General features: G+C 40.4%; 2 protein-coding genes across 2 annotated transcripts in view; both read left to right on the top strand.

Moving 5' to 3' along the window:
* Positions 1–29,819: 29,819 nt before the first annotated feature.
* On the top strand, positions 29,820–48,852 carry ssr2 (signal sequence receptor, beta). Its single transcript, XM_042506461.1, has 6 exons — positions 29,820–29,896; positions 34,857–35,017; positions 46,100–46,198; positions 46,645–46,753; positions 46,836–46,913; positions 48,509–48,852. Exons 2-6 carry the CDS (start codon positions 34,857–34,859, stop codon positions 48,617–48,619), a joined length of 558 nt encoding a protein of 185 aa, XP_042362395.1. The 5' UTR covers positions 29,820–29,896; the 3' UTR covers positions 48,620–48,852.
* Positions 48,853–63,396: 14,544 nt separating this feature from the next.
* Positions 63,397–72,089, top strand: part of tmem200b (transmembrane protein 200B) — an 8,880-nt gene continuing 187 nt past the window's right edge. Inside the window, exons 1-2 of the mRNA XM_042506828.1 lie at positions 63,397–63,588; positions 69,181–72,089. The exon at positions 69,181–72,089 is cut by the window's right edge and continues 187 nt beyond it. Coding sequence (XP_042362762.1) covers positions 69,229–70,479 — 1,251 coding nt within the window. The 5' untranslated portion in view covers positions 63,397–63,588; positions 69,181–69,228 and the 3' untranslated portion in view covers positions 70,480–72,089. The remainder of the gene's footprint in view (positions 63,589–69,180) is intronic.

Below are 72,089 nucleotides of genomic sequence, written 5' to 3'. Positions count from 1 at the left end.
TTGCAGCTATCATTATTGTAGATAGCAATGTTGTCATCGTTTTCATTGTCGTTGTTGTTTTTGTTGTCTCTTGTGTCTTCCCCTCCCTTCTGTGTCCCCCAACCTCTCTCTTTTCTCTCTCCCTATCCACTCAAATGTTGTACTATCCTGTAGCCTTGCCAATAAATCTCAGTGCAGACTGCAACAGGAAGAAGTATATCAGACTCCTCCTTTGCAGAGCAAATCTGTTATGGCATCTCAAGGCATCCAGACCTCTCATACTGCATGCCTAAGCTGCCGAACAGGACAGGTTAATAAAAAAAAAAAGCTACAAATGAAAAATAACTTTGTTAATGTCTCCTGTATAATTATACTTTTATTAGCGTACACTGGTATGTGGTTTACCTGAAAAAAAGTAATGTAAATGATCTCAAAAGATAAAAATATGATTTTGACAAGGCCTAATTAATAAAGTGTAACACGGGAGCAAGCTAAGGACCCCATCAAGTGGCTTAGGTCTGACCAGCTGGGTGATGGCTAGGCTAGAGCCAGCCACAGCAACAACAGTTGCGCTGTCTGTGCAATGCATTGTGGGAGACAGTAGTCAAGGCAGAGTGGTCTGATGTATACTGAGGATTTTTTCTGAATCAGTACGACATCTGGGTATTTCTGGCATACTGTGGATTTCACTATACTAGTATAATAGGCAGTTTCGGACACAGCCACAGAGAAGGGGCACAAAGCAGGAAACCCCAAAACAAAGTTCACAGAATACCCCAAAGCATAACAATAAACTAATAAATTAAAAGCAAAACACAGAAAACTAATATTAATTTATAATAACAAAATGTCAAACATTAAATAATCATGTCTGATTTGAATGTTGGTCAAGTCAAGTCAAGTCAAGTCAATTTTATTTATAGAGCCCATTATCACAAAGCATGGTTTGCCTCAGAGGGCTTTACAGTGTACGAAATCCCTCTGCCCTTAGACCCTCACATCACCCAAGGAAAAACGCACGAAAAAGAACCCAGGGGGGAAAAAAAGGAAGAAACCTCAGCAAGAGTGGCAGAGGATGATGAGGGATCCCTCTTCCAGGACGGACAAACGTGCAATAGATGTCATAAATAATAAATGAAATACAACTGTGGCAAAGACGGAAGAGAAAGAGAGAGGGGGGAGGGGGAGAGAGGGCGAGAGAGGCGCAGCAATAATGGAAACAGATGCATGTCATATTACAATAACAATAGGTGCGAAATTATCAAATGCACTCTATGATGATATTGTGGGTGCTGATAAGAGTCTCATGCATATTTTGATATGGAGGTGTCCAAAGGCAAGATCGGTGCAACCACGACCAAGAGCACAATCAGGGCAAGCAGGGGGTACAGTATCAGTGCAGCTACAGCACGAGCACAACCAAAGGCATGGTCACAGCGCCAGCACAGATATCACAATGATCAGGCACAGCCAGGGTTGCGGCCAGGCTCCGGAAAAGTTAGGAAACAAGGGAGCAGGAATGCTCCGGAGAGGCAACAGGATTTGCGTAGTGCAGAACCAAGGTGGTTAACAGTAAAATGGATAAGCACTCAATGAGGTTCCTAGAGTCATTGATCAGTAATTACGACTTCAATATGAATGCCAGAGAGCAGTAATAGAAAAGAAAGAAAGAGTAAGCAGAGCCAGAAAAAGAGAGGAAGCAGAGCCAGAGTGGCTCAGAATCTCTCCCTCCTCCCTGTCACAAGGACGGGGATTTCAACTGTGCACAAGAAACTTGTTCTCCAGGAATATACATACTAACAAAACTAGGGTCACTAATCAGCTATTATGGCTTAAATATAAAGGTCCGAGAGCAGTAGGGACTAACCCTATAGAAAGTCCGCCGGCAAGTTAAACCTATGTTAGCCTAACTATGGGCAGGTCGGGCAACCTTAGCCAGCCCTAATTATAAACTTTATCAAAGAGGAAGGTCTTAAGTCTACCCTTAAAAGTGGAAATGGTGTCTCCCTAACCGAAACTGGAAGATGGTCCCATAAGAGAGAAGCAGGTTAACTGAAGGCTCTGGCTCCTATCCTACATTTGGAAACTTTAGGAACCACAAGTAACGCTGCCTTTTCAGAACACAGTGCTCTGGTAGGATAACAGGGAATTATGAGCTCTGAAAGATATGATGGAGGACCATCATAGATGGATGGACCTTGGGAACCACAAGTAATCCTGCATTTTCAGAGCGCAGTGATCTTGAGGGTTGGTAAGGAACTATGAGCTGCGACAGATGGGATGGAGCCTGACAAATTAGAGCTTTGTAAGTATGAGGAGGATTTTAAATTAAATCCTGGATTTTACAGGGAGCCAATGCAATGAAGCTAAAACAGGAGAAATATGATCCCTTTTCTTAGTTCCTGTTAGAACATGTGCAGCAGTGTTCTGCACCAGTTGGAGTGACCTAAGTGATTTGTTGGGGCAACCGAACAATAGGGAATCACAGTAATCGAGCCTAGAGGTGACAAATGCATGTACTAATTTTACAGCATCTGTCTGGGATAGGATATGTCTAATTTTTGTGATGTTGCACAAGTGAAAGAAAGCAGTCCTTGAAGTTTGTTTTATATGGTAGGAAAAAGATAAATCTTGATCAAATAAAACTCTGAGGTTCCTTACAGATGTGCCAGAGGCCAAGGTAATGCCATGTAAAGTAATTACATTGTTAGAAAGGGAGTTTCTGAGGTGTATAAGGAATTTTGCTTGGTGTTTTGGTGCAAAACAATTAACATAAACGAAGAAAAAAAACATTGAATTTAAATAGTATAAGAGATAAAAAATATAGAAGTAATTTGAAAATATAAAATGAAAAAACACTGTAGCGACTAAGCCCAAAACTTAAAGCCACTGAGGGGCTGCATAGACGGGCTAAACATGATTGACACGCTTGCCATGCACCACTTCGTTGTGTCTTGTGAAATAAAAACATCCAATGTGTTCTTTTTTGATTTTTATGGAATTATTTATTGTTCACCGTTTTGGTCTTCCATGTGTTACATGCAAGAGTCCAACAATTCATGCGTTGCAGTCAAAAAACTACTTGTGCTCCCACCGTCTAACAACACCTATTACCTGATGAAATATTCCTACCTAAGTAGGCATGTGACCCAAGACACAAAGGTGACACCTAGTGGACAACTTAGTGTGCTACACACACACACACACATATTAACCTCTTGAAATGGCCCTTACAAACGCAATGCAAAGATGTAGGGGACTGCCTTGGTGTGTTCTTTTCATTTTCCCCTTGGCAAAACTCCAGACCTCGACTTTCCCTATGCAAGTGGTGGACAGGTCAAGAGACACTGTTTTAAGGACCTAAAGCATTTAACAGCGGGTTCTAAATTAACTTTACTGAGACTCCCTGTGGACATCTGCAAACAGGTTTCCTTTCCACCTTTCCTTGACACAAGAACTGAAGTTTGGTGTAGAGGACAGACACACTTCTACCAAGAATTTGGGAAGCACAACAGGATTAGATGATGATCCTCAATCTGAAATTTAATCATCTGTCTACCTGTCCCTCACACACTCTTTCTCTGTCTCTCCCTTTCTGTCCCAATCCACACTCTGGCAAATAAACAGATCTCCTCCTCTTTCATGTCTTTCCCCTTGCTGAAGTAACAAATGGCAGGACATGTTGTAAACTCATTATGCATTCTTGTGTTGAGATTAACATTTGACAGGATCACTGAGACCAAAGTTGTGAATTAAGGGTAACCTCTCTCTAATCTTTCTCCTAGTAGGTAAAAGTTTGTCTCTGTGTTTTGATGTGTAAGTACGACCAACTCCCATTTCTTTATCATTTCATTTTAATGAGTTAGGTAAAAACATGTTTTATTCCCTTTCTGTGATGGAGCCATACTGCCATCTAGTGGTCTTAGTTATCAGTAATTTCATAACCAACTTTGTAGTTGTATCTTATGTTGCATTCATTTTATAATGTTAAAAGGTAATCCTATATCTAAGTAATTACCAAGTTCCATTGGATAATTTTATATCATGTGTGGTCATTTAACAGAATTGAACCAAGGATCTTCAGAGTCATGTGTTACATTATAAATTGCGTTTAGGTCTGCTAACATGTTTGAAATTACTTTGATGGGACTATAGTTGTGATGAGATACATGAATTTACATATAAGGTCAAATCGCGTAATTCGTCATTAAGTACGGAGAAATAAATGTCTCCTAAATTACATTGGGTCCTTTAAAAACTAAATGCCAGATGTGCACTGGTGCGAAGGTTTGCTACCCTGCCTCCCATTCGCACCCCAAAATTCATAGATTAAAACTTAGTGAGCTCTCAGCTCAGCACTTCTTTCTACTTTTCCTGTCATCGCGGCACTTCTTGTGTCACACACCTTTTTCTTTGTTTTTCAATTTTACAAGAGGAGCCGCGACTGCTCGTCAGAGCTCTGCTGAACTTAATCTTTTTCAGAGCCTTTTCTTTTTAAATCTCTTTGACGTTTTTCTTAATACTGGTTTTTGGTCAGCAAAGACATTTTTGTATTTCATTTCAAATAAGCTCAAGATAAGAGTTTAAAGTGACTTCATCAGGCCAACGGAACTACTTTTAATTATTCCTGCGAGTTTAATTGAAAAAGGACACTCCACAATCCCCCACCAACTCAAAAGACCGGCGCACACCATCTCCATCTGCCCGGCCGCCTCCTCATCTGGAAGATGCGCAGCAGCCCTCCGCTACAGTGAAGCTATGACCTGGACCTTCTTGGAGAAGTCTATTCAAGTTGGCGAAAGTAGGCAAAATAACATCTTCTAGTGATCAGAGTTGATGTCATATAGCGATGTTTTAAACCAAATTTCTGAATTTCAAATTACCATTCAGCGATTCTCTTGATGAGGGAGCTGAGGTTCAGCTCCCACTTGAGGTCCTGGGTGATGATGGTCCCCAGGAGGCAGAAGGACTCCACAGTGGAAACTGGGGAGTCACAGAGGGTTATGGGGGCAGCGGTCCTTCTGAAATCCATTACCATCTCCACTGTCTTCATAGCATTAAGCTCTAGGTTGTTCTTGCCAGGTCATCAGATGGTCAACGTCCCATCTGTAGGCGGACTCATCTCCACCAGAGATGAGGCCAATAAGGGTGGTGTCATCCGAGAACTTGAGTAGCTTGACAGACTGGTGACTTAAGGTGCAGCTGCTTGTGAACAGGGAGAAGAGGAGAGGAGAAAGAACGTAGCCTTAAGGGGGGCCTGTGCTGATGGTTTTGTTTCCCCAGCTTCACCTGCTGCTTCCTGTCAGACAGGAAGTCTGTGATCCACCTACAGGTGGAGTCAGGCACGCTCAGCTTGGAGAACTTTTCCTGTAACAGAGCCGGGATTATTATGTTAAAAGCAGAGCTGAAATCCATAAATAGAATCCTGGCGTAGGTTCCTGCTGAGTCCAGATGCTCGAGGATGGAGCGGAGGGCCAGGTTGACAGTGTCGTCTACAGACCTGCTGGCTCTGAAGGCGAACTGCATGGGGTCCAGAGGAGGGTCTGTGGTGAGTTTAAAGACAATAAAAAGCACTCAAAGGACTTCATCACCACAGAGGTCAAAGTGTCAGGTCTGTCTCCGGAAGATCTTATTAACGCCTCTCTCCAGGATGGACAGAGGTGTTGGTAAAGTGAGGGGGGAGGGGGAAGCTGGGGTGGATGGTTGTTCTGAATCCTGGGCCCCTACTGTGGTGAGGGTGGTGAGGTGTGGAGTCATCATGGGGGATGTTTTCAGGACTGACCCATTGTCTTCCAAAGCTACAGTAAAACTCATTCAGGTTGTTGGCAAAGTGTAAGTCATTCATAAAGTGGGGGCTTTTGGGCTTGTAGCTGGTGAGCTGTCTCAGGCCCTTCCAGACTGAGCCAGCATCTCTGTCTGTGAACTGTTTTTGTTTTTTATTTAAACAATGTTTAAAAAAACCAAATTACATTTGTTCTTGATCCTGCTACATCTTTGGAGTTGAAGGATTAGTTGATTAAAATTAATTAATGAATAAGTGAATGAATGAATACTTTATTTTTTGATTGCATGCAAAACAAATAATTTATAACAACAAATGTATACTTTAAACTGTTGTGCTATATTTGACACTGTAATATCCCTGAATTATTTTGCATTCTGCATTTTGCATTCATTTTACATTATAATTTGCTATCATTTTACATTTTACATTACGTTTTTTTAAAACACCAGAAAGAGCAACACAATTTCAACTCATCACTTAGTCCATTCCATGATTTAACTCCCAAAACTGAAATACATCTATATTTTACATTTGTTCTCATTTTATGTGTTTCGAACATAAACAACCCTCATTATAATTTCCTTCTCTTAATTTAACAAAATGTTGAATACATACCAGAAGGCTTTAGTGTAAAACTCAAAAAAGTATTTCCAATGTTTTTAAATAAACAATGTCTACAGATTTTAAGGAGGAGGATTCTCAAAAAAAATATTTGTAGAATCATAAAATCCAGTATTATGTATCATCCCAAGTGACTCTTCTTAATTTTTCTTATAGGGTCTAGATTTTTTTTTGATGCATTCCCCCAAATTTCAGCACAGTAAGACATATATGGCGTTAAAAGTGAACTGTACAATATTTGCAGGCATTTGTTGCTCAACAGCTCTCTTGTTTAATAAAGAATAGCAATATATTTAGATACTTTACGCTCAGCATATTCTATGTGTGGCTTCCAACAGAGTTTATGATCTATAACCACTCCCAAAAATTTAGTTTCTTTCAACTTCAACTCCATTTAAATTCAGCTCTATTTTACAGTAAGCCTTAATACCAAGAAACACCATGAATTTTGATGTATTTTCATATAACCAATAACAGCAAAACATTTCTTGTAACTTGATCAATTCCCATTCTACTGCTTTTAATAGCCCTTTTATGTCTTCACCTGAGCAAAATAAATTTTTGTCACCTAAATCTATGTCACCTTAGTCTACATCATTTGTAGACCAAACCATGTAAATTTCATTTAAATCAAAGGGTAATTGTGTTATGAGGCTTACTTCCTGTTCCTGGTGGGTGGCACAGAAAGTATCATAGTTAAATGACATGTAGATGTGTTCAGGGCTGCTGCCTGGTCACAGCTGTGAAATTTGGGGCCAATTGGTCGATGCAAAGTGAAGTTACAACACCTTCCTTTATGGTGGCAAACACTCAAACACTCAAGGAGGTCTCAAACCTTTTCTTACCAAGTGTGAGCTCAATATGGTCAATCTGTAAGGAGGTGCACATCAAAATATAAAACATATAACTCCCTGTCTCCAGTCGGTGGCGCTATGAGGATAACTCAATTAAGCCATGCACATGTGTTCTGGCCAAGACTCTTATCAAGCATGAGAAGTTTTGGGCAGATTGGATGATGTTTGGCTGTGTTACAACAACTTCCTGTTTCATGGCGAAACATCAAAGTTGGAAACCAAGCCACACCCACATGGTGTGACAAAAACTCAATTTTTTTTTAAATCAGTTGTTATGTCACAGGTCTTAAGGTCTTAGAAATCACATTTAAAGTCAATTGGGTCAAATCTGTAGGAGATATACATCAAAGAAGAACACATGAGATTTTCATGTCATTTAAGAAATAGTAATGCTTATCATGTAGATGTGTTCGGGGTGGGACTGTCATCCAACATGTAAGGTTTGGTGAAGATTGGTCCATGTACCTCAGAGTTATAAACTACTTCCTGGTTAATGGTGAGACATGGAAATGATTGGCCCAGTAACAATCACACGATGTGACGAAAACTAACAAATGTAATAACTTTTGATGTCCCGGGCCTTCTGAGAGGATTTCTGAATTTTGAAGTCAATCGGATGAAATCTGTAGGAGAAGATCGAAAAATTGCAAGCCCTGAAAATGGCCAAAAATACACCAAAATTGCACATTCAATTCAAAATTGCTAACTTCCTGTTGGGTTTAGGGTATGGGTCCAAGAGGCTTTTTGTAGGTCTTGGGCTGTTACACATGCCTCCCAAGTTTTGTAGCTCTAGGTGAATGGCACCACAGGGGCTGCTTTGTTGAAATCTGTAGGGGGCGCTACAGAGCCATTTTGGCCCATCAGTGCAAAAAAATCATATCAAATATCACATGTTAGGATTTCTGATGTGTGTGCTAAGTTTGGTGAGTTTTGGTGCATGCTTTGCCCCTCACAAAGTGCTTCCCGTTTTATGGCGATTAATGCGTAACTTAGGCAACAGCGTTTGATGAAAACTCAAAAGTGTAATTTCTGCTCATCATGATGGTCTTTACAGTATTATAATTGGATATGAGGTTAACTGAGTTAACCTGCTACAGGGGAAAAATCAAAGAGTAAAAAAAGTAACTTCCTGCTACCAATAGGTGGCGCTATAAGTAAGATTCAAAATTGCACTGCAGACGTCTTCAGGCCTGGTATCTTATCAAATCTGTGAAATTTTGTAAAGATCTGACCACCAGGGCAAAGTTACAACACTTGATGTCATGTCGAAACATCGAAATTGTCCACCTGACTTTGGCAACGCCTTTCAACGAAAACTCTCAATATTCATCTTCAAGCATCATCACCGTCTTAAAGATTTTTTGAGACCATTTTGAGATCAATGGAGTCAACCTGCTAGGAGCTAGACATCTTACTGTAAAACTCTGGCTTTCTTGAGCCAATAGTTGGCGCTCTCATTATCGCTTAAAATTGTCATATAGATGTGTTCAGGCACCGTTCAGTGCTCGGGCCCCCATAAGAATTCCGTCAGTTTCAAGAGTGTCCTCGCACCGTTCGGTGCTCGACCCTAGTAATAATAACAATAATAACAAGCCGACCTTTAAAACCTCCATGAGAAAAGAGGAAAGGAGAAACAGACAGAGAGAAAGACCCACCAGTCCAACAGACCCCCGTGGCACACCACACACACTTATTATAATATCCAGTGAGCTAAGGTTTCTCCTCACAGTTGTTGCTCATTTCTTTAACCCAAATCTCTTTCTTGGAATCACCCCAACACCTGAGGAAACCCTCCTGCTACCAAGCACATGTCCAAGAGCCCGCAAAACACAGTTTGGACCCACTACAACAAACAAAAAAAAAACTAACCTCTCAAGACCCGCCACCAAAGAAAGAAAAAAGATTTGAAATTAAAGACAGATTTAGGAAAAGAAGTAGAGCACCAGTGTCCCATCCTGTGTCGTCTCTCTCAGAGAGAGAGAGAGATAGAGACAGTGATAGACAGAGAGAGAACTCTATCTGACACAGTCGCTTATCCCTGTGAAAGCTAGATAATGCACACAGTTTGGAGTGCGATGATCTATAACCACTCCCAAAACTTTAGAGTGGAGGGGACATAATTTCCATGTCATCTTGGTGAACATCATTTATAGAACAAACCATGTAAATTTCATGTAAATCAAAGGATAATTGTGTTACAAGGTATACTTCCTGTTGCCAGTAGGTGGCACATTTAGTATCATGGTTAACTTATATGTTGGTGTGTTCAGGGCTGCTACCTGATCACACCATAAAATTTGGTGAAAATTGGTTAATACAAAGTAAGTTACATCAGCTTCCTGTTTGGTGGTGAAAACAGCATTGCCACGGCAACAACGTTCATTGAAAACATATGATCTTCACAAGGAGGCATCATGAAGGTCTTAAAGCAGCTCTTGTTACCAAGTTTGAGCTGAATGTGGTAAACCTGTAAGGGGATGCACCTAAAAATATAAATCATGAAACTTCCTGTTTCCAGTTGGTGGCAGTATGCTAATGAGTCAAATGAGCCAAGCAGATGTGATCAGGTCAGGACTCTCATCAAGCATGAGAACTTTGGAGCAGATTGGACAATGTCTGACTTAGTTATTACAACTTCCTGTTTCATGGTGAAACATCAAAGTTAAAAACCTAGTCACGCCCACATGGTGTGATGAAAACTCAGAGACTGAATAACTTTCGATGTCCCAGGATCTTTCATTTCAGTGAAATTTGGAACAAGCAGGCAGAGAGTTTCAATCCTTCAGTTAGATATTTCATATGCGGTAATACATCAAATACATCAATTCAAACTCTTAGCATGCATTTTCCGACATTCACTAAAAGTAAGGATCGGGACAGTGGTAGTCACGCCAGTAATCCTGACTTGCGTCGGGGTGCAAGGGCCCGTTCATCGCTGCTTGCATCTTTTAATTATTAAAGCCCGAGCACCTAACGGTGTGAGGACCCTCTTGAAACTGAAGGAATTATTATTATTATTATTAGGGCCCAAACACTGAAGGTTGCAAGGACCCTATTGAAACTGAAGGAATTCTTCTTCTTCTTTTTTTTTTTTTTTTTTTTTAATAAATGAGACACATTTTTGAGGGCCTTAACATACTTACCAAGTCACCAAACTTTGCACAGACATCAGGACTGGCGAAAAATTTTATATTTTATGGGTGACCTTTATGAGCTTAAAAAAATGACTCAAGAGCGCCACCTAACAGACTTCAACGAAGCAGCCCCAGCTGCCCGTTTCATGTAGACATATAAAAATTTGGAGGTGTATGGATCATCATAAGACAAACAAAAAAGTCATTGGCAGCCATACTCTAAACCCAACAGGAAGTGTGCCATTTTAAGTTGAGTAATGATGTCGCAGTTGTACAAGATCCAATCTGCATCAAACTTCACATGTTTTATGAGAGTCCTGCCATGAACACATCTATATGACACTTATATGTGTGTGTGAGAGCGCCACCTATTGATACAGGAAAGACAAAGTTTTACATTAAGGGGTCCAGTTCCTGGCAGGTTGAATTGATTGATCTCAAAATTATGTCAAAAAATCATTAAGATGAGTTTTCATTGAATGGTGTTCTTGTGACGCCATGGCAAATTTCGATGTTGCAACATGACATAAACTGTCATAACTTGACCCCAGATGGTCAGATCTTAACAAAATTTCACAGATTTGTTGACAGTCCAGGCCTGAAGAAACCTGCAGTGCAATTTTGAATCACAGTCATAGCACCACCTAGTGGTTACAGGAAGTTATTTTTTTTACACTTTGATTTTTCCCCTGTAGGAAGTTAGCCCGAGTGACTTCAAATCCAGCCTTGAATACGGCAAACACCTTCATAAAGAAGAGAAAAAAAAACTTTTGACTTTTAATCAAAAGTTGTTGCCATGGTAACACACTATTTGCCATAAAATAGGAAGCACTTTTTTAGGGACAAGGCATGCATGAAAACTCACCAAATCAAAATCAGACATAAAACCTCCTAAATTGTGATATCTGATATGATTTTTTTGCATTCATATGCCAAAATGGCTCTCTAGCGCCCCCTACAAAAATTTCAACGAAGCGGCCCCCGCAGACTGTTAAACCTAGAGCAATGAAACTTGGAATATATGTGTACAAGACCAAGTCCTACAAAAAGCCTCTTGGAACCATGTCCTAAACCCAACAGGCATTCTGCCATTTTAATTTGAATTTTCATGTATTTTGTCATTCTAGCCTCAGTTTGAATATCATCTTGTCCTACAGATTTCATCTGATCGACTTCACATCCTGACCATAGTATTCCCTAAAGTTGGTGATGTTAATTTGCTCACCGTTTTTGATTTCATCAAACGCTGTTGACATTCTGCCGCTTTCTTCGCCATAAAACAGGAAGTTGTGTTTTAGGGGCTAAAGATGCTTAAAACCTCACGAAATGTTGCATATTTTTTCTCTCAAATGAATTGCCTTTTTGAGGGCTTTAACATATTCAAAAAGTCATGAAAATTTGCAGACTTATATGGTGAAAAATTTTATATTTTCAAACAAACATACAAACTCTGCCCCCTGGTGTCCAAACCAGCCAAGAAAAAACAACCAAGTCCATGGCTCTCTGAAGTCCTGAGAGAACAAAGAACTGGACTCAGGGCAGCAGAAAGAAAGTGGCGTAAATCCCAAGAACCCACTGATTTGTCCTCATACAAACAGAAACTTGCTTCCTTTACCTCTTCTTTGCAGTCCGCTAAGAAAGCCTTCTATCAGAACAAGATCTGTGCTGCTACTGACTCCAGAAAACTGTTTATGGTGTTTAACTCCATGCTTTCTCCTCCAGCTGCTCAGCCTTTCCCTACACTGACTCCAGACCTCCTTTTTCACTGAAAAGGTGGTTGCAATCAGCAACCAGTTCTCTGAGCCTGACCGGCCCAGTCAGCTCAAATCCACTACTGCTGCTTCACTCTGCTCTTTCACTCCTCTGACCGAGGATGAGGTCTCCAGACTTCTTCTGAGCTCAAAACCCACAACATGTCCTCTCGCAGACCATCCTGCCCACTATCAAACCTGCAGTCACACACATTGTCAATTCCTCCCTAAAAACTGGCACTTTTCCTGCTACTTTTATGCAAGCCCATGTCACCCCACTGCTCAAAAAGCCTAATCTCAACCCCACCCAGGTTGAAAACTACAGGCCAGTCTCACTTCTACCATTTCTGTCGAAAATACTGGAGCGCGCAGTATTTAACCGGGTCTCTGAGCACTTGCGGAACAACAACCTACTTGACTCCTTTCAGTCTGCTTCAGGTGTGACCATTCCACTGAGACTGCACTCCTGTCAGTCACTGAGTCACTGAGACTGGCTCGAGCGGCTGGTCAATCCTCTGTCCTACTGCTGCTGGACCTGTCTGCTGCCTTTGAACCATCAAATCCTCCTCTCCACACTCTCTGAGCTCGGCATCTCAGGTTCTGTCCTATGGTGGTTCAAGTCCTACCTCACAGGCAGATCCTTCAGAGTGTCATGGCGAAGAGAGGTGTCTAGGTCACATGGCCTATCGACAGGGGTTCCTCAGGGGTCGGTGCTTGGTCCCCTACTCTTCTCTCTGTACACCACCTCACTCGGTGCAGTGATCCGCTCCCATGGTTTCTCCTACCACTGCTATGCTGATGACACTCAGCTCTTCCTCTCCTTTCCACCTGATGACAGAACGGTCTCAGCTCGGATATCAGCGTGTCTGGCTGATATCTCCACATGGATGAAGGATCGCCACCTTCAGCTAAATCTGTCTAAGACCGAACTCATGGTCTTTCCAGCTTGTCCATCTGTTCAGCCTCGGATCAGTGTCCAACTTGACTCGAGCCTACTTGTGCCCACAAACTCAGCCAGAAACCTAGGTGTCATGATTGATGACCAGCTGACCTTTAAGGTTCATGTGGCCTCAGTTTCTCGGTCTTGCCGTTATGCCCTCTACAACATCAGGAAGATCAGACCCTTCCTGACCCAACAGGCCACACAGCTTCTGGTTCAGGCTCTTGTGATCTCACGCATTGACTACTGCAACTCTCTTCTGGCAGGCCTCCCTGCATGCTCATTCAAACCTCTTCAGATGATCCAGAATGCAGCAGCACGTCTGGTCTTCAACCAGCCCAAAAGAGCAGCCCATGTCACCCCGCTGCTAATTTCTCTTCACTGGCTTCCAGTGGCAGCCAAAATCAAATTCAAAGCACTTCTCTTGGCTTACAAAACAATCACAAGAACTGCTCCAGCCTACCTGGAATCCCTGATCCAGGTCTACTCTCCTTCTCGCCCACTACGCTCTGCATGCGAAAGACGCCTGGTGCTTCCAGCCCAGCACGGCTCTAAATCTCTAGCTAGACTCTTCTCTTCTGTTGTTCCCAAATGGTGGAACAAACTTCCAAACTCTGTGCGTTCTGCTGAGTCCTTTTCTACTTTTAAGAGACAATTGAAAACTCAATTGTTCCAAGAACACCTAGCCACTTAACCTAACTCTTCTCCTCTTTGCCCTTTGGGGTAGATTAAGTCAGATGGTCCAAAACCCAGCACCTAACGATTACCTAGCACTGACAAAGTTGTGCGATGTTGTATGTTGACTGTCATCGTAAGTAGTGATACTGAGATTGTTGAGTCTCAGATGCTGAGATCACTACTGGTTATTACTGTGGTTTCAAAAAAAAAAAAAACACAAAAAAAAAAAGCGGCACTTCTTCTGCCACTAGACAGCAATACCTGTGACCAATCACACCTGAAGCACTTTTTGCACTTACTAAGGGTTTTTTCCTTAAGTCTAAATTCTTGCTTGTGTTGTACGTCGCTTTGGATAAAAGCGTCTGCTAAATGAAATTGTGGAATTGTAGAATTGTAGAATGTTACAGTTCTTGGCCACAAACCGATTGCCTCTCAGAGGGAGTGTGGAAGCATTTAATTCTCAAGGTGATGCAAGCTGTTTTTTTGTCATTGTTTGAGTATTCAGTGAGAAAAGACCCAGAGCTTGAGAAGATACTGCAAACAATCCCACAAAATGCTAGATATACATCACATGACATACAAAATGAACTACTTAAGATAATGAGTGATATTTTAACTGAAGAAATTGTACGTGAAGTCAGTGATTCATGGTTTACCATTAAAGTTGATGGCACCCGCAACCCCACAGGCTGTGAAAACATTTCTATCATGATCTGCTTTGTAGCAGAAGATTTGGAAGTTAGGGAGCGTTTGCTAACTATTGCTACTGCAGATGTGGGAGATGCCAAAACTCTTGCAAACACTATAATCACAGAGCTGCACAGAGTTGGTTTAAGTACATCTAAAATTCTAAGCCAGGTGTATGACGGAGCATCTGTCATGTCCGGGAAGTATGGGGGGGTTCAGAAGATACTGCAGGACACGCTCGCCAGAGAGATACCCTACGTCCATTGTTTTAATCATCAGCTACACTTAGTGGTGATAAATGCAATGTCGAGTGAGGGAGCAGTTGAGGACTTTTTTGGAGCTTGTGGATCTCTCTATAAATTCATTAAGAAACTGTTGCAGTCCACTATAAAGGAGACACACTAAAACGTCTGCTCGAACAGCGCTGGACTGGCCATCTAGCTACTGTCACAGTTGTTCTCAAGTCATTTGATGACATTTTCTATCTGTTGTCAGAGATTGACAGCAATCGTGCCTTTGGAATTGACTTACGAATTGAGGCAGCAGGTCTGATTCAGGCTGTTTCAGAGCCAAGCTTTGAATTCATTGGACACTTTGTGCAGAAGATCTTGCAGCTGCTTGATGCCCCCAACAAAATGCTTCAGTCAGAACAAATGGATTTGAGCTCTGGGATGCGGTTAGTGAAAAGTGCATCTGAATGTGTTGCACAACTGCGCTCAGAAAGTGAGTTTAACAACATCATGGGACAGTGTAAAGAGACAGAAAGGCCGCAAAAGAGGAAGAGGACGGTTAACAAAAGTCTTCAAGGATTTGTCGTTGAAGAGACCGTTGGCCAGCAGCAGGGTGATACTGACGAGAGTGACACTGAACTGCGGAGATTATTTTTCAGCACCCTGGACGCGGTGGGCGAAGAAATAAGCAAGCGTTTCAGTGAACGCAATAGTGAGCTAATGACCGCACTTCAATCTCTGGACCCAAACAGTGAAACTGTCCTTGATGTCAAACATGTACAGCCCATTCTGACTTTATCGACAAGCACTGAAATCATTGAAGCAGAGTTTGTGGTTGCTCATCACTTCCTCAAAACAAACATGACTGCCGACGATGAAACCTGGACAATATCACGGATTGTCAAGACATTCCACAGCGCACTGGAGGCCATGCCAAGTGTGATGACGGCCTTTATAGACTGGGCTTTAACTTCAGAATCATGTGACCCTGTAGGCATTTTTGAGGAAAAGTGGGCAACCAGCATTTTTTGAAAGTTCAAGGTGTCCCAAACAAGAATCCACCGGTTGCCCTTCAAATAAGGCCCCTGATTTTCTATATTTCCTCCTCCAAGTTATCCCCCTTCCATGGTAATTTGGATGTTAGACACTGTTGCCTATCCTGGTTTAGGCTCATAGTTAGGGCACTTCCCAATGTTCAATAATGTTGTGTTTGGTGTCATTTTAAAGGGGACATTTTGTAGCTTTCATTCAAATCCAATTATGAACCTTCCTGACACACATGGAGGTCACTAGAGCTCCTCAAACCACAAAGAACATATTTTTTTTTGCACAAATTCCGCCTAAGTTATTTTCTTTGTTTTAGCCCTGTGGTACCTAGGAATACCAGAGACACAGAAAACAGATACTGAAATACTGACTTGCCTATGGAGTTTCAGAAAATGTATAACATCACCATATTATTACAATCTGGGGGATTACTGTGAGCCTGGAACCCGACTAGGGAGTTACTGCAGACAAGAGGCCAACACGCATGCTGACAGCTTTCATTACTTTGTTGGTATCCATCTAAGGTAACTAACGCTTGTTTTTTATTTGATGAATGTGTTTATGTAAATCAATGAAGTTATTTGAAATCAGTGAATTCCATAGATTAAAGGTAGCTAGCTAGATTATCCATAGATTTAAGCTAGTTTCTATTTACGAGCTAGCTAATGTTAATTCTTCGAATTCATTGATTTCATATAGTCTATAGCTTACTTATCGCCCAACCCAAGTTCATTCATCTTTGTTCTTTATGTAACTAATATTTAATATTTATCTTTATTAAATTACCTTTGTGTTTATTGTTTACAAGTCAATGATGTAATACTGAAAAGTCTATAGATTTTTAGCTAACTATAGCCCAGCTAGCAGGCTATACCCGTGAGCGTGTGGCAGTGGTAGTTATTAATAGGTAGTAATAACAACTATTAATTAGTTATTAGTCCTACTAGTTCCATTCCAGGATTGATGGACATTTTAATAAACCACATTAACAAGCTGGCTAAATAAGCAGTATAATTTCTGTTTCAGCGTGATCATGGAAGCTGCTGGCACTCTGAAGGAGACTGGCCACTCTCTAGCTCTAGAAGAATGTCTCATCTGTCAGGAGACAAAAAATGAAAAGTTATCAAAAGGAGGACAGCAGGGGTTTGACACAATAAAAGGTGCTGCAAAGGCACGAGACAAACTTTGTGATAGAGACAACCAGCCAGCAATTGATCGTATAAAGGAACTATCTATAACAGATGTGGAAAAACTGTGGTGGCACAAATCCTGTTACTCGTTGTTCACCAGCAAACTTAAAATTGAAAAAATAAAACAAAAAATTCAGACATCCAGGCCTAACTGTGCTAGCACAGCAACCCCAATGCTGAGAAGTTCAACTCCAACTGGGACCTTTGCATCTTCTGCCAAGATACGAATCTCAAAGAGTCTGTGTCATCTGTTACTACATTCAAAATGAGCGAGCAGATCCTGGATTTATCCAAGTATGATCAAGAGGTCTATGTGCGTCTGGCAGGTGTTAGTGACCTCATAGCAGCAGAAGGAAAGTACCATCCAAACTGCTTCAAAAAGTTCAAGCGGAAAGCGTCAAAGACCAAAGATAGCTCAGAAAACATAGGTCTTGCTATGGAATGGCTTGTCAGTGAGTTGAAAGAGTCTGCAAAGAAGGGACATGTCCTTCAATTGTCTGAAGTTTGGAATAGATACTGTGAATTAGCATTAAAGGCCAACATTGAAGTACCAGCATCATTTAAAAGCAGGAGAGCTACATTCAAAGAAAAACTTCAAGTTTATGTGCAGACATCTATGACTTCATAACAACACCTAATCAATATGTATTGCTTGTTCCCAGAAAATTGGTACATGTGCCGTTTTTAGATTTCATGGCAGAGGAAGAAGAGTCCAGTAAAATCCCCATATATCAGTCTCCTGACCAGGGATTCCAGGAGATGGTACATGTTGCACTGAGGTTAAGAGAAGACATACTGGCTCACCCTAAATACACTGGATGTGTTGTCAATGATGAGGAAATGATAGCATGTGTCCCTGAAAGTGTTTTCATGTTCATCCGCTTGATGTTTGGTGGCCATGGGCTGTTGGAAGGAAACCCAAATGAATCCTCAAAGTCTATTTAGTATTGAGATTGTTGGCTTTTGGGTCCTTGATATCCCTTGATCCCACAGAGATAAAAGAAACTATATAGTTTATGCGAAAATTGTGGGAAAATGTGTGTAATTTATGGTTTAAAGAGGTCATGTGACCTCTGTGTTTGTCAGAAAGATAAAAATATGGGCTTAAATTAAAGGCTAGAAGGTCCCCTTTACAATGATACCAAACAATCATATATATAATATTAACAAATAGGAAATTGATAGCAATTTCTAACTTTGGGCGATTAATCAATAATTATGCTAATTAATCAATAATTATGACTAAACGGTAACTTTTACAGCTGGGCAACCGGCAGAAATGGATTCAGCACTAAAAAATCATATAGAAACAATGCTTAAAATGCTTTTCCTCAAAAATGCCTACCATGTTGTTTTCTAAGGGGCTTTTTCAATTTTCGGTCCTGACTATTAAACATGCTCTGACGTTTGGAGCATCAACAGCAAGGTGTGAGAATTCTTTCTCTACTTTAAAAAGTGTTCTCACAGACAATAGACTCAGCATGCTGCACCAACGAAAAGCACATTTAGTGCAGCTGGCCTTTGAAAGAGACTTAACTAAAAGATTTGCTACTGAATGGAAGAAAGCAGTAATGAAGAGGTTCAACTCTGGGAGACGCCGACTGCAGCTCCACTAAGTGGTGAGTAGAGAAGATATTTAGTTAAAGGGGGTGTGATATTGTGATTGGTGTTGGTTGTACAACTGATTTTCATGTGCATATGAAGTGAAATTTGTGCTTGTCCCGGTAATAATAGACCACACAGATTAAGTACAGTATGTATGCATATATGTATGTGCAGATCTGTGGGAAAATCAACACTGCCCCCCCATGATCATCACATGCCCCCCTTATAATATGGTTCTTGAGCCGGGGCTGATGAGAGGTTCGGTTGGGACTGTAAGGCTGGGCTGAAACATTTAATTTGGGGTAAGTCTTGCTTGAATGTATTTGGTAATCATATTCTTCATAGGAGGGCTGATATTCATCTTTAATAGGATATGGTTTACCCTCCATTTGATGATTAAATGATCTTGGTCTGCTAATGGAGTTAGCATATGATGGCCATCTAGTGTCTGTTATTTGGACCTGCTGTGGTGGATAGATAGCATCATCACAGACTTGTGGGAGAGAGATGACAGGTGTGGCTAGCCAACTTTTGTCTGGGTAAGATTCTTTTTGAGATTTAACAAACTCACTTGTGCATTCCATTTTTTCCTCTTTTGAGACGGCATCCAGCACTTTAAAGTCTCCTATTGTTTCAGTAGCCTCCAAGGCTTCAGCTTCTGCGATGGCTGCGTCGGCTTCACGCTTGAAGGTAAGTGCTTCCATTTCAGCATCAAATTTAGCTGTAACTAGCTGTAGTTCTGCTTCCTTAGTAGCCTTTTCTATCTTCAGTCAAGCTCCGTGGTTAGCATAAGCTGCTCTTACTTTGGCAGCCTCCGCTTTAGCACGGGCACGTGCCGTGGCTGTGGCTGTTGAGCATGATGACCGTGAGCTTCTCATGCTTGAAGATGAAGAAGTACATGGCTGATGTCTGCCTTTTTACTGTGCTGTTCTCGCTAAAGCGTATGAGTACTTCAGCTCAACAGCGAGCTAAACTCCACTCCAAAAATGACAGAGTGTAAACATTACAAAGTTTATGAACAAATAGTAACAACACAGTGACACTGCCTTTGGTGCTGTGGCTGCACTGATACTGTATCCCCGGCTCGCCCTGATCGTGGTCGTGGCCATGTGTGTTGTTAGGTTTCTGTTTATTTGCTTGTCTGTAGGCTTTTCATGAAAACACATTCGCTCCGCCTGCGTAGTTCCTACTTGATGCATGTCTACAAATTCAAAAAAGCCAAAAAAACAAAAAAGCCTTCTGGTTTTATTAATAATAATGTTTGGGGCCACATATTGTATATTTTGAACAAGCCGAGGGCCATTTAAAAAGGTCAGAGAACCACAATTGGCTCCAAGACTGGATTTTGGACATGCCTGACATAATAGATCCACTGCTATCAACTAAGTGAGACCAAACTGACCAAATTCCTTTCTCCATCCAGTTCTTGTTATACAACCATTAGTTTTTGACTGCAATATATATATTATTCCATATTGGTGTATTATGTGGAGTAAGTTTTTTGACATTTTTTAGACGACGTGGATGCTAACATGTCAGACCACGACTACAACTTAACTGCTCTCCACGAGGCTTGTGAAGACAGTGACATCGAAGACATTGTGGTGGATGAGAGTTCTTCCGAATAAAGTAAGATTAACCCGACTCATACACCAAATAAAAGCCCAAACCCCAAGAGAATGAAGGGGAAAGACAACAGTAAGGATAAAAGAAATATCAGCGCTGCTATTCTCCATGCTGTTCAGGCTCTGACTGGGAAAGTGGATGAACAGACTGAACTGTTAAAAAGATTTGACAAACGCATCAAAGCTAATACTATGGCCACAAGAGAAAACAAACAAGAAATTCTTCTGCTCCAAAAAAAGATTGATGAGCTCCAAAGAGAAAACAGCACGCTTAAAAACACAATGGAGGAACAGGCTCAATACAAAAGGAGATGGAACTTGAGGCTGACTGGTCTACCAGAAAAGAATGGAGAAAACACAAGAGAAATCGTCATCAGGATACTCAAAAGACTTGTACCTCTATCTGTGGACCAGTTGCGAGACACCATGGACACAGTCCACTGCCTGGGTAAACATAACACCCCGGCTGCCTCTAACAACACTTTAACTGCCATAAATATTATTTATGTTAATTCATATGTTGTTTGCATATATTATTTTATTTCTTCCTTTTAATGCATAATGACTAATTTTGACGGGAAGTATATGAGAGGAACATTTTTTATTTCTGTGTTGATTGGGGACACTTTAAGTGGTAACAACCAGGAAGTTTATGTTGTACGCAGACATGTGTTGTCTCCCCCAAGACAATGAATGGCAGGAGAGGTTGTTCCTCCTTCTTTTGAAGAACTTTTAAGACAATGCCCATTCCTTCCGTTTTTGCTTCTCATTCCCTTATGGTGAATTGCAGCCAGCAAGGTATGTGTTTAATGTTTGTATTTGTCGCGCTTTTCATTCATGTTTAATTGCTCATTTATGTTTAATCGCTCTTTATGCTAATTAACAGCGTGTGTGTACTAAGTATTTTTGTATGTGCAATTATATGTATTTCATGTAGTTCGACGGTGGATTTGATGAAGAATGATCGAAGCTGCGATTAAATCCATCAGTGACTGACAACCCTGGTTCCGTGTATTTCCTGAGGGAGTGATAAACACGTCGAGGGCAATCATAATCCAGTTCGGGATGAGAACCGTCTGGCCACTGGTTCAGGAGGCCAGGAAGAGAGCGTTCCTGAAGGAAGGCTGTGCTCTGATTGACAACCATCATGTGGATCCTAATTGAACAACTTATATTGTTACACTGGTCCTTAACAGGTACCGTGACTTGGTCGACAGTTCTATGACTGTTCAGATACCTCAAGGGTTGTTGCAATAAATGTTTATATTAAATTTTGATAGAGACATATCAGCTACTCATTCCTGCGCATCATTTTCTTTGCGCACACTTGTTATCTAGTGAATGTTATCTTTTTTTCTTTAAATACAAGGGGATTAAAGAACAATGTAAAATGTAATGCAACATTTCTTTTTTGTAAGGAGGAAAAGAGCAATATTATTTTTTTGCAAGAGACTCATTCAGTGGAGGCGGACACTAATTTCTGGAAACAACAATGGGGAGACTGTGTTTTCTTCAGTCATGGGACTTCACACTCAGCTGGAGTAATGATCCTTTTCAACAGGTTTTCTGGAAATGTAATTAACCACACAAGTGACATCAATGGACATCGGCTAATGATGGTGATTGAGTTTAATGATGTTAACTTTATGTTGATTTGTGTATATGGCTATAACAGAAGAGCACAGAACAAACAACTTTAGCCTGCCTTGAGCAAGATGCTGGACGAATGGAAAATGACTTATACTACTGCGAAAGTCATAGTTGGAGGGGACTTAATTTGGTCCCTGACCTCTGGATGGATCGTCTTCCTCCAAGAGGGCAAAGTCACCATTATGAGGAAATCGTAAGTGAATTAATCACTAAAGGAAATTTAATTGATTGTTGGAGAATGAGAAAGTCTAATACCAAACAATTCACATGGTATAATTCGGCTAACACACTCTCAACCCGAATTAGTTGACTTTACTTGCAAATCGCGTGGAAACCCGTTGCCCTATACCACTTTAGTTTTTACACAAGCTGAAGCTAAATATGCTGAGTTTTAGAAACATGAAATGTTAACTTTTTACACAAGCTGAAACTAAATATGCTGAGTTTTACTTACATGGAACGTTAACTTTTAACACAAGTTGAAACTAAATATGTTGAGTTGTATTAACATAGAACCTGAAGTTTAGTACTTATACTTGTTAGTAGTGTGTACTCAAAATTATTAAATATAATTAGCTATTATTACTTGTTATTGCTACTTTTTATTTATTACAATTACTGTTTTTTCCTCTAATTTAATTACCTTTTCTTTTTTTGTTAATATTGTAGAAAACATTGTTTCAATTAAATTGGATGGAAACAAGTAAACACCTTTAAATGCTACAATTCTACAATTCTACAATTTCATTTAGCAGATGCTTTTATCCAAAGCGACGTACAACACAAGTAAGAATTTAGACTTAAGGAATTTTATTTTTATTTATTTATTTATTTTTATTTTTATTTTTTTGAAACCAAAGTAATAACCAGTAGTGATCTCATTCAACAATCTCAGTATCACTACTTATGATGACAATCATACAACATCACACAACTTTGTCATGCTCCAATGCATTTTATTTTGAAGTAAAATGGCAAAACACAGCCAATCTTATTATAACAAACTTATCATCAGGTCAACATCAACACATCCAACCTAAAATGATTAATCTGAAAAAGGTAATTTCAAATCATTGAAACAATTATGTGTGTGGTTGTTGAATGTGTCTGTGTTGTTTGTGTGGGTGTTGGTGTTGTCAGTGTTGGTTGTGTGTGGGGGTGTTGAATGCATCACAAATTTACCAGAAAAAACATGGATGTGCCCTGAGATTATAGTGGTAAATCCATTAAAAAAACAAAATTCACAAGAAACCTCTGCTCAAATGTACAAGAAATTACAAACAAACAGGATCTGCTTCATCTGCCTATATGAAGGGAGGCCAGCACATGAACCAACAGAGACTATCATATCAGAACAATAACCAACTCCATCTACAAAGATGATGCAACAACAACTGAAACAATGTCTCATGTCTCTCTGCTACAACTCCTCTCAATTTTAATTTTCACACAAGTCATATCCTTCAGCCCGCTTCCTACAGCATTTAAGTGTGTGTAGGTGTGTATGTGTCAGTGTTTTTTGTGTGTGGGTGTTGTGTGGGACTGTGTTGTGTGTGGGTGTTGAATGTGTCTGTTGTTTGTGTGTGTGTCTGCATTTTACGTGTGCCTGTTTGTGGGCCTGTTTCACAGAAAATAAAAAAGGTTTACCCCACGGGTCAGAAAGTGTTTTTATTGGTGTGGCAAAAAAAAAGCAGTCAACAGCTTATTACAGTAGAGCTGACATCTCTTTACATTGCAAGCTGATTTTTCAAAGTCTGTAGCTTTGGTTGTAGGTCAGTGTGGCCTAACCCGTTGCTTTTGGCAGATCTTGAATGTTTCCCATCACGACTTCTCCCTCAATGATGATTTTCAATGAGGCTGGACTGAGATGCTGGGAAGATGTGAGCACAGCACCTTCACGCTCAGTGAGAAGTATCCCGATGTCAAGGTCACGGAAAGAATCATCATCAGATTCCTTAATAAAGAATAACAGAAGAGCACAATCATTACATTAGACTTCTCATTTGAAAAAAACTTTAATCAATATATTGTAAGTGTCATGGTCTGCAGTCTGTTTAGTGTTTTGTTTTCTCCCTCATGTTTCATGTCTTGTCTTCCTGTTTTATTTTGGTATCACTCACCTCTGTCTCTGTTCCAGGTTCCTGTCTGCCCTGCCCCCTCCTTGTCGGTGTGCACCTGATCCCTGATTGTGTTTCCCGCACCTGTTTCTCATCACGCCCCATTAGTCCCGCATATATTCCCCCTTTGCGTCTTGTCTCGTCGCCAATTCATTGATCCTCCTCGTCCACGTTACAGCTTTGGTCCGCAGCCTTGTCAGTAGGTCTTTTTGTGTTTGAACCTCGCTTGTTTTTTGACCTTGCTTTTTGCCTCTTACTCTGGACTTCTCTGCTGGGAATAAACTTTGTTTCGCTGCTCTTACCTGGTCTGAGTTTTGCATTTGGGTCCTACCTTCCTGAGCCACAGTTCATGACAGTAAGAGTGTCATGGTGAAAAATAAATAATGGTGAAAATTATAAGAAAGCAAGAGCTTACTTACAAAGTCTGCTTTGAAGAAGTGTGTGGGGTTGTCCCCCAGGATGATTGGAAGCTCTCTGAGCACCTGTGTCCAGATCGCAGTTGGCTCTGTACTCTTTTGGGAATTAAACAGAATAACAAGTTAGATAGCTAAAATGAAAAACAAGTAAGAAAGCTAATGATCTATAAGAAACTAAATTACACAACTAATAGAGTGGCACTATGATGTTTTTACAAAACCTGTAAAGAACAATGCCAAGCACATAATGTGTGTGGACCTTGGTCTGTTGTGAAATCTGTGTCAACAGCTGTCCAACATTCCCTCTCTTGGAACGAAATACCTCAAGGAGACGAGGACTGTGCTGATCGATGCTCTCAGAATTCCTGCTTGAGGTTCTTGTCCACAATCCTGCTGAACTCCATGAACACCTGAAAAATACAGAGAACTAAAAAACAAACAACCTAAGAACCTAGATCAACTGAGCTATACAAGGCAAGCCATCTGCAAAGTAGAGCTGAGAAACACCCATGAATATCCTTTTTGTATGATTTGAAATGTTGATGTTTAAGTGTGTAAACAGCATGCCCCAAATTAAAAAATATCAGTGTTTTCCTTAAAGCGGACAAGAGAAATATACATCTAGACACATTATATAATAGAAAGATAGTCATTAGCTAGCTTCTCTTTCATGAACATACCTGATCTTCAGTGAAAAGGGCAGGCCAGCGTTTCACCATCGTGCTTATGGCGGGTTCCAACTCCACTACCTCTTTTCTTCTCAGAGCAAACGTCAGATCCATTTTCTGTTTCACAAGAGGTCCATTTGGTGTTCTTTTCTGCATTTCATCAACCAAGTCTTTGCAGGCCCCCTCCAGGGCAGCCTGATCAAATCCATCCGGAAAGTTGGGCAAGTAGTTGATTTCACCTTTTTGATGCGTTTGTTAGCTGGTTGGCCTTCTGCTGAATGCCTTCCCCGCTTACCAGCATTTACTGCAACATCAAGGCATCCTGATTGCCTACGCTTTGAAAGGGTGTTTGCTTATCAGTGCTGCTGCAACACTTTCGAACTGGGCAGCAGTTGGGTATGCTGTGTTGCTATGCATGCTCTCTGCCAAATAATTCTGGCCACTGTTCCTTACGCTCCTGAGATGAGTGTGAGAGTATCTCTGTATCTGCTGTACTCGTGTCACTGAAGACAGGTGGGACAGGTACCAGCTCAAGGACAGGCAAGACTTTAACTGTTGGTTTTTCTGGAAGTTCTTCAGTATCTGTCAGATTACATAGTTCATTATTGAATTCAGGGTCTTGGTATTGGAGACTGAAGATGTATTGAAGTCCCAGTGCCTCTTTAAGCTTGATTATCAAATCTTAGACTGTAGAGGGCCTTGTACTTAGGATGGCTTTTCTTATATCTGCCTCTGTTAGAATGACCCTCAAGGTCATCTTCTGGTTTGCAGTCATCTTGGGAATAGAAACAATAATTAGATTAGAAATGTTCATATCGAAAAGGTCATTCAATTGCTGAGCCATTGCTATGTGCATCACAAAAATAGTTGATTAATAAGTTGGTTGCTTAAGTTCAGTGCACTTTTTTTCCTCCAGAAGAAACATTACTGTAAAGACAAGTTAAATGATGTAAGTTTTTATGTAGAGGTGAAATGTACCATTAGAAATAGTTTTACACATCTATGGAATAAAAGAGCTGCAACAATGAATAGATTACATGTACCAGTTCGTTGTGTTCATGTACTGAACACCAACAATGAACCAAGCTATAAAAAAAAACCATGGAAATTCTCAAAAATCACACTTAACACAATTGGAGTTGAATGTGTCTGTGTTTGTGTGGCAGTTAAATGCATCTGTGTTTGTGTGGGAGTTGCATGTGTCTGTGTTGTTTGTGTGGGAGTTGAATGTGTCTGTGTTTGTGTGGGAGTTAAATGTGTCTGTGTTTGTGTGGGAGTTAAATGCATCTGTGTTTGTGTGGGAGTTGCATGTGTCTGTGTTTGTGTGGGTGTTGCATGTGTCTATGTTGTTTGTGTGGGTGTTGCATGTGTCTGTGTTTGTGTGGGAGTTGCATGTGTCTGTGTTTGTGTGGGTGTTGCATGTGTCTATGTTGTTTGTGTGGGTGTTGCATGTGTCTGTGTTTGTGTGGGAGTTGCATGTGTCTGTGTTTGTGTGGGTGTTGCATGTGTCTATGTTGTTTTGGTGGGTGGTGCATGTGGCTTGTGTGGGAGATGGATGTGTCTGTGTTGTTTGTGTGTGTGGGCGTTCTATGTGAGATTTACAAGAGAAAAATGTGATGTCCCCTGAGATTAAAGTGGTAAATCCATTTAAAAAAAAGTCTAATTCACAAGAAACCCCCTTCTCAAGTGTACAAGAAAAACATTTACAAAAAAGTCCCACATTTAGGAAAAAAGAAAAAAAAACTTCTCAGAGTGTATCATTATAAATTTCAACATGAGCTCTAAAATAAGCTACAAAATCTTCCATTACCATCTAGACTGATAGCAGAAATCACACTGTGGCTTCTTAACACAGAATATGACGCCTGAGGGTCACTACTAAATTTTCACCATATCTGTATGCTGAGAGAGGGAAAACATCATTCAGCTCTTTCAGCTGCACCACACACAGAGAGGGGTTACTGCTATCACAGATGAGTTCGAAAGATCTCAAATGTTCGTGGTACCAAGCAGTCATCTCATTGCAAACACACAGGATCTCGGTGTTGAGTGCCACTATCTGTATGATCTGCCTAAATGAAGGGAGGCCAGAGCATGAACCAACAGAGACTATCATGTCAGAACAATATCTAACTCCATCCACATAGACTGATGATGCAACAAGAACTGATGTAAGCTGAGGAACTCTCTGGCAGAAAACCTGTTGGACATTCTCAGGATAAGATGTGATTGATGCTGTAGTGACCTTGTCCATTTCAACTGAAGGCTTGAGAAATGAACTTGTGTCCAAATAGTAAGCCTTAATTTTCTGATGCTTAACAGCCAATGTAAGAGGTACATTTTTGAAGTTGTGTGCATTACGAATCACCCGTTTGAAGAATTTGTGTGACGCCCGCAATACAGCCATGTGTTACCACGGCAACACCGGAAGACGGGGTAATGTTGTCACATGATTTCTGATTGTTTCCTTTATTATGTTTACATAAAGTTTGATGAGGATTCCTACAGTTGATTCATGGTTCTACGGTCATATTGTTGAACTGTTTAAGTTAACATTATTGTGAAAGGTTACTTTCTGTACTTCCAAGTGACGGGTCGTCTGCAGGGAGTTGTGAGTGAGGCGAGGGAGAGAGAAAGAGACGAGAAAGGACAGTCTACTACTGGCTAAGCAGGCATACACGGTAATTGGTCTGAATGATAAAATTTGTGTACCTTTGTGTAAGAAAATAATTTGAGAATGATATACCTGAAATGTGTTTTATTTTTGTTACAGTTTTCACAGTGTTCTGTAACTTTGTGAAGAATAAAATGGTTGTGGATATCAGTAAAAGGCGTGATTTGTGCTACCAGGATAGATACACAAATGTTTTGATCATCTCGGGGTAATGCTCGAGGTAGTGATGTTTCGGCCGTAATCTAAAATGTTGTTTGCAACAAGTCTCTGTGCCCGACACTTTGCAGTCAAGGAAATGTACCGACTCTTCAGTGTGCTTTGTTGCGACAGCCAACTCAACAATGTCTTTTAGGAGCAGCAGAATGTTCCATGCATTGTCTCCCTCAGGGACTTTATGGCCAATGATAAGTGGGGGCAGCCTGAGTAGGGTCCAGTTCTCATGGCCATTGCCACCTATGGTCCCTTTGGTAGAGAAGCCGTGTGCAATTAGCTGAGGCTGGTCATTTTTGTCATGAAAAGCATATTCAAAAGTTTTCATCGCATGGTTCAGTGTTTCTATGGTGAAATATTTCTTAGAAATCATGTCTGAAATGCAGAGCAATAGCTCATCAGGAACAATCCCTTCTAAAAGGTCATGGAGGATGTCAGGGGGGTACCCACAGACAACATGAAAGTGCTCCAGACCGTCATTCAATACACACTCTCCTTTAACACCATACCGTTTTGCTATAGTGGGATCCTACCTCATGCACCTGCTGGTTGTGAGTGTCTATAGTGTGGGGTTCAAAAGCACCTGAATTTACCTCCTTGGCTTGCATCTCGCCTCTCGTCGCTATGCAGAACATGCAGAATCTGTCCACCGTAAAGCTTTCGAAGAATCCTGCCAGAGAATGAGCAGCCAGATTATCTGCGGCCATTATCTGACTCCTCTAAAGCTTCAATTGAATCTTAAGTTAAATATCTAGGGCTCACGATATCTAAAAACTTAATTATAAGAGAAGACAGTAATATTTCTAACCGTATTATGGATATGAAGAAATCACTTTGTCACTGGTTAACCAGAGACCTTACTATTTTTGGCAGAACCATTCTATCTAAAGCTGAAGGTATTTCCAAACTGATTTATTCCTGTCACTCTATATATTTCCTCTAAAAACATAAATAAAGCTAACACAATTTTTATGGAGGAATACAACCCACTACATTAAAAGGACTCACCTTGTGAAGAAGTATGATAAAGGTGGTATCAAAGCCTCAGAATTTGAGTCTATGGTTGGCACCTTTAGAATTAACTGAATAAAATCCTGTCTGTCACAGCCAAACTCCATGTGGTTCCACATTCTAAGGTCCTTGTTTGTAAAAAATAGGTGGTTTAGTTTATTTTGAAATGCGATTTTGAGGTGAACAGGATCCCGATCAAGCTATCCAATTTTCACAAGCAGATTTTGCATTTTTCTCCCCATAATTCAACCTTATGGAACAATAGAGTAATAACACTTAATTGAAAATCAATCCTCAAGAGCAATTGGTTTAATAAAGACATTATATATATATAACAGATTTAATGGATGATAATGGAATCATTTTAAGTTACACAGACTTTACAGGAAATAAAATTTTAATTGTTCTCAGAGAATTTAACAAATTATGTAAACTCATTCCGCTGCCTCTGATTCACTTGATTAAAAATTCTATGATGTACAATAATTCCTTATCAGTACTACCAAATTTATTGATAGGACAATGTAATCCGATTGATAAAAAAATGTAATAATAAATTTATTAGTAGTCTTTTGAAAGCCAAAATGTTTCATGATTATGACAGAAGGTTTATTTGGCAGACATCTACTTCTGTTACTTTGAGGACATTAGACCAAGCATTTTTATTTTATTTGTTCGCTGCTCCTTTTCATGTTCAGTTTAAATGCCTGATAAAATGTACCTTTGCACCTCGTCCCATCTATTACTATTTGGTGTTATATGTTTGCACTTTTATATTGTATTCAACTTTCATCTGTATTATTATTATTATTATTATTATCCTCTTTGAACGTTTGTATTTTCAATTGTTCAATAAAAAAAAAAGGATGAGAGGAAACACGACGGCCTCCTAGCAGCAGGGGCGCTGCGCTGCGCTGTCTTCAGCCAATATTTGGTCCACGTCATGCAAACAGCAGTTTAAGCTTTTGCGCATGCGCCGTTTTGACTCCTTCAATATCCACGAGTCGAGGAGCAACGCTGAAAGGTAACGTTCTCTTCCTGTGTTTCCTTTAACTTTTCTAACTGCACTTATTTTCCTACGCGATATTTTGGAGCCTCTGATATTATATTTTGGAGGCTCTGGTTATATGCTGTTAATGGAGACTGGGAGCACTGGTCTGTAGTGGAACTACTCTGAAAGCTGACGGCTCTCTGGCTCCTCTTGTACACGTAAGCGTCTGTAACAATCGGTGATCAGCACTGTCTTTTAGACAAGCTGAATGTCCTTTTACTTTCATCCAGCCAGGAATGTTGTTAACGTCTCATCAGCAGAGCTGCTTTATGTTTGTTAGTGCAGCTTTAAACAAAAGGTTGTGTGGCCGTGTGGCCGAGGCTCCGAGGAGAGACACTTTCCCTTGAGTTCTCCCTGCACTTCACTTCACCTGAAAGAAGCACTTGACGAGCCTTCCTGGCTGCCAGCGTTAGGCTGTTAATCCTTTGAAACCTTAGCAAAGTGGCTTGATTTCGTTAATAAATATGGGAGGATTGCAATGAGCAATAGAAGAATAAAAGACCCAAAACTTAGAAGTACTAGAAATTAGTGAAAAGTACAAGTTCGTTTTAGCAAAAACAGAACAGGTAATAGAATACAGAAAAACAAAAAAAGAAAAAAAATGACCAGGAAAAAGTGCCTAAAAATTGTAACAATTCTGTGACATGATTTTAAACATGTTATCATGATACTTATGATCATAGTTTTTCCCTAGCTTTTTTCCCTTTTTCCCTTGAAATTTTCCCCTAGCTTTTTAAAAATAGTTTTCTTTATCTGACTTATGATCTGTGGAACATTTGTGAAAGGCGTCTGAGAGGAGCACAAGAGAAGTGATATTGGTCCAGGTTTTAAAGGGTCAAACAAAGAAGTTTTTTCTAGGGTAAAGTCATGGACAAATGGCCTAACTTCTCTCAGCACCCCCTTCCCCATATGAACTTACACTACAGAGGAATAAAGTAAACAGTGTTGCCAACTCCGGCTTGTAGAAGATATGAAGCTGACACTGTGGGTGCTGTCTTAGTGCCATTGAATCCTGTGTAGCTCTTTTGCTGAAAGAGAGGGGGAGATGAGGACAGGAGAGAGGGTAACACATACCTTTTATAGGCCTGGGTGGGAAACCGCTTTGGGAGATGCAGCGTGTTTGTTCCCCAACTTCAGTTATGAAACTTTGTTAGTTGTGTTATGATAGTGAATTACTCGCCTGGAAATTAGCTTTTGCTGTGCTAATCTCAGCATTTGTCTATAGTGTTTCACATGATAGGCCTCCAATTATTAATGCTTTTTTAATAATTTATCAGACTTTGATCCTTTGTCAACCTGCCCGTCCCTGTGTCCAAGCTTTTTCTTTTGTTTAAAAAGGTCTAGGCTACTTCATTGTTCTATACTGTCACACTACTGTTATATAAGAGAGTGATTTTAATACAAAGAGTAAACCACTGCATGTGAATGCATGAATTCGTCAGATCAGTGCTCCAGAGGAGAGCCTTCATTAGGCTGTGTTTATATGTTAATGAACTGCATTAAACTAGAGCCTTCTGCGTTTTTATAACCCGCTTCGAAATAGTTCCCCCAGCACCCACTGCTCCTATTGTTAGTTACCAATATACAATAACAAGATTACATATATAACAACATAATAAAATATAATATAATACAGTAGTGTAACAATTTCAGTATTTAGAATAATTTCCCATTAAGCCTAGTGTGTTTCATTTTCTAAATGATTTATCCTGAGATCTCATTCAGGTCTTTCAGCTTCCCTCCCTTTGCCATCAATGGAAAATCAGCTGAGCTGAAACATAATAAAGACAAATGGAACCAACAGAATCACAAAGCTAAAAACATTCACCCTTAAATTACGCTTCTGTTTACAGTAATGTTTTTTTTTTTACATTCTGTTTAGATATGTCAAATATGCACTTTTAATCCACATCAATACTAATATGTCACAAAATAGCACTCTGCTATCAAGCACCATGTTGTATTTAACAAAGCTGTCATGTAACTCACACTGACCTGTAAAATAAATCACACAAGCCTTTTCTCCCCTTTAATTCTTAAATGTTAGATGAAATTTCTCAAGAGCAGGATATTTTAAATTAACAGGCTAACGAAATGTGTTCAGTTTCTACAGTACAGTGTACTAACGTTAGCTTACTCTGTTGGCATATCTGTTTATGCTTCGTAAATCTCCTAATTTAGCAGCAGATAATCCAATATCATGATTTACTGCACATGTTAATTTATCTTAGATATGCTGATAATATCAAAAACGATTCTTTAGACGTCTTACCCTGTTAAAGCTGTTAATGTTAATGGTCTTCTCTGCCGCAGCTCCATTGCACCGCAAGCATTTAATGCTACTTCCAGAAATTATTGAGATGCTCCATGTTCCGTTATTGCTGTGAAAAAAAGGTCCATTGGAGCAAACGGAGATGACGCAACTCTCTCTTAAAGGGCTCTGGAACTAGCTCGATGACGCAGACAACTAATTTGCATCATATGAAATTCTGAGAGCGCAAAATTAATAGAAAAGGCTGACCAGGTAGTTTACAAACTAACTATTTATGTATTTAAAAAAGTTGTTATGTTGCCATATAACTATTAGGGGTGTAACGGTACATGTATTTGTATTGAACCGTTTCGGTACGGGGTGTTCGGTTCGGAACGGAGGCGTACCGAACGAGTTTCCACACGGACATATTAAGTAGAGGACCGCATGTTGTGGAGCAGAGCATGCTGCAGCCGCACATGCGCAGTTGCACACACCGAGACACAACAAACAGCAGTTGTAGTGGACGTCATGGCTAATGCTGATGCCGCTAGCATTGGCAATGAGCCAGAGCTTGAGGACCCTCCTGCGACATTAAGGTCTCCCGTTTGGGGACACTTCGGCTTCCCGGTGAAATATAAACAGGGACAAAGAGAGATTGATAAAACCAAAGTGGTTTGCCGACATTGTTCATCCGAGATCGGGTATGTTTCTGGCAACACGTCAAACCTGTTAACTCATTTCAGTGTTTCCTCTTGGATTTTTTTCAGCAGCGGGGGCAGGCTCTCCGGGGAGCCGTGGCGGCGTAAACAAATGACGCTTTTTAAAGGCTGAATGTAAAAATAAAAAATAATAACAAAAATTCAACAATAAAATAATAAAAACAATAAATAATAATTTCTTGATGGGGCTGTAATCAGTGGCAAAGTTTGCACCCAGGCTCAGAACAATGGATTTTTCTTGGTTTTTTGTAGAACAGCTCTAAGGCTCTGTTGTACGGAAATTCCCCAAGAGGTGGCCCGTTGATGCTCAGCAGCATACATGCTGCAAGGTGATCCCCCTGCAGCCTGTTTCTCAAGTCAGGCTTCACCTACAAATAGAAACAATCTTTTTTTTTTTTTTTTTTTCAACCCATTTAGGGTCCCAGCCTGATAGCCTGTGTTTCCCTTTGTTTTTCTCCTCTACTCTCATCTCTCTCTCCTGCACCATCACTTTGCTCTCCTGCTCCTTCACTCGGCACTCCCCTCCTGTACTCTGCTCTCCTTCACTTGCACTGCTCCTCCCTGTCTGTTACTTGTCTTATACGATTACATAAAACATTAACGTTAGATAATTTACACTCACGTCACATTTGATTACAAGTGTGAACATAATTTTTTACCTAACCATCATAATTTGAGTCAGTAAAAAGGCTAATGATACCTGACTAGCGCCATCCTCATCAGGTGTCTTTCTCTTCTTTGAAAAATATTTGAACAAGCTCATCTGAAAATGCAGTCAGCAGTTACATCATGGCATGTATATTACTCACGTTAGCGATACTGAGTTGAGTTGGCACCGGGCCCAATTAACTTAAGCTACGTAACCTTAGCTGGCCATCAATATTTTGCGAATGTTTATTTAACTTATAAAATCTATTATAAGTTTTCTTAAGCTAATAAGTCTACCTTTTCTCCGGTAAGTTGCACGCTATTTTCAAGCCGACACTCCTCTGACTCTCCGACCTGATGCCTGGATGCGAGTAGCTAATTAACGTCGGCACCAATAAGTTCTGTTGGGGGGTGGGAGGGGGCGGTGGTATCTACCCCAAAGAGTAGATACGGAGCAAGATAGTTATCTGCTTCAGCACTCGCTACACCCAACGCAGTGCAGGACTGTGCTGTGATGCGGAGGGTAAAGCTGGCGTACACTCCTTCACTGTCCAACTGTGCTGCTGCTGAGAGACACTATTAATTTTTTCTCTGCAGGTGCATATTATCTTTGACTTTTTATTGTAGCAATGCCTCGCGATCAGTCTGTCAGTCAAGCAGCCCCACCCTTAAATATGCCAGACTTTGAGTCCTAATGACAAATGATTTGTATAAAAATTCATCCCAGTCCAGTTGTCATGAATGTTAATATTAGCTACATAGACCAAAACCAAAATTTCTACCAGGCTGTAAACATGTTTGTTTCTGCTGCCATTTTAACATAGGAGTCTTTGGGGATTGGAGCCAGTCAATGAACTTAAGCTTTTGGCACCTCTGCATTGGCTTCATTTTTCTTTCATAATTTCATTAATATTTTCCGCATCACAGAAATCACAGGGTCTTAGTGGTGTCCCTTAGTGTGTACAGAGTCTCCGGCACAAAAGCAACCAGGTGGCACACAGGTGCACCCTGAGAGCTGGGTGCATCAGATGCAGATTCTCTTGATAATATTGATGTCAGACTGCCTTGACACCCCTATGGCGCACTTTGTTTTCCACATCCACATCTTTCACTCCCTTAATTCACAGGGCTACTGTTCTAATGGCACAACAGTTTAGGAATCATGTAGAGCTTTCCTCAGAAGAACTTTTTTTGTTTAGGGCTTGGGATGGAAAATATTTTCAAAGTTTAGTTTGGAAAACACACCTGTATATCCCATCGCTCCAGTAGTTGATCAGATTTTAACTGGATCATCCGGCCTGTTTTCTTGCAGATGACAACGATGCTGCACGCGTTACTGATCCTGGCTCTGCTTGGCCTTGGCTCAGGAGAGGAGGGAGCTCGTCTGTTGGCCTCCAAATCCCTCCTGAACCGCTATGCTGTCGAGGGCCGGGACCTGACCCTGCAGTACAACATCTACAATGTGGGATCCAGGTCAGAAGTGTGTGTTGGTAATTGACAATGTTGAACGATTATGTCAAAAATCACAATGGCTTGTAGGCTGTGAAGAAAATCAAATTAATTAAGATTAGACTAAAGGTGCAGTTTCTAATTTCCAGCCACCCAGACTAACTGAAAGGGGGGCAGTATTTCCCCCTTGAAATTACCTATTTGTAATAACCAGCCACCCAGTCCAGATGAATGGGGGCAGTATTTCACCCATTCTCAATGTTACAACTGAGATTCCTGTGGATATCTTTCCGGCTGTTTGGAATATTTCATTTCAGTTACTGTCAACACAAAAAGCCCTTCATGTTTTGCCATTTATTAGAAGGAAAGATAAGATAAACAGGAATGCTGAAATTTCCTTTGATGTTTGGTGTATATCAAGTGAAGGCTAAATACAGCAGTAGTTGACAACATAACTAATAAAAAAACAAATAGAGAACAATACTATGAAAAATAATATAGCAATTATGTTGAATACAGGTGTTGGAATTACAAAGCTGTACAGTTTCTACATCATGGTATGTGCAATATATTATTACAATACAGATAAAATGTGTGATGGTGATGGTCAAAGATGTCAGTCTGCTCTCCTGGTGTATGTCAATAGGAAAAAGTCTTTCTGGTTCGGTGTACATCACATAACAGACTCGAACGGTGTAATTCCACTTTTGGCCACTATGCAAATTTTGCAGCAACGCCTGGCGTACTTCGACTCCGACTAGCTCGACTGTTTTTTTTTCTTTTCCTCAACTTCTTCCTCCTCTCCCGCAGCACACTAGAAGCTGCAGTGACTTGCTACTGCCCCTCAGGCCAGGATGTATTATAACTGAAGGGACGGCCTGAGAGGCAACATTGAGTCACTGTCATAGGACCTGTTATTACAGCCAGGGACTAGCAGTGGATGTTTCTTCACAACAATACATAGGCATCTTGGACATGATGTTAAAAGTGTGACTTAATTGTTTTGAAAATTTTATTGTTATTGTTATTTTGCCCAGATCTTACATTACTGATATATATTTTGACTCTATGTAAAGCTGTGACACAAAGTTTAATTTAACAAATTAGATATTCAACATACAAGGTATTGTACCTTACAAAGTAGATTTATTGTCATTTTTCTTTAATGTGGTTTAAGTAGAAATTAACTAAAAGATTACCCTAAATCCTGCTTCATCTTTTTGGCGTCAAAGGAGGAGTTGAGGATTCTCACAGCCTGGGGAAAAAAGCTGCTCCATAGTCCGGTGGTTCTGCAGCAAATACTTCTGTATCTTTTCCCAGATGGCAGCAGGGTGAACAGACTGTGGCTGGGGTGGCTGCTGTCTTTTAGTATCCTTTGGGCTCTGTGCAGATACCTCACTTCACTGAGGTCACTGATGCTCTGTAGATGGGAACCAATGATGTTCTGGTTCCACTAACCATGCCAGTTTGTGATGTTTCCAGTCTCTATGCTTTCTATTGCTCCTCTGTAGAAGGTAACCAGGATCTTGCTCTGAAATTTTGCCTTCCTAAGTTTCCGTAGGAAATAGAACCTTTTTCTATGCTTTTTTAACCTGGGTTGTGATGTGTGATGACCAAGATAGGTTCTCGGTGATAGTAATTCTAAGGAACCTATAGCTGTTAACCTGCTCCACTGATGTAGACAGGGGTGTGTGTCTTTGGCGCATCCTTTCTAAAATCAACAATCAGCTCCTTGGTTTTACTGACGTTGAGCAGTAGGTTGTTCTCTGTGCACCACTTTGCAAGGTTGTTGATTTCCTCCCAGTATGAACTCTCATCGTTTTTTGTAATACAGCCAATGATGGTGATGTCGTCCGCATTCTTCACAAAAGAGTTCTCCTGATGTCTGGGAGTGCAGTCATGGGTGTACAGTGTGAGCAGGAGGGGGCTGAGCACACAACCCTGGGGATGCTCTGGTATTGAGCACTAATGTAGAGGAAGTGTGACTGCCAATCCTAACTCTCTGGGGTCTGCATGTAAGGAAGTCCAGTATCCAGTTGCAGAGTGTTGTACTGAAGCCCAGAGTGTTAAGTTTTCCAATCAGCTTCATGGGAGAGATTGTGTTGAATGCTGAGCTGAAGTCAACAAGCAGCATCCTGTTGTAGCTGCTTTTATTCTCCAGCTGAGTGAAGACCGAGTGAAGAGCAGTAGATATGGCACCCTCTGTGGATCTGTTGTTTCTGAAAGCCTACTGATGAGGGTCCAGCCTGGCAGGGATGTTGTCTTTGATGTGCTGGAGAACCAGTTTCTCAAAGCACTTCATCAGGATGGGGGTAAGAGCCACAGGGTGGTAGTCATTAAGACTAGACTCAGCAGACTTTTTAGGTAAAGGGACGATGATGGCGGTCTTGAGGCAGGAGGGAACAGTCTTTTGTGAGAGTGTGATGTTAAAAATGTTAGTTATAACATTAACAAGCTGATCAGCTTAAGTTTTTAGTACACGTCCAAGAATGTTGTCCGGGCCAGCAGACTAGTTTATTTTCACTCTCACCAGGAGTTTTCCCACATCTGTTGTTGTCACTGAGAGTGGCTGGCAGTGTAGACTTTACAGTTGAGGCCTTATTGAAGAGCTCAAAGCGAGCGTAAAATGTGTTCAGCTTGTTCGGTAGGGTGGCCTCACATATGATGGGGCCACTTCCGCTTTTGTAGCCTGTGCCATTTTGAATCGCCTGCCACATATCTGACGTGCTGTTGCATGGTAATCTAAAAAAGACAGCATAAAGACGGTATACTAATAATTCCCGTAATGCTGCACTTGGTGGCATTTCATACAGCTGGCGCAGGTGTTGTTTGACTGAAGAAGTTTTGATACAATGTATTACTGGGTTCTGTCTGTCAATACCATTAAAGTATCGGGTTCTGATACCCAGCCTTCCCAACTATTGACGATGATACTGTACATCACAATTCTGTTCTGTTTTAGTTAACCACAGTGTGACAACTTGCTTCTGACATAACGGTTCATCAGAAAAGGTTCAAATGGATGCAGTCATACCTGAAGCATTACAAGGTGTAGACACTGAAGCAGGGTAATTGGTCTCCTTGTCCACACAGGGTTAAGTTCAACAAACTGTCAATGCTCACATGTTGTGTGGCTGCATCTTTTACAAAAGTATTAAGCTGAAGACAACACAGCTTGGGTGAGCCCGTTGTTTCAGCTGTCCCATGCTCAGGAGCTGCATGGTTTAATGAGATGCTGATGGTCTGATGGTCTCACTGTGCAGACAGCACAGTGAGAATTTCAAATCATCACACACTGAGCCTGTCTGTACCTCCTGCTGTCAATTATTCAGCAGCTCTCCTGAGGTCTAAACACTGATTTGTTTTTTTTAATGAACAACATCCACAACTAAGGAAGCTCAAGGTGACATGTCCGAAACATCAGGCAGCCTACGGTGTAAATTCTCACCAGATACCAGGTGAGCTGTTCCCTGGGCCTCCAGTATTCATGTTCAGTAAGGCTAACTGCATCCTGACGTCAGGGCCTTACTTCAGAAAGAAGGTTCAGCAAACTCTTAGCCTAATCCCGACCTGTGAGCTGTTGGTTTCAGAACACCTCATCATAGTGAGCTCATTCAACTCTAAGTTTGTTTAGCCTGAAGGAAGTGCATTCATGGTGAGCTCAAAAAGCCATCGGAGGAGTGCAGATAACATGATTCACAATGGCAGAAAGCAGAGTTAAAAGCAGTGCTACTTATTTCCCCGCAACTGAATTTGAGGTTTTAATGACCATGTGTGCAGAGCATGCACTTATCTTCAAAGAAGAAAAAATCCAAAACAGAAGCTGCAGCTAAACAGGGTGAGATAGCATGGGAAAAGATGCAGACGGTGTTAATGCATTAGCATTGAATACAGTGAAGTTTATCAAGTCCATCAATCACTTTCACAATATGATGGCAAGTCAGTAACATGTTTTATTTCCCAGAAAAAACCAAGACAAGATTTTGAAGTTGAAAAGTGGCTGTTATGACGTATGAATATTCAGTAAATATGTATTAATTCAGAGTGAATATAAGCCTCTTTTCAACCACCTAAAATGTGATCACATCTATGAGTCACAAATAACACATTTGATCATTTTGCCAATGAGTTCATTTATAGGTTGAAAGAGAGAGAGACTGACTAGTGTAGACATTTCCTCAAAGTTATTACACAAAGGCATCATTTTAACACATTAAGTTAACTTAATTTGTCATAAAAACAAACTCTACATGCTACATGGAAAGTTATTCAATTCCTGAGTTTCATCACACCATTTGGGCGCGGCTAGGTTTTCAACTCCCATGAAACTTCATGAAACAGAAAGTTGTTGGAACTCAGCCAGACATTGTCCAATCTGCCTCAAACTTCTCAGGCTTGATGTGAGTCCCAAACCTGATCACATCTGCTTGGCTCATCTGACTCATCAGCATACCGCCACCTACTGGAAACAGAAAGTCATCCCCTTTCAGGTTGACCACATTCAGCTCAAACTTGGTTACAAAAGCTGCTTTAAGACCTCCATGATGCCTCCTTTTGAAGCTCATATGTTTTTAATGAATACCGTTGCCATGGCAATGCAGTATTCGCCACCAAACAGGAAGCTGCTCTAACTTCAGTTAACATTAAGCCCCAAATTTTTTACGGGTGTGATCAAATTGCAGCCCTGGACACATCAACATGTCAGTTAATCATGATACTCAATGCCCTCTTGAAGCCAGAATCTTGAAACTGAAGGAATTATTATTATTATTAGGGCCCAAGCACCGAATGGTCTGAGGACCCTATTGGAATTGGTCCGTTTATTGTTATTATTATTATTGTTGTTATTTTGCCAAATTAATCGCTTTTTTGAGGGCTGTATCATACTCCAAAACTCATGAAACTTGGCATGATGATGCGGACTGGTGAAATTTTTTGTATTTTGGAGGTCTCGTTTAAGTGTCAAAAAATGAGCTCAGTAGCACCCCCTAAATGCCAGCCCCGGCAAACCATTTCATGTAGAGGTATGAAAATTTAGAGGTACACAGAATATGTCAGGACACACAAAAAATCCTCTTGGAGCCATACTCTAAACCCAACAGGAAGTCAGCCATTTTGAATTGAAATGTCATTTTTTGCAATTTCATTGTGTTGGAATTTGAAACAATAGTCCTACAGATTTCAATGGATTGACTTCAACATTTGGAAATCCCACCTTCAGATGTGGACGACCATAGATTGCAAGCAGTTTTGATGTTTGATCAACGGTGTGGAAGTTCTGGGCCCAAGAAGTTACATGTTTCGCCACCAAACAGGAAATTGTTTTTAACTCAGTTGTACATGATCCAATCTGCCCCAAACTTCACATGTTTGATAGGTGTTCCACCCTGAACACATCCATATGACAAATTTAAGCGATAATGAGAGCGCCACAGGCGCAGGAAAGACAAGGTTTTACACAAGACGTCCAGCTCCTAGCAGGTTGACTCGATTGATCTCAAAATGTTTTCAAAAAATCATTAAGATGTTGATGGTGCTTGAAAATGAATATTATGAGTTTTCATTGAAGAGGGGTTCCCGCGGTGGGGCGGACATTTTCGATGTTTCAACATGACATCAAAAGCTGTTGTAACATCTCCCCAGGTGGTCAGATCTTTACAAAATTTCACACATTTGATAAGAGTCCATGCTTTTGTTCATCATGGGGTGTTATATGTACCAGCCAATTTTTGTACTCGCACCATTCGGTGCTCGGGCCCGAATAATAAATAAAGCTGCAAACAGTGATGAAAGGGCTCTGGCACCCCCACGCATGTCGGGGTTCCTTGCAGGACTGCGACTAATACAGTTGTTTATCTCTGTCAAAGTCAGATAATGCACGCATAGAGTTTGGACCCTGGAGTGAGATATTTCACTTGGTGTAGTCCGTCCAGCAGCCACTAGGTGGCAGTGGTGGGGACACAATTGCCAAGTCATCTTGGTGTACCTCATTAATAGACCAAACCATGTAAATATCATGTAAATCCAATGATAAATATCCCTCAAGGCTTACTTCCTGTTGCCAGTAGGTGGCGCTATTACGATTGCCGAACATCACACAGATGTGCTCAGGGCGGTAACTACATAAAACCTATTACGTTTCAGGCAGATTGGACAATGTACACCAAAGTTACAACAATTTACTGTTTTAAGGCAAGGCATTAAAATTGTACACCACCCAACGGGAAAACTGTAAGTAACTGTAACTTCTGCGCAGACCTGTGATAGCTTTTCATCGCCAAGTGGTTGAAAATGGACACACCAATTCTGAAGCCGATCGGATTAATTCGTAGGACAAGATGGCAAAAGTACAAGGGCCGAAATTGCAAAAAATGAGCTCAGAATTCAAAATGAACGACTTCCTGTTGGGTTTGGGGGCTGTGTCCAAGAGACGGAAAAATAATTATTCCTTGCATTCCAAGAGGGTCCTCGCACCAGTTGGTGCTCTGGCCTTAATAATAATTCCTTGCATTCCAAGAGGGTCCTTGCAGGTCTGAGGTTGGTGCTCAGGCCCTCATAATAATTCCAACAATTTCAATAGGGCCTTCGCAGCCGGTGCCAGGTGCTCGGGCCCTAATAATTCCTTCAATTTCAATAGGACCTTCGCGACCGCCTGTGGTCGGCGGTTGATGCTTGGGCCCTAATTAAAGCTGCAAAGAGTGATGAATGGATCCTCGCACCTCCATGCATGTTGGGGCTACTTGCAAGACACCAAGTGAAGTCACCGTATCTTTCTCTGAAAGGGAAACACTGCATGCAGCAGTGAATTAGTGTTTCCATGATGTTATAATAGGATGTATGTGTGTCAGTGACAGACATCAGTGACAGTGGCAGTGGCAGGTGGCAGCAGAGCTCCACTAATGAGAGGTGTCTGAAAAGGGAGAAGCCAGCCTGTGTGATTCTGGCTGGGCTGCTTGTGAGCTCTGTAAGATGTCTGAGCATCTACCAAATGAGCAGGTGGATGTTTTCTTTTCCATCTTCACATATCATATAACAGATTTGTGTCACTGATGTTGATAAAAGGATATCTGGACTTTATATTGCAAGTCTGTCCCCTAATCAAAGTATGCTTCTGGGTTATATGCATACTATATCCGGTCTTATTTAATTTCAGGCCTGTTTCCTGTTGTCAGTTGGTGGGGCTATAAGTATAACTAAATATTGACATGTAGATGTCTTCAGGCTGTGACACTCATGCAGTATGTGAAGTTTGAGACAGATTGGACCATGCAAAGTCAAATGACAGCAGCTTCCTGTGTTGTTCTGGAATATTGAAATTTGCCTCCTGCTACAGTTAAACCGTTCAACTAAATCAAAAACACATAACATGACGCCCTTATTCAGCGTTAATATTGGCAATGTCATGCAAGAAGCCCACAGGTGGAATTAATTAAAAGTCATCTAATCAAAATATCCCAGCACGGGGGGCCAAAATCTGCACAGAATCACAGCCTGTACCAATGCACATATGTATTTACATCTTAAATAACCAAATCTGTTCACTTGATAAACAAAAATACAATTAAAAAAAAAAAAAGCAAGCAAATGAAATCTCCTCACTGATTCCATTAATTGGGGCGTCGGGGGGGGACGTATCCAGTATGTCTCCCTTTGGAGGAGGTATCTGTCTCTGTGGCATCATCACTGTCTCTACACCTGTGTGCTGAACTTCACTCAAGCTGTATGTCTGATTTTTGAAGTGTCTAGCCACAAATATTTGTCATTGTGATTATGAATACAACACTTTTATTCCCAGACCTCGTTTTTAAACTCTTGTTTTGTTTCGTGAACTCTAGGTAGACCTATGAGCTAACCTTGCCACTAATAGTGCTTCTGTCATTTCCTCAGATACAGCTACTGGACTGTTTTAATACTATCAGAGACAGAGGGTAGTTTTTATTTTTGCTGAAGGCAGGGATGTTTATTAATTATTTTTCTTAGCTTATCTTTATATTAATTTTAGCTTTTTCCTTGTGAGATAAAATGTTTAAAAATATTGGAAGATAAGCCTGCATTTGCTCATTTTAAGTGTGTATTTGTGCTGAACTGTTACAGTGCAGGGGGCCATGGTTGTGTGCACACAGCCACATGCAGAATATATGGTATCCAGACTGATGCACATAATGTGGAAAGAAAGTTCACAAGTGCGTGGTTGGTCTCCACAGACTGCATCTCTGCAGTATGTGGCTGCTGCCATCTGCTTAAGCGATGTCCTGCTGTGGACGGAGCAGCAACAAAACATATTTTAACCACCTAAAAAAATTAATATTAATTTAGTACACTACATTTTAACATGTGCTCGTCTTCACCAACACACTAACTGATGGAGGCCGCTGCTCAGTGGAGTAAAATGAGTGACATCTGGTGTTTTTGATAAAACGGCTTGAAATTCCTGGTAAGGGCTGTCTTACATCAAGATAAAGCACTGGAAATATTCTAAATATAGCACACACTTAAAATGATATTGATTTTTTTTTTTGGCTTAAAACTTATCAATGAAGGCAGAGTTTGCTCAGTGCTGTTTGATTATATGGATGTTGTGGGCAGTTTTCTGGATCTATATCATATACAGTATATATAATATAGGTCTAAAGCAACTAGCTGAAAGGGGGCATATCACCACCTGCTGTGAAGGAGTCTGAGATATTACCGTCAGTAAATCGATTCCCCCTATGTTCTTGTATACTGGGATAATGGCAGTAGTCCCAGTTACATGGCCTAATCGAGCTATGGCCGCAGCTCAACTAAATTGTGCATGGACACTTTTTTTTTTTTATTTACACTGGATCCCCATTAGTTGTTACCGTAGCAACAACTATTCTTCCAAATAAGACAAAACATACAAGATCAATCAAATATACATTAGTAACAAAAAACCATAGACAAGAAATATAATCACAACAAACCAGGAGCTAAAAACATTCATAGTGTAAGTAGCAGTTTAAATAGGGGATTAATTTATTAATTAGCAATTATTTAAAATTATTAATTCATTAATAAATCAATCCCAAAATATGTAACTGTAACTCATAATGCAAAATTATGACTCAGGAACATGAATTGGTACAAAGATGAAGTGGAGTAATGGGAATCAACTTCAGCTATCAGGAACAATAAGTTTACATTAAAAATTAGAGTTTAAAACCTCGGAGCACCACCCATTAAAACAGAAAGATTGATAGCCCATTTTACCTTCTAAATTAATCTAGTTTTATAATTTGAAGTTTGCTACAGAGTTCTTTTTCCAGGTGTACAGGGACCTGACATTATACACACATACATCACAAGATCAAGTTCTTATAAATGAAAGTTTTATGAAACTACTCTCTACACAGCAAAACTACACCTAAAAGACTACAAATGGATGAATTTAAGAATCAGTCGGGATAAGTGATGAAACAGTGAATACAGCAAAGACACCAAGTAAATAAAATTATTAAATGAGCAACAAACTCATAAATTAGCAAGAATAAAAATGAGGGGATGAAAACCAGTGAGGAACTGAATTAAGTGTGACATCTGTACTTGATCAGGTGCACTGAAATAGTGCAAGATGATCAAGCAGATGAAAAGTTAAGATTAAAGAAAAGTCAATGTCAAGCATCGACCAACAGTAGAGAGGCAACCTTTCCCATAAAACATTGAGGGAAAAAGATAAAGAAGAGATCTGATCAGAGAATAACCCATAATTGTATTAATCGGAGATCCTAACCCAGGTCTAACACCTCCTATGTACCGCTGTCATTTAAGAGCATCAACCCCATAACAGCACAGGAAAGATCGTTTCACCTTCCTCAAAAGTCTTGATGCCAGGGAAACGGTCTGCTCTGGAAAGTTGCAGTGCCAAAACACTCCAAAAGACCAAAATCCTTCAACTTCACTGGGGTTATAACTCCTGTGAAAAAAAGTGGTGTGGTGCTTGACCATCAAAGCGGGAAAATTACTTTGTTTTACTAACTGTCTAGATCTAATTTCTTCCTAAAGTGTTGATAAAGTTCAATACAGGCCTTCAAATTTTCAATATTTGAGACTATGATGGTCTCCTCTGCTGATCGATACCAAACACTTGAGAAAAACAAATAATTCTTTGGCAGATCATTAACTCAGGAAAACAGTATTAACCACATTTAACAAACATAACGAATATGTGTTAAAATAAGCAAGTGTAATACTATGGTATCAAAACAATCTGATATAATTAAAGGTTGTTAAAGATTCTATTTGAGTAAAGGTATAGAAGTACTAGCATCAAAATATAAACGAATGAAAGTACTTAATATGACCAAAGGTCTATCAACAAAACCTATAATTAGAAAATCACAAATTCCATGATTATAAAACAATATAGCATCTGTACACAACAGTGTAAAGGAAGGATAATTAAGATACAGATAGAGGAGATGCATATCAAAATGCAAGTCTGAACAGAGTCTGTCCATTCAGTGTGTAGCATGCTGCCGGCAGGGGGTTACGAAAGGTCACACACCTCCACACACACACACACAGGCACAGCTTGTGTTTGTGAGTTTGGCCTCAAAATCGGCAGGTAAGCAAAGTTTCAGTTCTGTAGGTATGAGACCTCCACACAACATTTCAAAGTATGTTTTACTTTGAATACGAAAATCAGTTAATGTAGTCCTCTTACAGTCTGAAGATGTGCGGGAATGTCACGTGTTGGTTGTGCAACAAAGACAAAAATTGTCAGTTTCTATGATGTAAAGATCTACTGTATCTCCTTAAGTCTTTGCAGGAGCTCAGTTGACAGCTCCTTGCCCCATATGATAAGTTAACTCAAACTGTTGGTCGGGCAATAAAATCTGTAATAATTTAGTTCTGCTTGTAAGAGTTGTTTAACAAGGTTTAACAAGTTTAACAAGGCAGTTAGGTCCATTAGCTGACCCAGAGGGTCATCTGCAGGAATCTCCAAAAGAAGTTTCAGTTTTGTGTAGGCATTTGAATATCTTCTTATCAAGAGTCGTCCTCATCATCCACTACATGTATGAGTACAAAGATAGTTTAAAATGGTTTACATACTGACTGAGTGTCCTCTTCGGTCTGTCTCCACAGTGCTGCCCTGGAGGTGGAGCTGTCCGATGATTCTTTTCCCCCTGAAGACTTTGGAATCGTTTCAGGAATGTTAAATGTCAAATGGGACAGGATTGCACCGTATCCTTAAATCTGAATGTCCTCTTAATGATCCTCTCTCACCTGCCAGTTCTTAGTGCTTAAGGATGACCTTAGTGATGGTAGTTTAAAATTTATTAAAAATGCTTACAAACACACCTCTGTATCTCCAGTTAGTCAGGGCTCCACACTTGCACTGAATTATTATCTTCTGACAATCCTTTTGTAACCTGTGTAAGCTGCACATGACTTTAAAAAGTGAAATTATGACATTTCAACATCACAGACTGCTAAACCTTTGTCTGTAAAGTGCACTCATTCAAAGCATAGCTGGTAGAAGGTAGATTTATTGGTCATTTTGAAAAGTTTAAAAACAAAATTAGATTTGTCCTCAAGCCTTCTTTGGAGTTGAAGGATGAGTTGATTAAAAACAGCAGCTACTATGAAAATTCCATCAAGTTGTTCAGATTTAACTCTTGAACTTCCAGAGCCAGCAATGTCTCTCACACAGTGGTGTTGCGCCCCCTCAAGGCTGGTTACTTCAACTTCACCTCAGCCTCTGTCAGCTACCTGGCCCAGGAGGGAGGACAAGTCGTGGTAAAACCTGTTAATGATCTTTATGAATCACAGCAGTTGCTGTGTGTGGTGAAAGAAGCTGAAGTGTCTCTCCTCTCTGCAGGTTGGCTACACCAGCGCCCCTGGCCAGGGAGGCATCCTGGCTCAGCGGGAGTTCGACCGGCGCTTCTCTCCACACTATGTAAGTGTTAAATTCAGAAAGTGCTTGTCTCTTGCTGTTTCACGAGTGTGAAACAGCAAGTGACAAGCACTTTCGAGTTAACCGAGTTAACTGACCTGTTGTGATCAGGGTTGTATTTGGAGGCAAGGTCAACATTATATCTGCATTCCCTCTGAAGGCTTTCGGTGTAGTACCTATGGAACCAAAAGTAAGTCCTATGGACATGTACCTAGACCTGACATCTGTTGTGTTTCCACTGCAGACAAGACTGTTACATGTGGGCAGGGTTTTTGTCACTTACTGCACCATCACAGCATCACTCGCTGTATTTCCTTGTACACTGGTGGATGAAGCCTGCAACCTGTTAATCGTCCGAAAAGGGGCTGCCCGGCAACATTTTCAGAAAAAAAGAGCAGGCTAAAAATAATTTTTTTGCACTGACCCCTTCTCAGGCAACAGCGGGGATGTAGTGCACACCAGATGCAGCTTCGACATATTTTTCTCCAAGTGTGGATTAGGATAGGGGTTCCCAAACTTTGCCATCCCAAATCGCATTAGCCTCTGGAGGGGACCCCCTGCTGCATTTTTTTTTTTATAATTACATCTACATTATAATGGCAAATATCAAAAATCAAACATACAGCTTTGTAATATATTTTCCTTGTTGTAATAATTTTAATAATAAAAAATAAATTTAATAATAATCTGTCTTTCCTCTGTTATAAATATGTCTTGTTTTATTCAACAGTAGTATGACCAGTAAACGCATTTTCTTTTAGATTTTTTTCTCTTTTGTTGGGCCTTTTTATTCATTACATTCAGTGTCTTCTGTAATAAACATTCTGTCATTTCTGTCTAAACAATATTCAACTTTTAGAAGTATTTTTCACTTTTGTTATTCATTCATTAAATTCTTTGTGTCTTCTGTGATAAACAGTCCTTGTCACTTCTGCCTTAACAATATTCAACAGTAATATGAATAGTAAACAGGTTTTTTTAATAACATAATTTTAATAACATCTAGAAATACATATATTTAAGAAATATATTTTTTTCAATATTCACCCTTTTTTCCCTCAAAGAACGTGTGACGATCCACTCAATACTTAAGTGCTTGTCATCCAAGAGAGACAATAAAAACAGATGAGTGCTCAAAGTTGTCACATTGAAATTTAAGGTGTGTTGATGGATTCATGTCACCATCTCATACATTGAATTAAGGTACAAGTAAATGTTCCATCTTAAAAGTGGCAGCAGTTGGCCCAGTAGGTGTGTGTGTGTGTGTGTGTGTGTGTGTGTGTGTGTGTGTGTGTGTGTGTGTGTGCGCGTACGCGCGTGCGCGTGCGCGCGTACGTGTGTGCGTGCCTGCTCCTGGGCTTCCTTGGGTGACTTTGCACCTTTGGCTCTAATTAGTTTTGCCACACAACGTGCAATGCTAAAAGAATACATTCACTCAAAAAATGTTCTGTTATATCTGGTGACCAATAATATAAAGAAAGTAGGATTTTTGTCTCCTTCAGTTTAAGAAATGGTGAATTGAACACAGGGTGTGGTTTTCTGTGTTTTTGGCCAGGCTTTTGCCTTCTCACTCACCTTCCTGTGTCTGTCTTTTTCAGCTGGACTGGGCTGCGTTCGGCGTGATGACTCTGCCCTCCATTGGTATCCCTCTGCTTCTCTGGTACTCCAGCAAGAGGAAGTATGACTCGCCAAAGGCCAAAAAGAACTGAGAGAGCACGGCTTGGTTTAAGGCTGGGGGTTGGATGGGGATTTTAAGTCGCAGGCATAAGTGGGCATAGGATCTCTGACTAACTTAATAACCCCTATTGGGGTTGAAAGAAAAGTAGTACAGTTACTACTGTAACAGCCTTTTGGGGATTTTGGGATTGTGTACATATTGAACGTACTGCAAATTTGAAGTTCATAGCCAGTTGAACATCAACAATAAATGAATAAAAACAGACTGGGTTTTTATAAAGCTGTGTTTGATTGATTTCAGAGGTTTTATATTCGTACTCGTTAGTTTTGTAACATTATATATTCCAGATTTAAAGGTTATCCTCTGATTTGAAACAACAGATTTGGAAGCTTGTTGTCAAAATACTGTAATGAAATAAACACACCTCATCCAGCAGTAGCAGAGACAAAGCTACTGTTAACCAGGTAGCATTATGTAGAGTTGACATTTGTGCAGCTTTGTACTATTCTAGGTAATGTTAAGGCCAGAAATTAGAAGTCACAATTTTGTTTTTTCAGGACTTACTAAGGGCGCTTTCACATCAGAGCTGTTTGATCCGCTTTAAATGGACCAGATTTCGTTTCCTGGAGCGCAGCAGCGCGGGCGCGCTTTTACCTTATCTTTTATTTAAACAGTCAGATGTCTCTGTTGAGTAAAGTTTTTAAGCTTAAGCTTATTAAAACAATCGGACAGGAAAATCTAACTGGCCTCTCTGTCATCAGACCTGATCACTGATCTCTCAGCAGGTGATGCAGACGTGTGTCTCTGTAAAGCCTCCAGCAGCTGCCGAAAAATGCTGTTTTATAGTTATCTGTAGTGGAACATATATGCAGCATTTATAGAGTTTTGTTATTAGCCTTCTATAATGTGTAAGCATAACAACGAAGCTATTATGATCGCGCACGACGTGCAGTTTAAAAATAGCTGCCTAATAATGCTTACTATCAGTTTCACCATTTCTTTATGAGCTCTTTGCCACGCCTGCTGCATGAACTACTGTTAATCACATAATTTTATTTCCCCACGTGGGTCCTGATAATGCATGAAGACAAACGCAAAAACTTTCCATCTATCAACCTATCAGTCAGCAGAAACTCCTGTTTACTCCTCTTGGATCGTTTGACAAAGTGCAGTGTGAAAGCAAACTAAACCAACTTGAATTGCAACAATGTTGCAATTTCATCCCTCCAATCAAACCGAGTTCCCGGGCTATGAGGTGTGAAAACGACCTAAGTTGAGCGTTTGCTGCTCTTGCTTAATAATTACATTTAAAAATTATGTTACAGTATTACTTCTATGCACTATTTTCCAGGCCATTTCATTTTTTTCCCGTTTCGGTTTCAAGGGTTAAATAAAAATAATCTGCCATAGAAGCTTTCCTTTTGTTTACCAATTTATACAATCAATTAATTCGTCACATGGTATCTTATGAATATAGTTGGAGAGCAGTAAGTTGACAGTTGACTGTGTGTGAGACGTGTCTCTGTCGGTGGTGGGAGAGGCTGAGTTTAGGGGGAGAACCGGCGCCAGCAGGACCTCTGCTGACTACTGTTCTCAGTCTTTCACCTCTTGCTGCAAATATCTGTTCCACCATCCTGAGTTCAGTTGAACAAACCGCTGAAAAGAAAATAGAAAAAGAAAATATTGCATGGGTAGTCGGTGCCCGGGACGCCTCCCTTTATCGCTAAAATCGTATTTATGGTCAACCGGACGTGACATCAAACTGTGGATGCCGCCACCCGACCCCCCCCCCCCACACACACACACACACACACACACATAGACATACATACACTGTGCGTGTTCAGGAGAAGGACACAACCAGACATAGACAGCGGGTCTCGGGATCTGGAACCGACGATGTGCAGACGAGCGGTCCCACGCAGTGAGTACGTCCTGTTTCCGTACTTATGCACTTCTCACGTCGTTCTTTCGTACGTAAGGGATGACTGTATATATAGGAACGTACCAGCTTTACTTTTTTATGTCTTGTTTTCTTTCAGTCAGAAAAAACTGAAGGATTTGAGCGTATTTCTTCATGTCACAACAGGTTGGAATCACATGCTGTAGTGCTAAACATATATCACATAACACACATTTAACCATTGAGATTATCATTAGGCTTTTTATAATTAGGCCGACATCTAAGGCATATTTAACAGAGTTCATTTCAGTTGTATCTGTAACATTAATTAGACAAAATAACGTAATAAATCATGTCTTTTATCAGGAAAAGAAATCTTACTCCTTTCATTAAAAAAAAAAATTAAAAACCCATAGGCCTACATTTTATAGAAACCTCAAAGGACCTAGTCTACCCTTGTGATTCAGTCTGGGTTGCCTCAGATCCTTAGTCATGGAGCCTCAGATGTGAGGGGCCACAAGTGTAAAAGCTCAGTCATTAGTCTTGTGCTTTTACGGTAACCAGTAAACTTTTAAAAAAATTAACACCTAACACATCCAAGGTAGATCTTTGTTTTCTTGAGACAATCTTTTCAGCTGGAATAATATACCTAATGTTCAGTAACTGAACAAGAATTTGTACAGGTGTTTCTAAATGCTGTCACCCTTCATTTTACTTTTTGCTTTCTTAAAAATTTGCACCGCACTCTAAGCAAGTCATTTCCTAAAACCCAGTTCCAATCCAAAAACAGTGAAGTTTTGCTGTGGCTCTGCAGCAGGACTGTGTGGTGGCAGTCTGGGTCTATAAAAGAGCATCTCGGCCTACAATCAGAGATGTTTATCGGTTTGTGAGTTCTGAGAATCTGAGGTGCTCATTTGTGTGTTTAAAGTGTTTATATATATGTGTGTGTGTGTGTGTGTGTGTGTGTGTGTGTATGAGTGTGTGTGTGTGTAGGTATATGTATATTCATGTTTTTTGAAATCTGTAAATCAAACAAATATAATGACAACTTTGAAAAAACTATAGACTTTGTCTACATATACATTCCTTGTCCATAACATTAGGGCTATGGTAAAAAGAACAGTAAAATCACCTCCACAGTATCATCTTATGTGGTGTATGACTTTGATTTCTGATAACCTATAAACATTGAAATGAGTTACTGTATAAATATAATATTTTATTATTTTGTGAAATGTGCTGATTATTTTTCTTGATCAAGTTTTTTTTAGTACCTGATCCTGATTAGAGCCATTTAATATTGAGTATGTTGATACCGAGTCCCAATCCCATACTTCTACTTTACTAGATAACACATCTGCACAGTGCACACTTTAAGAAGACTCCTTTAGAGTTATCAATCAAATGTATATGTTGTACCTGCCAAAGATAGACACAAATCACAAGGTCATGATCAAAAAACTATGATTAATAAATTAAAAAAAACTTATAAAGTAGCATATATATTTAACAGCATAGCTTGTAGCTTGCCTTGAAGTAATTAAATTACGTGGAAAACAGGTTTCTGCACTTAAAGTTTACATATAGAGCATGTAAAACTACTAAGGTTGTTTTTTTGGGTTTTTTTTCAAAGCGCTATCAGGTCATAAATGAAATGAGTAAACACAACATCTGCTGAAACTGCAGATGAAGGAATGTAAGATTACAGGAATGTCTGTAGTAATATCCGATATATTCCTGAATATATATATATGCCTGAAATTATAAGATTATTGTCTACTGGTGGAACCAGGGCATGGCTGTACATAAACTTTTAGAAAGCACATGTAACCCTGCATTTTCAGAACACAGTGCTCTGGTAGAATAATAGGGAACTATGAGCTCCAAAAAAATATGATGGAGCCTGACCATTCAGAGATTTGTAATTGAGGAGAAGGATTTTAAATTCAGTTCTGGATTTTACAGAGAGCCAGTGCAAAGAAGCTTTAACAGGAGAAATATGATCCCTTTTCTTGGTTCCCATTAGTACACATGCTGCAACATTCTGGGCAGTTTTTAGACATTTGTTGGGGCAACCTGATAATTGGGAATTAAAATAATCCACCCTAGAAATAGCAAATGGGTGAACCAATTTTTCTGTGGCTGTGGCTCAGAGGTAGAGCCGGTCTTCCTCTGATTGGATCGTCATCCCCGGCTCTTACAGGCAACATGTCGAAGTATCCTTGGACAAGATTCTGAATCCCAAAGTGCTCCCGATGCTCAGTCATTGGAGTGTGAGTGCATATGAATGGTTACTGACTAAAAAATTGTAAGCTAAGGGTAAAACATCCTTACGTAGCCTAGTCTAGATCTTAGATCGGGGTTTTCTACATGTTCCTTGGACACACCGCAAGACTGTATGTAAAATTAGGGATGCATGATATTGGGTTTTTTTGCCGACATCTGATATGCCGATATAAAACAACCCATTTAGCCGATAACCAATACCAGTATCGATATATTCACCTTTGCCCTTACAGTTTTAGTGATCATCAAGGCTCCTCTGGAGTGGAATGAACATCACATTATGCATACTCTTTTCATGATGGCCCATCAGCAGATAGAGACATAAAATACAATCCTTTTCAGTGTATGTAAGATTCTTTCATTGTGCAAAACAAGAAAAAGATGAGAATGATCTATTCCATATGTTCAATTTTTCAATAAAAAAGATTATATATTGGTTTGGTAAATTGGCAGAAATCAGCATATTTAACATTAGAAACATCTTTAAAAATAAGCAGAAAGACTATTGACTATGTATTTCATAATTCCCTCTCTGAAATCTATATTATATTGTTGTGAAAACATCAACACATTTTTTCCTCAAACACCTTATTTATTAAATTTTCTCCCCAAAAGCTAAATTTTACAAGATTACATTAACACTAGGAGAATGTTATTGTTGACTTTTGCCTCATTTTTACTGAATAGAACTTGAAAGCATCATTATGTTACTTAATGCAACATTTATGAGCTGTTCCTTGCAGTCACCAGCTGGAGGCTTAGAGGTAACATTAATTATCTAATTTCTATTTTTTTTTTTTTTCATTTTCTTTCTCTCCACATACACTCCTCTCAGTAGTGTACTAGTTGTTGATGAAGGTGGAATACCAGGTAGATGACTGGCTACAAAGGAGGAAATGCATTGCACATTGTGCAGTGTTAAGACTGTGATGACTCACTTGGCGGTCACCTTTATTACCTATGGCAAGCGGCGCCACTACAATGGGGCTAAAGTGCAAATTTTACTTCATTTTCAGGAAGTAATTACCTTATTGCATGCCACAGGCCCTGCATCTCACTTAACCTATGTCTGTTCAATGTTAGTGTCACCCTCCCCAATTGAATTTAGGTGAAAAGCCTTTTACCTATAAAGGTGTGACACTCGAAGTGGAAGTGTTCCATTTAATTATGATCAAGTGTCTAAGAATCTCATAGTTTGGTCATAGTAAGACAAGACAGCTTTATACTAGGTTCTTTCACACTGTGTCTCATAGGGAAGTGGGATGTAAAGAGGGAAGTTGGTTACACACAAGTGATGTCATCCTGTATGAGTGGGGGCGGGGGTACATGTAAGAGCAAAACTTCTGTTGTGCATCATAAGATGACTGAATGCAAATGTGTACATTAGGGGATGTGTTGCTTTTGATGAGGCAAGGCAAGGCAGAGGTTGTATCTTTGAGAGCCTGTATCTTAAGTTATATTAGGCATTCCTTCACTGTATTGTAATATTGCAACCAATATTAAAAATCCCAACGGTTACAACCCAACAGCTGAACTTGAGATTACACCATAGACTGTAAATAAAGATGGACAACATGACAGCTCCTCCAAAGTAAGGTTATTCAATCTCGATCGCCCCCTGGTGTCTGACTGCAGTACAGGTCCTAAGGCACGCCCCTTCATGTTAGTGAATGGTCATAGGCTAAACCAAAAAGTCAAAGTACACGCCAATAAATTTTTCCCAAAGATGATTTCTGTCACTGAAGGTAATTCTCATCACCCAAGTGTTTGTTATCATGATAAGTTCGGTTTTAATGAGTTAATGAGTTATTAAAATACACAAAAGGGGGCTTTTCCGCCATGATTGACAGCTGTGACAACCAATCCGTGCACTGACATTTAATGGAGCTGCTCACTATTGGTCGGATGGGTGTTTGGGCGAGAACTCCTCCACCCTGAGATGCAGGGCTCCCTGTAGCTGTGTCCCAATTTAGGGGCTGCGGTGGAATACCTCTTTTTGCTCAGGAAGGTTCCTAACTGAGTCAGATGAACCGGAAGTACCTGAGTGGCTGCCATGATAAGAGCTGTTCGAATTCTCCTAATGTTAAGAAAAGGTGTGTCAATACTTCCTTTATAATCTCCTTTAGCGTAGGAGAATCAGCTGTTTCATTACATTATGCATCCACAGTCTGTATGGGCCAAAACAACTTTAAAAAACTATCACAACAATATATTATATTCTATATAAACAGGCTTATCAAGAACATATTTGTTATTGCTTCTTATATTCTCATTTTGTTATTTTTTTATCATGTTTTATGTGTATGTAATATTTATTATTGACTGTTCTCTCTAATAGAGAATAAAGATCAAAATCAGCACATTAACCAGAACAAGGGGGTTGTTTAAAGATAACGGATGTTTTCAATTCATGACCTTCGAAACGTAAGAATGATCATATGTACAGTATTGGATCTAACACATTGTTCACATTTTCATATTTTTTAGGCTATTTTCACAAAATCATAAAAGGATTTGTGGTGATAAATATGACTGAAAAGGTGGGTGAGTGTGAGCAACTGTCTCTTTCACTTCTGACTGGCAGCCTATAATCCTCTTTATTTTAATTCTCACTTTGGTAATGATGTAATATTTTTTCACAGGCTTGTCCTCATTTAGCCTTTATAACGTGCATTAAACAACATGGTAAACACAGAGCGAAGTAGGCCTTTTTAAGATAATAATGATAACAATAATAACTAGAAAATTTCAGCGTGGAGTGGGGTGGCCATACTTGCACGCAGGGCCACAAGAGTCAATTAATGGCCATTAATTACCAACTGGCATCTTCAATTGGCTACAAGGGCCAATTAAGGGCCCTCTCCACCTAAAGGGCCACAAGGGCCAATCAATAGCCCACTTGTGGCCCCTCCTTCAAAGTTATACTCTTTCATTACCAACCGTCATCTTCAGTTGGCCACAAGGACCAATTAAGGGCCCGGTCCCCCTGAGGGGCCACAAGGGCAAATGATGACAATGTAAGGGTCAGTTAACCATTAATTACTAGTGGACAAGTGGACCAGGCATCACTTTACATTGGAAAAGTGTGTGTGTGTGTGTGTGTGTGTGTGTGTGTGTGTGTGTGTGTGTGTAAGTGTCTGTTGCCATGGTAATTAATGGCCCAACTGCACCCCCCCTCTTCACCCTCTCATCTTAGTTCAGCTCCATGGAGGCAGTTGAATTTAATGGAAATGTCCCTGTCAAACTGGTCCATTTTACAGCCATACCTTTCACCAAATAGTCAAAACATTCCAACAGGAAGAGAAAGGAGGTTCTCCCAAATGCACACATATCATTTTTGTTTGAAAAAAATTTTGATAAATTGCCCAAATCTCTACGTGAACGTATGGCCATGTTCTGTAGCCTTAATTTAGCAAAAAAGTACAGGAAGTAAAGGAAAATAGCAGTACACCTATTACTACATGGTGTAGTAACAGTATAAGAAGCAGCAATAGCAGTAGTGGAAGAAGATGTATTTAATAGTGTGGTAATAGTAAAAGAAGTATAAGAGAAGTATAAGAATACTCTATACTAATAGCTGTTGTATAACTACTTCAGAAAGACAGAGACACAAAGAGAGGGGCAAACAGAAAGCCAAAGAGAAAAAGTGAAAGAGAGAAACAAAGACAGACAGAGAGACGCCAGAGACAGAGAGAAAGAAGGACAGAGACAGGCAGGAAGACAGAGAGAGACAATTTGGAAGTAAGAGAGACAGAGACACAGAAAGACAGACAAAGAGATGAAGAGAGAGAGAGAAAGATAGAAAGACCGACAGATACAGAGAGAGAGAGAAACAGACACTGAGAAAGACAGAGACAGGCAGACAGACGGAAAGAGAGACAGACACAGAGTAAGAGAGACAGAGAGACACAGAAAGACAGACAAAGAGATGAAGAGAGAGAAAGGCAGAAAGACAGACAGATAGAAAGACAGAGACAGATAAAAAGACAGACATAAAGAGAGAAAGGTAGAGAGACAGACAGATAGAAAGACAGAGACAGACAAAAAGACATACAGAGAGAGAGAAAGACAGAAATGGGCTGAAAGATAGAGAGAGAGACAGACACAGAAAGACAGACAAAGAGAAAAAGAGAGAAAGACAGATTGAAAGACAGACAGATAAAAAGACAGAGACAGACACAGACAGACAGAGAGAGAGACAGAGACAGACACAGACACAGACACAGACAGACAGAGAGAGAGACAGACAGACGGAGAGAGGAAGACAGACAGGCAGAAAGACAGAGCGAGAGACAGACACAGTAAGAGAGTAAGAGAGATATTTAGAATCATGACATAAAGATTTAGATTTAACATTTAACATTCAGATTTAATATCTAACATTTAGATTTAATATTTGACATTTAGATTTAACATATACCATTAAGATATATCATTCAATATTTAGATTTAATTTTAAACATTGTTATTTTACAGTAATATTGTCTTGAACATATTTTTTTCACGAAGAATAAATCTGACAAAGTCAGCAAATATTGCTCTAAATGTGATTTAAAAGTGACTGAAAAATTCAGACCTCTTTTAAATCATGTTTTAGAGCTAAATGTGAAGAAATGTTGCTGTTTCTTTCAGAGTGCACAATTTTACAATCAGTGCCCAATAGGGGCCTTCTGATAAAATCATATACATTCATATGTTACCTTGTCTACACTGAATACCCAAAAGTGACAACACAAAAAGCAGGATTTTAGATTTACACACTGACATGTACTCGATGCCTTTATCCTGTGGTCACTGGAAGTCACTTTGGCAGTGTTCAATCTTGAGTCTTCTTGGATATGAAGAGACAAGATTGCGCAGCTGAATTTGGATTCCTGCCGTTCTGCTCTGCAGACCGTCTTGGCTCTGTTGGGTTGGATGGGAAAGGCGGTGGACAGCCGTCTTTAGGTCTCTCTAGGGATGTTGAAGGTGAACCTTTGGCTCAGTCTGAGCTCCTGAGCACTGGCTTCCATCTTGGTTTCATCAGAGCAGAGAATCTTGTTTCTCTCAGTCTGAGAGCCCTTTAGGTGCTTTCCTGAGCCTCTCACTGAGGAGAGACTTCATCTGGTCACTCTGCTATGAAGCTGAGATGGCGGAGTGTTGCAGTGATGGTTGTCCTTCTGGACTTTCGCAAATTTGAGGACTTGAGACTTGCTTGACTAGCAGTGATAAAAGACTTGACTTGACTTTGACTTTGTCTTCATGAACTGAGACTTGACGTAGACTTGAGACAGATGACTTGAAAGGACTTGACTTTGTTTATTGAATACATGCATTTTTCAAAATATTGAGAAGTTACATTTTGTTTTTGAGACATGATCCAGTGCAATGTGGACTGCGCACCTGCCAGACCCGCAGCAGAGTCCAGGCCAATGCCAAAAGCATTGCGGCAGAGCGACATTATGGAGGGGGCTCCAAAAATAATAAAATTCAGATTCAAGGAATATGTTGTCGATGACGGTAATAAGAAGAGAACAGCTGTGTGCAAGACCTGCACTTCAAAGATCAGCGACCCGACCACCACAACATCTAACTTCATCTGCCACTACAAAACCCACAAAGAAAGGTACATGCATTTGTCTTTTAGCTAACTTATTAGCTGGTCAAACGTTAGCCAGAAAGCTAATGTTAAGCTATGTGAGACTTATTGGCTTCAAACTGATTAGCGTTACACTTCTTATTGAGAAGACGTATCGTTAATGTAAAAGACAATCTGCAGATTTATTCGGGGCCATATAACCATCAAATAAACTATGCAGTCATGTTATGAGCAAACACAGCTATGTGCTCTGCTCTTGACTAAATGGTTAACGAGGTGAAACGTTAACATTAGTCCACTCATCATGACATGACCTTGTACCCCTTTCTCTGCTGTTATAAGCTCCTCTTTAATACACCATTAATTTGTATGGTGTGTCCTCCCTGTTACAATCACTGTGCTGCCAGTATTACATATAACGGTGCAAAAAAGCCTGTCCTCTTGAGACCAAGCATTTGCTTATAATGCATCATGGTCACTGTTGTATTATAAATGATCCGAAATGGCCTCCCCATTAGTAGCAAGGAAACTATCAACGTTTATAAATGGTTCGTAGTTTCCTTGGATAGTTTCCCAGTTGTCTCAACCCAACTTCTGTGACAATGTTGGGCTGTGACCCAACCTCCATGGTTTTAGCCTTAGTTTGTCTTAAAGAACAAAAATCACCTGTCCAAATACACATGATATTGCCAATTGGCTTATGCAATTCCCATATTTCATGTGGCAAAATTTGTTTTCATTATAAAAGAAAATAATGTAATATCACAGGGGAACATTGTGACAAATTTTGACCATTAGCCTCACATGCTCCCATCTGGCATGGCATATTAACACATTTTGTTTTCATGTATGAACATTTCAGTGCATTTTAAAACAGACAATTCACAGAAATTTCAAAACTTCAATATGTGAAATGACATATTCCATATATGATTTTCTTACATGGGCTTCTGACTGTTATGCTGTAAATATTTTGAACAAACTTCACCCCTCCCTTAGCTACCACCTTATTGTGGTGTAGGGGTTTGTGTGTCCCAGTGATCTTAGGAGCTCAGTTATCGGGGTCTTTATGCCCCTAGTAGGGTAACCCATGACAAACAGGTCAAAGGGAAGGGACCAGACAAAGTGTAGCTCACTGGACCCCTTCTGATGAAAAAGAAAAATGGTTCAAAATTTCCCTTGCCTGGTTATGCTGTAAATATTTTGCCCCCCCCCCCCGAAGCCAGGCCTGGGGGTAGGGCTCGTTGGCGAGCGCCTGATGGCCGGGCCTGTACCCATGGGGCCCGGCCGGGCACAGCCCGAAGAGGCAACGTGGGACCTCCTTCCCATGGGCTTACCATCCGTAGAAGGGGCAAAAGGGGTAGGGTGCCGTGTGAGTTGGGCGGCAGCTGAAGGCGGGGAACTTGGTGGTCCGATCCTCGGCTGCAGTAGCTAGCTCTGGGGACGTGGAATGTCACCTCTCTGGTGGGGAAGGAGCCTGAGGTTGAGAAGTTCCGACTAGATATAGTCGGCCTCACCTTGACACATACCATGGGCTCCGGAACCAGTCTTCTCGAGAGAGGTTGGACTCTTTTCCACTCTGGAGTTGCCACTGGTGAGAGGTGCCGGGCAGGGGTGGCAATAATTATTGCCCCCTGGCTCGGTGCCTTTTGTTGGAGTTTACCCTGGTCAATGAGAAGGTAGCCTCCCTCCGCCTTCAGGTGGGGGGATGGATCCTGACTGTTGTTTGTGCCCAGTCTCCAAACAGCAGTTCAGAGTATCCACCCTTTTTGGAGTCCTTAGATGGGGTGCTGGAGAGGTGCTCTGCCACTGTCTCTTCAGGTTGCAAATCAGTCACCAAACTACTGCTATTTACTCCAGTTTTATCATGTGCAATCAAGTCCAAAGGTTAAACGACACCTTGAATTTGCTTTCTTAAAATTTTAAGCCAGTGCAGAAGTTATAAACTCAATTTTGGCAGAATGATTAGACGGATAAAATGATGAATTAGACAGATAAAAGTCTACAGTCACATCAAAACATTGTGAAGCCCTCAGAGTGCCTGGGACTCCCCACCATGCCCAAATCTAACATCTGGATCTAAATTTACCCACAAATTTAATTGTGAATGTTAAGCAGCAGTCAAAAAAGTGGATTTATCATATGTTAACATTTATTGTCAGATGTGTTCATCAATAGATTCAAACAAATAGACATTGAACTTATATTGTGTCATTGCTAGTTGACAATTAATGACATGAGTGTCAGACTTGGTATAACAGCATGTCATATAACTTGAAGTCCTTTAGGTGGAGACAAACAGCCATGTGTTTTTTTCTGACTCTTGGCATTCTATCCATGGATTTGTATCCCAAAGCAGCAACATAAGATAACTGACCTCAAATCACCATACAAAATCATTAGTTTCTTTGGGTTAACTGCATCAAAATAACACAATCTAATCCCATCAAATCAGAATACTGTTTGTGTGGGTAGAGTTTCAAAATCCCCTACAAAGGCTCATATTGGCAGATGTCTGTCATCATGCAAAAAATACAAAATAAGAGACTGAATCAGCCCAAAGAGCAGAAATAACACAAAATTAGATTTGGGTGAACTTGGTGTACACTCTGCATCAATCTCAAAGCATGTCAGGGCATGTCCTCTCTGTTATTTTATTGATTTATTGTGGATTTGTGTAGTTTGAGAAGGTCGTTTTTATTCAAGGGTCATGTATAAACAAGCATTTTTAAGCAAGCATAACTCTAAATAAATAAATAAATAAAAGATGGTGAACAACACCAGCATACATTCACACAACCTGCAGCCTGAGAGCGAATTTAGCTACACAGCTTCTGGGAGTCTAAATATCTTTTTACTTTAAAAGCCTTTTTTTTCAACTGATTAGGTGTTGCAACTAAGATTTCTGTTAGTGAAAATAAGGAGAAACTGTGGACCTATAACACTGACTGAATATCAACAGAACTGCAACAAAAAAAAAAAAAGTTAACTGTATTTTTTTAACTGTATCTGCAGATGGATCTGTATATATATATATATATATATAAAACCTGTGAAATGTAGGCTAAGCTGAGTATGGAGTAAATATATGTAGGATGGATTAGCAAAAATACAACTCCCCAGAAATTGTACTACAGCCTACAGTGTGAGCAGGGCAGAAGCTACCTTTAATTAATTAATAATAAATTAATTAGCAGTTTGATTGGTCCAGAGATGTTTAGAACGTGCTTACATTTGCATGACAGCACACCTTCCTCATCACTAGTAGGATCATTCTGCCATTTCTAAATCACCACTCTTGAATAAATCACAGTATTCCTGCATCAGTTTAAGTAGGAGGCAGCAGCTACAGCAATTATCAATGTCATTACATAAATGTGTATAATAAATACAACTGATCAAATAAAAAATAAAAGCCAACTCACTAATGGTGTAAACTATAAATTGACACAAAGATGACATTAACCAGCATAAACCACCATGTTCTGAACATACACAAAACACTGACAAAAAGTGACATTTGTGTGTATGAACATAAAACAGCAAACTTAACTGCAAACTAAAAGCTACTTAAGTCCAGATCTAGGCATGATGGGAAATAAAGACTAAGTGATTCGGAACACAGACATGATGGGAAATAAAGGCTAAGTGATTCGGAACGCAGTCAGCCAGCTGACAGGGACAGGGACAAGAAATATGTCCATTGCAGTGTGTTACTAAAGTTCGACCTACTAACTTGGAATAGTAAACTACGTTTCATTTCATATAGGATTCTAATGACACGAGTGATTGTTTTCCAGTTATAAGTCAGACTCAGTGTATTTCCATGGAAACGGATAAAACAATCGCAAAAAGCCCAAAACATGAACATATCCTTTCTATTCTTCCTGGGAATTTCGGGGTATCAACCTTCTGGTGGAAACCTTTGAAGAAAAAGCAACAAAAAAAAAAAAAAAAAAAGAAAGAAAATGATTTAAATGCAATGCCTGCATTTTTAGTGTCAGTTCCTAATTTTCTAAGCAGGGTGAAGAGTGGAATGGGGGCTTTGACACAAACTCTATATTAAAAAAATCCTTCCTGTTGTCACTGTCTTTACAATCAGATCGGCCTGTTTGATAGAAAAATTATAGAAAGGCTGCCTTGAAATCAGACATTTCAAGCTGCAACAATCACAAAAACAGCCTGCAACATTCTGGAGGGGTTTTCATATCTACGCTGTGTTCAAAACCGTTCACTCACTCTGTGTGGTGTGTAACTTAGTGAAAAATATAAGGAATAACTGAATGAGATTTCGGACACTAAACTAGATTTTTTTTTCCTCCGGAAATACATGACCGAATTGCATTATGGTATACAGGATTAAAATGTAGGGTACATCGTATATACACTCAAATGTCCTGTGCATTTTGGGTATTTTATATTGCACTATACAGTGGATGAAATCGACCCCAGAGAATTCGAACACTATTACAAAATGGCAAACACACTAGGCTATCTAGTGCACTATTTCCATGATAGAGAATGGTATCAAACGCAGTCACTGGATGTCAAGATAATGCCTATTTGTTACAAGTTCCAAGGTGCTTGGAGCATCCCCCAAAAATGTTTTGAATTGCCAGAATTGGCATAGCCTACTAAAAGAAGGAAAAAAATAAGATTAAACTAGTAAATTTGCACATAATGTGTTCTGTTATTGTTTGTTTTGTTATTCATCTATTTATCTAAATTATTTGTGTTAATTTGTCATTTCCTCTTGTTCTTGGTAGTGAGGTAATAAATAGTCAATAACAGCAATAATAGTAATAAAGTTTTTGGTGTGTTGTGTGAGGGGGCGCCAGGTCTGACACTGCATTCCTTTGTACCGTTGTTGTTGTTGTAGTCCGGGGCCGGTAGTTCTTTTATTTTGAAAGGGGCAGTGTATTGTGAAGTTATACGCTGCTGCTGACTTGACGGAGCTGCTGTGTGGGTTCAGTGGCTGCAGACAGACACAGAGCGGGACGGAGCTCCACACTCTCCGAGGCTGAGCTCTGCTGGGGCTCGTTGTCCTTCTGAAGACACAGCTGGGTGTCACACAGTCCGGTGGAGTCGGAGAACACAGTGGACGACGGTTTGTATGTTGGAATCGAGTTATCAGCTGGGTCCTTCGCAGCCTGGAGACTACTGATCCCAGATGATCTGGATGTTATGTTTCCTCTAACTATGAACAAGCTGCAACAGAATCCGAGAGATACAGGCAAGTTTGCAGAAGTGGTCGGCTGCTGGATGTTTATGTGCTGCAGTCACAGCAGCTGATGAGACATGACTACAGTTTCATCGATGACTCTGTGTGTGTGTGTGTGTGTGTGTGTGTGTGTGTGTGTGTGTGTGTGTGTGTCTGTGAGAGAGAGCGAGAGATAGAGATGGTGTGTGTTGTGGAGGAATGCAGCAGCTCGGTCCGTCAGACGCATTCCTGTCTGTTTGTAGCATACATCCATGGTTTGTAGCCCCCATACAGAATTCACTGTTTTGGAGGAGGTAGTCCGGCCCGGCTCGGCTCGGCTCGGCACGCTCGGCAGAAAAATTCCTGTAGACGAAAGAAGCTGTATGGTGATTTTTTAATAGTGAAGCCGCTAACTAAATTTGATTCCTGCGGGTTCAGCGTGCCTGTCGGGCTTCATAAAAAATAAGAACTGCGGGTCGCTTTTGTTGCATTTCATGACAGAAGAGATTTTATTGGTGTGGTTCCACCCTTCCATAACCTAATGTAAAATGATCTCCAGACACTTTGTGTCTTTCCATCATGAAGCACAACTTGTGGCTTTCAGGGGTGAGCTGCTGGGAAAGATGAACCGAATAATAATGGCTCCATGCGGTGGCGTGAGGATAGATGCAAAAACAGAAAAATAGCCTACATTAGATTACAGTTTGACATAATGTGCCATTTCACATTTTCCCAGAGTTAAACACGGGTAATTATCTGAGTGAGCACACACCTGTTCTCCTCTGTGTGCTGTTGCTCTGTTCACTGCTTGGCTGTGCTGTCAGTGTATGTGGGCAGGACCCAGACTGTACAGTAACCTTTGTTTGCTCTGCAGGACAAGCCCATTTTACCATGTTATCCTGCTGCTTTCATTTTTGATCCTCTCGGGAAGATGCTTGAGATCCTGAGAGCCTGTTCTTGACCATCTACCATTCCCTCCAAAACACAAAGGGAAGCAGTTGTTGGCAATGAAGGATATGATGCCATAGGGCTGATTGTGCTGCAATTTGATTGGCGGTTTGCCAAGAGCTGTAGTTCTCATTTGCTGTAGGCAGATATTAGTATTACTTTAAACGAAGATACCAACTGCAGTCACCATGAGCGATACAGATTAGCTCCTACTACCACATTCTCATCCTAAATTGTTATATGTTGCTACTTTGCAGTGGACTTCCACATCTACACATTATCCTCTAGGTATACTTATGTGTCTTGGATGGTAAGGATTAGGGAAAAAAAAAACAGGGTGAGGTCTAGAAAAGAACCATCACATTTAGATGAGAAGCAAACACTAGACTCCTGCATGAAAGTCCGGGGCTTGCTGGACCTATCCACCACCCTTCCTGCCCGCCCTATAGGGACCTCTACTCCTTACATTATGTAGTTACTGCCAGCCTTTTTTAACCTCACACTGTCCAATGGGGTATCATGCGGATGCAGCAGGTTCCATCTGGCTGTGTTCTCAACTGACTGCGACTGCGTATTATGGTGACAACATCCAGCGGTATATCATGCGGATGTGAAAGATAGTTTTTTTGTGTTGGGATCTTCCACTGAAAGCACTGCAAAAGTGGCAGTGTTTGATGAGTAAACACAGTAGCTCGGCACAGTGGCTAAACACTAGCTAGTAACGTGGCTGTGTGAACATGCTCTGGATCAGATGTGTGTTTATACTCAGGTGTAATAGGTGTTACTGCAGTCATAATCCAGAGCGAGAGGACAGAACAAGCTGTTGTTTGAATGATGCAGTGATTTCACCATCTTATGCACAACAACGTGATATGAGTTTAACAATTGATGTGACATTAAAATAACAAAAATTTAAATGTAACAGAATGAGCCAAGCATCTCAGATGCATTAATGTTTCATGTCTGAACACAGACAGCCGTAAGCCTTTGCTTAAATAACATGGCTTATGATAGGGCTACAACTTTTGATAGTTTTCATTTTTTATGATTTTACCAGAGATTGTTTTGATAAATTGATCAATCGTTTGGTCTGTGAAATTTCACAATGTTTTGAAAACAGTGTAACATATCCCATATTCACATAATATACACATAATTTGGTTGGATTTTGAAATCCCAAAATATATAATTTCCTTTTGGCGATAACAAGACTTTACACTACCACTGGATTTTTGGTATTTTTGCTTACAAGAAAGACTTTTTACAATTCTAGTATCACAGTTATTAGGATGAAACTGTTGATCATTCAACTGAATTAGTTGATTTCGTTGATAGGCATAGTCACTGCTAAAAAAGTGATCTTACATTTTACACTATGATTCCCACATATACTGTCGTCTAATTAACACTGGGTTTTGTTTTGCATCAGGATAGATATGCATATCGGAGAAACAGTCTGACAGTTTCTAATCTAAGTATTATGTTAAATAAATAAGTGATTTAGTTGGTGTTCCTTCCAAGAACAAAAAATTAGTCAAGGAGTTGTTTTGAACCTGAGAAAGCTGGAGATTCATTGTCTCAATAAATAATCAACAAACTACCCACCCCGTTCCCCAACAACCCAGGAATCCACGATGATCCACTACAATAAACAGACAAGAATTATTAGAGTTGAGCCGATTTCCTTAGCCTTTTCCTCCCCCCGAGGTTCTGGGGGAATATCTCAAGCATCCTGTCCAATATCTTTGAGAGAGCGGTCCCTCACTCGCGGTGCTTGCTGTTGCTTAATGATAACTCATCCTTGGAGCTAACCATAAATGACAGGCGCCTTTTGTTAGCTGGTCTTACAGCAACTAAAAGAGTGGTAGCTTGTCACTGAAAACAGCTGCATGCACTGTCAATGAAGGAATGGCTGTCTGCCTTCAGAGATATTGCCCAGCTGAAGCTCTCTGCAGTGCGGTTACACTATGCAAAAACACAAAATGTAATTTGTTGGTCAATGCTGCTTCAAAAAATCCGGTAATAGTTATTATTTGTGGTTAATCTCTTGTGACCCATGTTATAAATATCTGTGTCAGCTCACTCACTCTTCTTGAGTATGTATAATATACTATATGTATACCCTATTTTCCTGTTCTTTTATATACATGTATTTTATGTATTCCGGTGGCTATTTCTCTGTATATCATCATAGATGGTGGAGGAAATCATGACTGATTATTATTTGATTTTTTTTTTTTTTTGCTTCTGAATGAATGACAGAAAAAGTCTGAGAACTACTGACGTAACACAAAAACAAAAAACAAAAAAAACCCCACATCTTAAGAGCTTTCATAAGAGGTGGTGAGGCATGAGGAAGAAGCAGAAGTAAGATAGCTGTGAGGTGTCTGACAGTCAGCATGGGGAGAACATTTTACTCTCATTGCAGCATGCTCAGGACCTCACAGTAATTGCAGTCAGAGTGTTTGAAGCTGTTTTTCCATTTCACTTCACTTTGTTTATGACCATGTGGGAACTCAGTAAGAACAGGACATGTGCAAGTGTTTCTCTACTTTTGCTTGTACGTCATTTAATTTACAAGCTCCCCACAGACATGGGAGGTTTGGAATAGTCTGAGGAGTTTCACTATAATTATTTCCAGTGGTGATTAACATTGAGAAAGGACTGTAAGTGGTAAACAACCACTGACCGATAGATAACCAAGTGAAGACAGGGGGCTAATTTTTGTCTGGACTCCAGGCAGTGTAATGCAATGTTTCATGTCTCTGTCATGATGACTGATGAAATGCATTATTCAAGGAGAGGGTTTGCATGTATCTACAGCTAACTCCCCCTCTTAAGCCAGATATATACATTATTCTCAGTGTTGCGCAGGCTCTGCTCATAGGCTCTCGAGCAGTCAGGGAACTGCAAGGGCTCACGTATACTTGCTCAAGAATGCAGTTGCATATTAGGGCCAGGGTTGCAACTGAGAAACAACATGAAGACCACAAGAACTGTGGCTGGTAGAAAATGTTGCTACTGAAGGCAACATCAAGCAAGTTGATAAAGACTTATCTGCTCCTTTTCAGTAAGTAAGGAAGTAAATAACAAAGTAAATAAAATTTTATTATGCCTCTGTGCTGGCAATAGCCAAGGCCGAAGGCATTATCTTTTCGGGTTTTCTGTCCATATGTAAAAAGCAAAGCAAAGCAGGCATAATGACAAATCTTCTTGACAGCAGTGTTGGGCAATCTCTGTTAAACAGGACAGATATTCACTAATAGATTGCAGATCCTGCAGAACACTTCGACAGAAAAGTATAAAAATGGTTGTAAATAGTTTTCAGCAGTAATATATTTTTGCTTTAATTTTCATTATTGAGGAGGAATACAGGTTTAACAAACTGAGTGTGTGTTTACTGAGACCAAACCACATCACCATATTAATTTACGCACCCTTATTTATTTTTCAATATCTACAGTACCCTCCACTCCCTCATAAGTACTGGAACAAGATTAACAAGCAGAGATACTAAATGCAAAAAAAAGAGGGGAGGGGAAGGGTTAAGTCCTATAGGAAGACATTTAGTGAGGGTTTTTTTTTTAACTGCTGATGGATCCTTGAAAGATTTCTTGTAAGATGCAGACTGTTATACCACTGCCTCACTGTAAAAACTGATTTTGGGAGGTGGTAAATAAATGCCATGTATGTCATTCAAATTTTAATTAAGTATATCAGACATCAAGTGAAACTATTAACAATGCGTAAAAGTATACCCATAAAAAATGCGCATGTGTCAGTGCCCATGCAGTAAGGCTAAAGTCATTCATTCAGAACTGTTTGTCAGAAGACATGAACTCATCCAGTTGAGCATGGTGTGGTCAGTGGTCAATGCAAAGAGTTGACATGTTCAGCATTGTCTTCATGGTGGTGCAGTTGTTAGCACTTTGTCCTCACAGCAAGAGCGTTCGGGGTTCAAACCTACCGGCGTGACCGATCCATGTCAATGTGGGTTTTCTCTGGGTATTCTGGATTCCTCCTACAGTCCAAAAACATGCAAATTAATTGGTAACTCTAAACTGGCTGCAGGTGTGAATGTGATTGTGAATGGTTGTCTGTTTCTGTGTGTCAGCCCTGTGATAGTCTACCAACCTGACCAGGGTGTACCCCGCCTCTTGCCTAGTGTCAGCTGGGATAGACTCCAGCTGTCATGTGACCCTATACCAGGATAACTGGTTACAGATAATGAATGAATAAATGAATGAAGCATTATACCAGTGTATGACAGATTTTCAAGGAAATGAACTGAAATTAATTAAATTACTTAGGTTAGTATGTCATATTATGTATTCAGTGTTTTTGTTATCATTAAGTAGATGAACAATTCCCTACTTACAATCAAGATTCAAGCAACCATTTGTGTAATGTATTAAAAAATAAGAGGTATTCTTTAAATTTTAGTGTATCATTGCTGTTAACATTTAGGTCCTCTACTTAAGCTAATAAGGTGAAATTGACTCAAACAAACTGAGTCCAAATTTTTACTTCACATTTATTTGGTAGACTTGATAGATTTGTCTCAACAGGGTACAAACATTTGCATCGCATCACTGATGTATTGTGAACCCTTTGATGCAACATCTTGATATAGAGTTTTCTGCTGCATTAACTCTTAAATTATCCTCACTCCCAAAGTCCTCTGACAGGGTGTTAAGGAGCACCACCTCTGGACGGACCTGTGCCATGAAGACCCAGAAGGCCCAAGGTGTTACACCAAGTTCACCTCCCTCCCGACGGAAGTCTCGCTTCACATTACGAGGCAGAAAGAAGAAGGACGGGGTGATCCAAGGCAAGCTTCGCATCCGTTCCATGCCTGGAGCCTTCCTGGTGCTGGGGCTCATCGTGGTGGTGGTTGGCACCGCTCTGGCTGTGGCGGGATACTGGCCCTATCGGATATCGAGATCGTCTATCCTGGGAGTTGCGGAGGGGGAAAGCATCTCGGAGTCGCATACTTCTGGCTGGAGTCTGGGAGCTAAGGGCCTCCTGTCCACAGCCAGCCTCATCCATAGCGAGCGGATGAAGCTGCTGGGACCTGTCATCATGGGGGTCGGACTCTTTATCCTCATATGTGCCAACACAGTTCTTTACGAGAACAGGGACAGAGAGACTCAGATGCTACTGGCTCAGATGCGCAGTGTAATTTGCTCTGTGTCTGCAGCTGTTCCCTCGGCAGACCTTAAAGAAATAGCAGCAGCTAACTCGATGTCCAAACACTACCAGTGGGTGAGCAGTTTACCAGCTGCCCATCTCAACATCCTCTGTCTTCAGCAGCTGGCAAGATCCGAGCCCCTGCTGCAGACCAGACAGTCCAGAGAACAGGAGGACGGTGTGGAGGGCATTTACCAGCAAGCTGTTGTCCAGACAGAAGCCCTCCACCACCAGAAGTCAGAGCCTCCACCGTCTCTCCACTCCTCCTTTTCCAGCTTCTGTAATTCCAGTCAGACAGACTTTAACACACGGTGTGGAGCTGAGCATGGGGACAGTGACAGCTTTGACCCACAGCCCGCCCCATTCACCAAGCTCAACAACTGCCTGGTATCTGCCAGCTCCCTGTCCACCCTGGACGAGGTGGATATCCCAGCAGTCCAGCCAAGGCGCTGCCAAAGCATGAGCTACAGGACTAACCCTTACACAGACCAATCTGGTGTGCATCTGAAGGATGGACTCCGTGCACTGGGGGAGGAGGCTTATAGAAATCAGCTGCTCATCAGAAGCAGAGAGGCTGCTTCACAGATTTGCGTGAACATCCCTTGGCAGGTTGTGGATGCTGCAGGGGAGCAAACTCACCGAAGCTGGCCTCGATTTGACCTGGGCTGCGGGAGACGATACCTCAAACTGGAGAAAAAAGAAGACTCAGTGGACAAACTGCTGGACCAGTTGGAGCAGCAGTGTTCTCAGTGGGATAAGAGTTTTGGCTCTGGACCTTTCCAGTGATGACTGCTTTGAGCATCCTGATAACCAAGGATCATAAAGATATTTTCCTCTGGATTTAAAAACTGTGTTATATGTTTGTTTTTGTCTGTGTGGGGCAGAGAAAAACTAAGCCCTGGATCATTTGGAATACAGTTTTTCTCACAAGGATCTTCCTAAACTCGAGCCTGTTCTCAGTCACCAGTGGAATATTGATACACAGAGGTCATAGTGTTCTGGCAGATGTTTTCTATAATTGAAGGAACAATAAACAGACCATACACTGTCACAGATGAGCGAAGCAGTTTGACAGACTGTTTACTTCCACAGATTGAATTGGCAGCAATGCCAGAATTCAACTTGTATCTCAATGCCAAAATGGGTTTACCTGTTTCTAGGACACAGTGGGCACAATCTAGTGAGGGAGAGATAGAAGGGCGATAGTTTTCACTGTGCAATCAATTCTGAACCAAACTACCTGGACTCCCATGTCCATAAAGTGCTCATAGCTCTTGACAAATGTAACTAGTATATAAAGATGGGATGTTTTTCCTCAGCTGAGGTCCCATACTCCAAATGCATGGCGTTGATGTACAGTATGTTACATCTCAATACTTATGCAGAGTAATGTCATTGTTGGCTTTATGTGTATAACACGTAATGATAGTCAAAGGATCATTCTGGTCTATTACAACTTGGGTCTTATTTTCTGAGGTTTGGAAATTATTTCTACAGTATTATCATTACAGATCATCATGCCTTTGGGTGCTGGGCACTATTTTCACCCAGGGCCTTTACCATTAGAGTCATACACACCCAGCATGCAGACCTTAATGTGTTAGCCTTTACTGCAGTTATGTTTATCATTTTGGTAAACTACTGCATCAGCCAGTTTAGTTCTGTTTTTTTCTTTGTGTACACCATTGTACTTCATATATCTTTAAGGGTCAAAACAAAAAAACGTTTAAATGAGTGAGTAAATAAAGCAATCCCTACTGAAAGACAGAAAAGAGATTCCAACATAGGGCCATGGCAATGAGCACACAGCTTAAGACAGCACACAGTGGCAGAGACAGAGAGGCATCCAACTCCTGGCTGAGGTCTGTGTCAAGGACAGCATGTCCAGGTGTCTCTGTGTTCAGTAGTAATGCAGCTTCTCTAGTGCTGTTTAATCCTTGACATTTAGGGAAAAGAAACATATGTCACAACACTGAAACTTACATTAACTGTTATTCTGCTGAGACTAAAAGTATGCTGGCACTCACAGCAGTTACTCCTCTCATCAATCCATCTGATCAGCTCTTAACAGATCAACTGATCAATTATCCACATGCCAACTCTTAAACTGCTCCCGTGGTAAACAAAGAAAAGAACTCATTAAGCACTGTGTCTGGGGACCCACAAAAACTTCCAAATTAAGAAGTAGGCTGCCAGAGGGGTAAAGTGTGCAGTTTTCAGTGACCAAGTTTATCACAGCCATGAAGATTTGGCATCGTCACTGATCAAACTGTCACTGTTGGGCTCATTGGTGGATTCCTAAAAAAAGTTTAAATTCACTGGTAACATAAAAGAAATATTACAGGTTCCATCAGGCAGCTTAGAGAGTGTAAAATTTGCTTTCCAAGGAAGTTATT

The sequence above is a fragment of the Plectropomus leopardus genome, chromosome 18 (genome assembly GCF_008729295.1).
Source record: "Plectropomus leopardus isolate mb chromosome 18, YSFRI_Pleo_2.0, whole genome shotgun sequence".
NCBI classification, from domain to species: Eukaryota; Metazoa; Chordata; class Actinopteri; order Perciformes; family Serranidae; genus Plectropomus; species Plectropomus leopardus.
The sequence above is the reverse complement of the archived record's forward strand: the minus strand, read 5'-3'. Positions and strand labels throughout refer to the sequence as shown.

Coding starts and splice junctions, on each gene's coding strand:
- ssr2 (XM_042506461.1), top strand. CDS start 34,857: ATGACAACGATGCTGCACGCGTTACTGATCCTGGCTCTGCTTGGCCTT. Junction 46,199..46,644: donor AAATGGGACAGGATTGCACC/GTATCCTTAAAT, acceptor TTGAACTTCCAG/AGCCAGCAATGTCTCTCACA. Junction 46,914..48,508: donor GGCGCTTCTCTCCACACTAT/GTAAGTGTTAAA, acceptor TGTCTTTTTCAG/CTGGACTGGGCTGCGTTCGG.